Source organism: Rhododendron vialii, chromosome 3a (assembly GCF_030253575.1).
Source record: "Rhododendron vialii isolate Sample 1 chromosome 3a, ASM3025357v1".
NCBI lineage: Eukaryota > Viridiplantae > Streptophyta > Magnoliopsida > Ericales > Ericaceae > Rhododendron > Rhododendron vialii.
The window spans coordinates 6,715,656-6,785,686 of record NC_080559.1 but is presented as its reverse complement, the minus strand read 5'-3'; the positions used below and the strand labels follow the sequence as shown (position 1 = coordinate 6,785,686).

Genomic DNA, 70,031 nt, shown 5'->3' with positions numbered 1-70,031 from the left:
ACGTTATGGGATGACTCGATCCTCCTGTTATGGTCTTAAGTGAGAACATGCTAAGTACATAATTTAGATGCGCTCACCTAGAACCGCGGTGCAGGACAAGTAAGAGGAATGGTGGACCCATGAGACGGTTATAGTTAGTAGAGGTGAGAGGAAAGGATCTTGTGGAGAAGATCCTTAAATTTCAGGTAAGTTAATAGATAGTAAAGAAAATGATGATGTGCTATTATTCTGTGTACTTTTTGTGTATTACCAATTCTTATATTGTTGAACTGCTGCTGTACAATATGAGGTTGGTAGGTTTGGAATTATTCTACTAGGTGAATTATCACTCACGGATACGTTTGTATCCTGATAAATCGATTGCTTCAACGATCAATTTGCCAGAATATGCAGGATTCAATGGTAGAGCAGTTTGACACAGGAAGAATACCAGGGAGACTGAGTATGATTAGGATCTATATCAAGACTAGAGTTACTCTGAATATGTTTAAATAAAATGTTAGATTTTTTGTATTTTTTTAAATGTAAATTTTGTATAATGACAAATAGGGGCTTAATAGTTTATAAAATTCAGTGTATTTCAGGGTTAATATTTCCAAAATTCCTTGAAAAATCGGGACATTAAAGCACCGAATTATAACAATTAATGAGACCCAAATGTGTGATTCGGGATCGGAAAGCTTGATGAAGACGGCAACGAATGTGGCAGCGATGGTGGCGAGCCTCGGTGCTTATATCATGTATTCATATAGATCTTTGTACATTGAAGATTGAATCTCGTCTTATGCCCTTAACGTCTGTATATATATTTGATGTTAATTAAATTGAATAATTCAATCCAACTCAAACAAGATTACAAACAATCTCACAAAACTTCTCTCTCTCTCTCTCTCTCTCTCTCTCTCCAAGAAAACCAACCCCCAAAGGGCCCAAATACACTTCAAACCCACCCAGAAAAATCCAGCTTCTCATATGGCTAGACTGGACCGGACCGGACCCTATCTTTACTTATTATGCCCCCTTTTGTTCCTCAACACTAAAACACAAAAACCCCACCCAATTAAAGCTTATACAACTAACATCCCTTTATAGTAGGGGTGAGCAAAATAACTATGAAACCGTGAATCCAGTCCAAACCAATCTAAACCGAATAATTTGGTTTGGTTTTTTAATGATGTGGTTAGGTCTTGGTTAAAAAAAAATAAAAACCGTGTTAAATGGTTTGGTTTATGGATTTACGTTAATGGTTCTGGTTCCAAACCAATCCGAACCGTGTGATAGACACACACATATAGTATATAATTTGTTTAGATATACTTAATAAACTTAATTTCCTTATCTAATACTCTATTCCACCACCCTATTCTTTTCTTTCACTTTCAATATTAATTTCTTAAACTTCCTATTCCTACAATTTCATTCCGCTAAACATACATGGTTTGGGCTTAGTAAAGTGATTTTCTACTCTTTTATCTCGGTAACTTACTTTCTAATGTATTCTATTCTTATTTAGTTGATTGATGTTAGTGAGTTTTGATGATTTTAATATATTAATTTCAATATAACTTTTAGTTTAAGTTATCTATGCAATTTTAAGTACTTAAAATAGTTTATAGTAATGATATCTCAATTTTAAACGAACCGTGGTTTAAAACCGAAACCAAACCGCCTTTGAATGGTTTCGATTGGTTTGGTTTTATGAATTTTATGGATTGGTTTGGTTCTCTAAATTCATAATCCGTAAGTAGTGGTTTGGTTATTGAATTACTATAAAATCAGACCAATCCGATCCATGCTCACCCCTACTTTATAGGCTTGAATGTCTTCACAAACAAGAGCAGAGCTACCTAGGGCCGGACAAGACCCGACCCCCTGCGATTTTAAAATATTTTTTGAAAATTAGATCTAGCTAATTTTAGACTATTATGAATATTATTAGTGTAGTAGCTTCTCATAATATTAACAATTTTAGTTTGATTTAGTAAAAAATAGATTGTTTACATTCTCATTTCTTAATTTCTTTCATAAACGTACAACCAGGCATGTGAGTATTGTACGTTGTAGTCCAAATAAAGGTAACAAGTGATTCATAGACTTTTACTGTTTTAAGCTAGAATCATTTTAATTTACAAATGTATTATATTGAAAAATCAAAAACTCTAAAATAAGTACTCATTTTAGTTAATCGGTTCTCTTGAGCCAAAATCCTGACTCTGCCACGGTTCATAAGACACATCCTTTGCAGCAAGCGCATCAGCATAAAGCACCGCAAAAAAGTACACCTGGAGCGTGACTAATTGGATTCTGATATTGTGTTGACGAGGACGAATTCAAAATTTTCTTAGTATATGCAGGAAATTCAATCTAATTTAAATTAAAAGGTGCGGAATGAAACTCCACATTGAGAATCGAATCCACAACCTACTTGTTAGATTTTTTTCCATATCACTAATTTAAGCTACTCATGGTTAATTATTATATTCTAAAGGCTAACTTGTCTGTCACCAATTGGTTTTAGGTTGGAACCCTTCAAGAAATTTAATATGATATCAGAGTTAGGTCTTTGGTGACCTCACCTCATATGGTCTGAGTATTCTTCGCCTGAATCAAATCTCATAATCATATCCTCAATTCGTACCTTCACGTGCATTCGGTCTGCATGTGAGGGGGAAGTGTTAGATTCTATCTCACATCGCTTCTAAGTCACTCAAACTTTGTTAATATATTCTAGAGGCTATTCCACATGTATCTAATTAATTTTAGGTTGGAACCTCGTAGATATCTAGTACTATTAATGCAAATGAAAGCCTTACCACTTTCAAGTGGAATAGAGTGCAGTTGGTGCCTCCCTTATATTCTTATGTACATGGGAAGATTCAATTCCCGTGGCCGTAAGTACCCACCCACCTTCCCAAGTCTCCTGAGATAGAATAGATTAGGATTAACGAATGAAAAAATAATAATAAATTAAAATTAAAAAAAAACCCCTTACCACTTGATTTCCCCTTTATTCTCCAACTAGTCCATTTCAAGCCTTGTTATTATTACCGTTCTTCCATACGAATTACAGTTGTTACGAACGAGTCCCTTTTGGGGGTATGGCGGTAAGGGGTGTACAAAAGAGCATGCATCTCGGCTAATCCATTCTCTGATCCAGTAAAAAACAGACTATCAACGCCATAATTAAGAAATTCATAAGAAATAATTTTCTTATGGCTCAGTTCCAATACTAGAACCCTAGATAATTGTGTGGGAGCGCACCCACCTATCACTTAGAATCTTGGACTAACCCTCAAGGTTGAGTACCATCTTTCTTTGGCCAGCTACAAATGACCACTCCCATTGGAAGGAACTTCATAATGGGCCAAATAATAGCCCGACTTTGGCCCCGTTCTACTAATGTTCTTATTTTTCTAAGTAGTTTATTTCTCTCTGTACAAGACATATCATTCTCTCATAATACATCATATTTAATTCAAAAAATAAGGGGCCCTTGTATTTCATTCTTTAAAATTGGGAAAGGGAAGTGGTGTTTGGCAATGAGGATGGAAATTCTTGAATCCATTCTCCCAAGATCAAGAAAATGTAGAAATAACAAAAAGGAATATACCATTGTTCATGTAAAAGGATATCATCCCCAAACGTTAAAGAATGCCAAAGACAGAAATTAAGCTAAATCAGAAACTTTAAAGTGTCAAAAAGGCAGCGATTCCATTTCTAGAGGAACCCCAGAAGAAACCTCATGGCCAAACCCCCTCTCGTGACTTTGCTTAGCTTATAAAGTGCCATCAATATTCTCCAAAATCCTGAAAGACGAAGAACATGAAGCCTCCAACAAATACAGCTGCTAAGGGCGCAGCAACCGAGCCGGCCCCGGTGGATGCCAAAGCCGGAGACGCGATGCTGACATACGAAGATTTCGAACCTTTCTGCAGTTGGCGGAGAGAGGAAGGGAAAGAAACTCTTGTGGTCCATGTCGCTGGTATTGTGTAACTTATTATGTGTTAATGATATGTGAGTACGTACCGTTTTGTTCAGTGACATACAAGTTGGATAAAAGGCATATATCGCATGATCTATATTTACACAAAGGTAAATAAAAAAAGGTGGACAAGTTAGGTTGTAGCTCATTGATAAATAACTCGACTGGTCAGGTGCTTTACAAAAACTATATATTGGCCGGGTAGCGGTTTACTCTATCTAAGCCCTAACTCAGCTCATGAAAATTCAAACACACTAAAAAAATTACCGCGTTTTTCTTTTTCTTTAATTTCTGACTTTTCAATATTTACTTTTGTGCTGAAGTTATTTTTGTTTGTTATTATCTGTCTTTCCTAATAATTCTTCTATGTCTCTCCTTCCTTGTTCTAGTTTAGTTATATTTTCACAATATCGTCCTTGTGATAGAATTCAAGAGAGACCAAATGAAAGTCCATCTCAGCAACCGTGGCACCCTAAGGATCACCGGAGAGCGCCCGATTGACGGCACGAAACGAAGTCGTTTCACAAAGGAAATCAAAGTTCCAAAGGACTGCAACCCAAATGAAATCATTGCAAAGTTTACCGATGCTGGCCTTCTCCATATTGTTATGCCCAAAAAAACTTCAGTAGAGTTAGAGACCAAGCAAGATCAACCCATACAAGTAGTACCTGAACAACAGGGTCAGGCTCAGGATCAGAACGCGCCGCCGAAAACCAAAGGGACTCAAGGTCAAGTGGCTGAGGAATCAAGAAAGGTATTTTCGGTGGCGAAGCAGACCATAATCAGGGATCGGAAGGTGGTGATGGGTGTTGCACTAGTGGTGGTGGTAGCTGTCGTGGTGGCTCTTGGTGCTTTTGCAACGTACAAGTATACAAGGCCGGCGCCTAATGTTTAGGGTACTTGGTGACGTTGTAACATGGACCAAGGCACGCAATTTGTCACCTGCGTGATAGAGCTGAGAGGTCCTGTGGAAAAATAACTCGACATATATGTTAGATTATATATCAATTTATTAATAAGGTTCTCACTCAACAAAAAGTATACTTCTGTTCATTACTACTTTTTAACCTAGACAATCTTGCGGACCTGGAGATCCTGCCAAGCAGGGATATGCTTGGCAGGGGTGCCGAGCACATCTCGGCTGTCCAAATGTGTTTTGGATGGCCCAGATGTAAAGGTACAGAACGGATTTAAAAAAAAAAAAGGAAAAGGAAAAAGATGTTTCGATTCGGGCCGTTGATTCCGATATGAACGGCCAGATTGGCCGCTCAGCACCCGCTTGGCAGGGGTGCCTCCGTCCTAATTTACTTGTTCCAGTTCTATTTTAACTGGATAAAAAAAATTTGTTATATCTTTAAATTGGTAAAAAATTTTATATCTAATTTAAATCTTATTTGATAGATTTCGATTTGTTTTATAATACAATATTTTTAAAAACATATAAAACATTGATGTAATTAAAACATGAAAAGTGGCACAAATTTCCAAATGTGACAATTAAATTAGGACGGAGAGAGTACTTAGTTTTAAGTTTGTAAAGTGGTTAAAGTACCAAGACGTGATGTTAAGTTTTCCCATGATCTCGCTAGGGCAGCCATGCTTAGCTTGTTTAATGTTTTGTTTCTTGACTAAGCTCTATTTTAAGGTTGTGGTTTTTGTTTGGAATTGGATCTTCTTTAGTCGTTAATTTTGACTGGAATAGACGGGACAGTCTAAATATGAATCATCTATACATGTAATTAATTGTTCGGATTTACTCATTTTATTTTTACTGATTAGACTTTCTGAGCAAATTCGAATCATTAATTAAGACAACGGATGATCGAGATTTTTATTGTTCCTTCCGATTCAAATATTAAACCAAAGAGGAGCTGAACCTCTTTTGTTACTTTTTATAATTAACTTTAACCATCTATATATTTATATTTGTAATGGTATGTGTACATACATCTAGATATATGTATATGTAAATATATAGTAAATGTAGCAATAGTTTGTTTCCTGAAAATGAGGGATTATTCTCTCTCTCTCTCTCTCTCTCTCTCTCTCTCTCTCTCTCTCTCTCTCTCTCTCTCTCTCTCTCTCTCTCTCTCTCTCTCTCTCTCTCTCTCTCTCTCTCTCTCTCTCTCTCCATTCGGCATCCTCCCACAATTACATACACATGCATCCATATACATATTAAAGAGTTGTGCTACGTGCACAGCATACTGTGCACGTAGCTTTTCTGCATATTAAATTTGAAAACCCATAATACATGACTACTGTTCCCTTTCTTTTCGGCACTTCTCTCTTTCTCATCTCTCTCCCGAGTATATCTCTTCCTTACTTCCCTTCTACACTCTATCACCTCCACACTTATCCTCTCACACTCTCACCACCTCCAAACTTGCACTTCTTTTCTCTCTCACATCTCTATACAAACACACCTGCCCTAGGGTACGAAAATTTGTTACCCAAAATCATCCTTAGCTGCAAAATAGTGGAGAAAAAAATAGAAAGAAAGCTCTCATGGAGTTTTAGAAAGAGTGAAAATCGGGTTTGTCGCTCGCGCCACCCCACCATTCGATTTCGGTTCTCCAACCTTCCACGCAAACTTCAAGTATTCCAACCTCAACCACAGCTCAACTGAAGTCAGCCCGAGGTTCCCCGTCGTCGATGTCATTCCCGTTTTACCGAAACCGTCCGTAAACTATTTCCCGCTTTAATTTTTGATCGGATTTAAGGTAGAATAATCGCTTCCCTACTCTCTCATAAGTATATTATGTGCTTACGTATAGATTTTTAAAGATTCGGAATGAAAGAAATCGACCCCAAAGTCGCGTAGCCGGAACTGGTCTTTCTCCCCTGTTTTTTTTCCTTTTATTGTACATGGACGTTGGGTTTTTAATGAGAGATTTTTTCAGTGCCTAGCAAGTATATCCTGCTCAACTCCGAACCATCTGATACACTTTTGAACGGCTCAAATTGAAACTCTCTCTCTCCTCTCACCCCAATACTCTCTCTCATTTTCTTTCTCCAAATCTAAGCCGTTCAAAAATAAAATGGACGGCTCGGATACGCGAGCAGGCACCATGTGGTATCCGCCCGGCACTGAATTTTTTTTCGTTTTTAATAAAGATGATGCTAATATTACTGTTATCCCCCTGTGGTTCTTTAGTCTTTTAATTCGGCCTTACTAGAATATAAACCATTAAATTAAAACTTCAGATTTAACCCCAAAGGTAGTAAAGTATACAATTTTGGCCAAAAGATTAGTATATAAGTTATTTGTAAAAATAAATTATTAAAAAAAAGTAGAAAACTTAATTGAAACGATGTGAACAGATAAAAAAAGAATTAATAACTGTTCTAAGCTAATATACAAAACTAGTCAATAGTAAAGTGTGAAACTATTAGCCTACTTAAGTATTCACTAACTTACTGTAAGTTGACATCAAAACATCTAGGCTTCCAAAATTTATGGATAAAGTTAAAAGCTAAACCATTAAGTTAAACTCTAGATTTAGGAAAAGTCTACAATACACACTCCTTAAAAGAGTGTACCATATGCACCTATTTTGTAATTCATTCATAACATTTTAGAGTGTTTCGTAACTTTTGTTCTAGAATTCATAACTTTTCAGCAATACAATTCGTAACGTTTTCATTATGATTCATAACATTTTGGTGTATTTCGTAACCTTTATATGATTCGTAACTTTTTAGCAATACGATTCGTAACATTTTCTCTATAATTCATAACATTTTGAGGGGTGCATATGATACACACTCAAATAAAATGTGTGTATTATAGTCTTTCCCCTAGATTTACATAACTTATTAGACCACTTTGGAAATCGATTAAGTTATACTTGATTACTACAAAAAGTCAGTACAATTAAAATTAATTTCCTACAATCATTAGATTACACTTAGAAGCCTCAAAAGCTCATCTAACTACACGTGGCATATTATTATTATTAAAGATTACTAAACACTTTAGGGCCTACAAAACAATTAGTTGATTTTTTTAAGTTAATACTATAACTAACTACTTGTTCGATAAAGAATTTTTAACAATCCAAAAGGCATTGGCCCAATTCAAATTCCTTATGAGTTTAATTATTTGCACCTATCAAATGTTGTATTGCATGTTATCTCATTGAAATATATCATGTTATGAATTGAGAGGTTATTGATTGTATCATGATGTACTTGCAAGTCGGACAAAGTTTCAAGGGGTGGTTTACGAATAGTGATTCACGGGGTGTAACTATCCCTTTAATAAGGCAGATGTTGACGAAATTAAGTAAATGGCAAATTGATAAACTGTTGAGAGGTAAGATTGTGGATTGTGATTTGAGTCGTGGCTATAGTAAGGGTAACCAATGGGGCCCTGTGTTGAAAAGGGTTACCATGCGGCATCCAGTGATGAGATATGTTGTGACACTAACATATGATACGTTATGGGAAGTTCTTCTTCGAGGAAGGGAATGGGTCTCATGAGACTGTTATAGTTAGTGAGATGTTAATGTATGACATGTCATGGAAAGTTTCTCTTTGGGCAAAGGAATGGGTTCCATGAGACGATTATAGTCAGCGTGGATTAGTGGATGTCCGACCCTAATACGATACGTCATGGGATGACTCGATCCTCCTGTTATGGTCTTAAGTGAGAACATGCTAAGTACATAATTTAAGTGCGCTCACCTAGAACCCCGGTGCAGGACAAGCAAGAGGAATGGTGGACCCATGAGATGGTTATAGTTAGTAGAGGTGAGAGGAAAGGATCTTGTGGAGAAGATCCTTAGATTTCAGGTAAGTTAATAGATAGTAAAGAAAATGACGATGTGCTATTATTCTGTGTACTTTTTGTGTATTACCAATTCTTATATTGTTGAACTGCTAGCTGTACAATATGAGGTTGGTAGGTTTGGGATTATTCTACTAGATGAATTATCACTCACGGATACATTTGTATCCTGATAAATCGGTTGCTTCAGCGATCAATTTGCCAGAATATGCAGAATTCAATGGTAGAGCAATTTGACACAGGAGGAATACCAGGGGCGGAGACCGAGTATGCTTAGGATCTATATCAAGACTAGAGTCACTCTGAATATGTTTAAATAAAATGTTAGATTTTTTGTATTTTTTTAAATGTAAATTTTGTATAACGACAAATAGGGGCCTAGTAGTTTATAAAATTCAGTGTATTTTAGGGTTAATGCTTCCAAAATTCCTTGAAAAATCGGGACGTTAAAGCACCAAATTATAACAATGAGACCTAAATGTGTGATTCGGGATCGGAAAGCTTGTTGAAGACGGCAACGAATGTGGCAGCGATGGTGGCGTTGGTGGCGTGCCTCGGTGCTTATATCATGGATTCATATAGATCTTTGTACATTGAAGATTGAATCTCGTCTTATGCCCTTAACGTCTGTATATATATTTGATGTTAATTAAATTGAATAATTCAATCCAACTCAAACAAGATTACAACTAAAACACAAAAACCCCCCACCCAATTAAATTGAATAATTGAATCTCGTCTTCTGCCCTTAACGTCTGTATATATCTTTACTTCTTATGCCCCTTTTTGTTCCTCAACACTAAAACACAAAAACCCCCACCCAATTAAAGCTTATACAACTAACATCCCTTTATAGGCTTGAATGTCTTCACAAACAAGGGCAGAGCTACCTAAGGCCGGACGAGACCCGACCCCCTGCGATTTTAAAATATTTTTGAAAATTAGATCTAGCTAATTTTAGACTATTATGAATATTATTAGTGTAGTAGCTTCTCATAATATTAACAATTTTAGTTTGATTTAGTAAAAAATAGATTGTTTACATTCTCATTTCTTAATTTCTTTCATAAACGTACAACCAGGCATGTGAGTATTGTACGTTGTAGTCCAAATAAAGGTAACAACTGATTCATAGACTTTTACTGTTTTAAGCTAGAATCATTTTAATTTACAAATGTATTATATTGAAAAATCAAAAACTCTAAAATGAGTACTCATTTTAGTTAATCGGTTCCCTTGAGCCAAAATCCTAACTCTGCCACTGTTCATAAGACACATCCTTTGTAGCAAGAGCATCAGCATAAAGCACCGCAAAAAAGTACACCTAGAGCGTGACTAATTGGATTCTGATATTGTGTTGACGAGGACGAATTCAAATTTTTCTTAGTATATGCAGGAAATTCAATCTAATTTAAATTAAAAGGTGCGGAATGAAACTCCACATTAAGATTCGAATCCACAACCTACTTGTTAGATTTTTTTCCATATCACTAATTTAAGCTACTCATAGTTAATTATTATATTCTAAAGGCTAACTTGTCTGTTACTAATTGGTTTTAGGTTGGAACCCTTCAAAAAATTTAATATGCTATCAGAGTTGGGTCTTTGGTGGCCTCACCTCATATGGTCTGAGTATTCTTCGCCAAAATCAAATCTCATAATTATATCCTCAATTCGTACCTTCACGTGCATTCGGTCTGCACGTGAGGGGGAGTGTTAGATTCTATCTCACATCACTTCTAAGTCACTCAAACTTTGTTAATATATTCTAGAGGCTATTCCACATATATCTAATTAATTTTAGGTTGGAACCTCGTAGTATCTAGTACTATTAATGCAAATGAAAGCCTTACCACTTTCAAGTGGAATGGAGTGCAGTTGGTGCCTCCCTTATATTCTTATGTACATGGGAAGAGTTCAATTCCCATGGCCGTAAGTACCCACCCACCTTCCCAAGTCCCTTGAGATAGAATAGATTAGGATTAACGAATGAAAAAATAATAATAATAAATCAAAATTAAAATTAAAAAAAACCCCTTACCACTTGATTTCCCCTTTATTCTCCAACTAGTCCATTTCAAGCCTTGTTATTATTACCGTTCCTCCATACGAATTACAGTTGTTACGAACGAGTCCCTTTTGTGGGTATGGCAGTAAAGGGTGTACAAAAGAGCATGCATCTCGGCTAATCCATTCTCTGATCCAGTAAAAAACAAACTATCAACGCCATAATTAAGAAATTCATAAAAAATAATTTTCTTACGGCTCAGTTTCAATACTAGAACCCTAGATAATTGCGTGGGAGCACACCCACCTATCACTTAGAATCTTGGACTAACCCTCAAGGTTGAGTCCCATCTTTCTTTGGCCAGCTACAAATGGCCACTCCCATTGGAAGGAACTTCATACTGGGCCAAATAATAGCCTGACTTTGGCCCCGTTCTATTAGTGTTCTTATTTTTTTAAGTAGTTTATTTTTCGCTTTACAAGACATATCATTTTCTCACAATACATCATTATTTAATTCAAAAAATAAGGAGCCAGTATTTCATTCTTTAAAATTGGGAAAGGGAAGTGGTGTTTGGCAATGAGGATGGAAATTCTTGAATCCATTCTCCCAAAATCAAGAAAATGTAAAAATCATAACTCGCAGATTAAGATTGGATTCATAACAATCTGGTCCAATTCCAGCCGTAGACAGCCCTACCCACCAATCACTTGGAGTCTTGGACTAAGCCTCAAGGTTGAGTCCCATCTTTCGTTCGCGAGTTCTTACCGACCGGCCCTGTTTTGTCCCCGCGTGCCCGTCCAGCCCCATCCCGCGTCGCACTCTTTCCGCATAAGCCCTGTTTTTAAGTGATCTGTCCAAATTATCCCGTTTTCATCTTCACCCGCTCAAATCCTTCGTCGTACAGTATGGAACGAAGTAGAAAATCCCTGGAATCCTTTTGTCTCTTTCTTCGCTACAATTCAGACCTTCCGCTGCTGTACAGCGTTGTCGCCGGAGTTCGCCTCACTTCGCACTTGGTCGTCGACGTGCGGGTATACCTGTAAGGAACGAAGGAGAGTTGTTCTTCGTTGCGGGCGTTGGCGACTTGACGTCAAAGTAGAGTTGTTTTTCGTCGGTGTGGAGAAGTGATCGAAAATCAACTTCAACACCAGAAAACAACATTGTCTCATCAAGTCGATTCTTGAGAAGCCTTTCCGTCGCTGGAAAGATTCCGGTGTGGCCCTCACACGCCGCCTGAAGAGCTGCTTTCCAAAACTGTAGAAACGAAAATTTGATCCAAGACTCAAATTGATACATGAGTCTCATGCATCTCGACGATACGAATAGATTGATACCGGACCCGTAAAAAATAGAGCTGTGTAGCCACCACACGGGTAGTTCGACGCTAGTACGTGAATCTAGCGTGTCTTTGATGAAGAAGAAGAAGTAGCAGCAGAGTTGACGAAGAGAAGAAGTAGCAGCAGAGTTGCGTTGCGGAAAAGGAAAAAGAAAGAAGATGATGGCCCCTCTCTCTCTTTCTCTCTGTATGCTAAATCTTCTTTTTATGAGAAATAGTGATGAGAACTTATTTTAATCTATTATGGGTAGATGATGGCCTCCTCTCATTTTCTTTTTTTTTTTTGGGTGTGAATTCTTGGATTACGGGAGATTCACGCTAAGAATTCACTCAAAATTCACACCTCAATAATTTTTGGGGTGTGAATTCTGAAAAGAGATATGAATTCTAAAAGGAGTGTGAATTCTGTAAAGGGTGTGAAATCTAAGACTATAAATAGTTACAAGGGCAAAATAATAAAAGCATCTTTAAAAATGACCTAGATGGATAGTACTTTAAAAAAATGGTTTGGATGGGATAGCAAGCAAAAATTGGGACCGGCCAGGAATTTTCCGTTCTTTCGCTAGCTACAAATGACCACTCCCATTGGAAGGAATTTCATAATGGGCCAAATAATAGCCCGACTTTGGCCCCGTTCTACTAATGTTCTTATTTTTCTAAATAGTTTATTTCTCGCTTTATAAGACATATCATTTTCTCACAATATATCACATTTAATTCAAAAAATAAGGGGCCCTTGTATTTCATTCTTTAAAATTGGGAAAGGGAAGTGGTGTTTGGCAATGAGGATGGAAATTCTTGAATCCATTCTCCCAAGATCAAGAAAATGTAAAAATAACAAAAAGGAATATACCATTGTTCATGTAAAAGGAGATCATCCCCAAACGTTAAAGAATGCCAAAGACAGAAATTAAGCTAAATCAGAAACTTTAAAGTGTCAAAAAGGCAGCGATTCCATTTCTAGAGGAACCCCAGAAGAAACCTCATGGCCAAACCCCCTCTCGTGACTTTGCTTAGCATATAAATTGCCATCAATATTCTCCAACATCCTGAAAGACGAAGAACATGAAGCCTCCAACAAATACAGCTGCTAAGGGCGCCGCAACTGAGCCCGCCCCGGCGGATGCCAAAGCCGGAGATGCAATGCCGACATACGACGATTTCGAACCTTTCTGCGGTTGGCGGAGAGAGGAAGGGAAAGAAACCCTTGTGGTCCATGTCCCTGGTAATATTGTGTAACTTATTACTATGTTAATGATATGTACGCACCATTTTGTTTAGTGACATACAAGTTGGATAAAAGGCATATATTATCGCATGATCCATATTCACGCCAAGGTAAATAATAAAAGGGCGCAAGTTAGGTTACTGGTTGTAACTTATTGATAAATCGCTCGACAAGTAAGGAGCTTTAAAAAAATTATATATTGGGTAGTGCTTTACTCTGTCTAAGTTTCAACCCCAACTCCGCTCATGAAAATTCAAACATGCTTACAAAATTACCGTGTTCTTTTTTTTTCTTTAATTCCCGACTTTTCATGCACTTTTGTGTCGAAGTTATTTTTGTTTGTTATTATCCGTCTTTCCTAATAAATCTTATATGTCTCTCGTTATTCTAGTTTTAGTTATATTTTCACAATATCCTCTCTGTGATAGAATTCAAGAGAGGGCAAATGAAAGTCCATCTCAGCAACCGTGGCACCCTAAGGATCACCGGAGAGCGCCCGATTGACGGCACGAAATGGAGTCGTTTCGCAAAGGAAATCAAAGTTCCAAAGAACTGCAACCCAAATGAAATCACTGCAAAGTTCACCGATACTGGCCTTCTCCATATTATTATGCCCAAAAAAACTTCAGTAGAGTTAGAGACCAAGCAAGATCAACCCATACAAGTAGTACCTGAACAACAGGGTCAGGCTCAGGATCAGAACGCACCGCCGAAAACCAAAGGGACTCAAGGTCAAGTGGCTGAGGAATCAAGAAAGGTATTTTCGGTGGCGAAGCAGACCATAATCAGGGATCGGAAGGTGGAGATGGGTGTTGCACTAGTGGTGGTGGTAGCTGTCGTGGTGGCTCTTGGTGCTTTTGCAACGTACAAGTATACAAGGCCGGCGCCTAATGTTTAGGGTACTTGGTGACGTTGTAACATGGACCAAGGCACTCACTTTGTCACCTGCGTGATAGAGCTGAGAGGTCCTGCAGAAAAATAACTCAACATCTATGTCAAATTATATGTCAATTTATTAATAAGGTTCTCACTTAACAAAAAGTATACTTCTGTTCATTACTACTTTTTAACTGAGACAATCTTTTTAAGACAACAAAAAAATTCTTACTAAGACCAAAAATTCAAGACGGAGGGAATATATATATAGATATGTTTGTTTAAGTCAGCAATCTGGTTCAACCACTCCGTTTGGATTTTCGGAATTTATGTACTACTACCTCTGTCTTAATTTACTTGTATCAGTTCTATTTTAACTGGATTAAAAAAAATTTGTTATATCTTTAAATTGGTAATGAATTTTATATCCAATTTGAATATTATTTGATAGATTTCAATTTGTTCTATAATACAATATTTTTAAAATCATATAAAATATTGATGTAATTAAAACATGAAAAGTTGCACAAATTTCTAAAAGTGAAATTAAATTAGGACGAAGAGAGTACTTAGTTTTAAGTTTGTAAAAGTGGTCAAAGTACCAAGACCTGATGTTAAGTTTTCTAGGGCTGCCATGCTTTGCTTGTTTTCTGTTTTGTTAATTTCTTGACTAAGCTCTATTTTAAGGTTGTGGTTTTTGTTTGGAATTGGATCTCCTTCGGTCGTTAATTTGAACTGAATCGGACGGGACAGTCTAAATATGAATAGTCTATTGATGTAATTAATGGTTCGGATTTACTCATATTTTATTTTTACTGGTTAGACTTTCTGAGCAAATCCGAATCATTAATTAAGACAATGAATGATCCAAATTTAACAATGGACGATCCAAATTTATACTGTTCCTTCCGGTTCAAATATTAAACCGGAGTGGAGCTTAACCTCTTTTGTTAGTTTTTATAACTAACTTTAACCATCTATATATTTGTCATGATATGTGTACATATATCTAGATATCGATCTGCATATGTAAATATATAGTAAATGTAGCAATAGTTTGTTTCCTGAAAATGAGGGATTATGCTCTCTCTCTCTCTCTCTCTCTCTCTCTCTTTCCATTCGGCATCCTCCTACAATTACATACACATCCATCCATATACATATTAAATTTGGAAACCCATAAAACATGACTCATGTCCCCTTTCTTTTCGGCACTTCTCTCTTCCTCATCTCTCTCCCGAGTATATCTCTTCCTTACTTCCCTTCTACACTCCATCACCTCCACACTTATCCTCCCACACTCCTACCACCTCCAAACGTGCACTTGCTCTCTCTCTCTCTCACTTCAAACACACCTCCCTTAGGCTATGAAAATTTGTAACCCAAAATCCTCCTTGGCTGCAAAATAGTAGAGAAAAAAAAATAGAGAGAAAGCTCCCATGAGTTTTATAGAGAGAGTGAAAATCGGGTATGTCGCTTGCACCACCCCACCATTCGATTTCGGTTCTCCAACCTTCCACGCAAACTTCAAGTATTCCAACCTCAACCACAACTCAACTGAAGTCCAAAAAAAAAAAACCACAGCTCAACCGAAGTCAGCCCAAGGTTCCCGTCGCCAGTGTCATTCCCGTTTTACCGGAACCGTCCGTAAACTATTACCTGCTTTTTCGACCGGATTTAAAGTAGAATAATCACTTCCCTACTCTCTCCTGATTATATTATGTGCTTACGTATAGATTTTTAAAGTTTCGGAATGAAAGAAATCAACCCCGAAGTCGCGTAGCCGGAACTGGTCTTTCACTCTTGTTTTTTTCCCTTTTACTGTACGTGGACGTTGGGTTTTTAATGAGAGATTTTTTAGTGCTGAGCGGGTATATCACACGTGGTACCTGCTCGGCGCATCCGAGCCGTCTGATACATTTTTAGACGGCTCAAATTAAAACCATCTCTCTCCTCTCACCCCAACACTTTCTCTCTCCAAATTTAAGCCGTTCAAAAATGAAATGAACAGTTCGGAAGCTCAAGCGGGCACTACGTGGTACCCGCTCGGCACTGAAATTTTTTTCATTTTTAATAAAGATGATCTGTTATCCCCTGTGGTTCTTTTGTCTTTTAAAATTTCATATTTAACCTCTAAGGTATTAAAGTATACGATTTTGGCCAAAAGATTAGTATATAAGTAAGTTATTTGTAAAAATAAAGTATTAAAAAAAAGTAGAAAACTTAATTGAAACGATGCGAACAAATAAAAAAAGAATTAATAACCGTTCTAAGCTAATATACAAAACTAGTCAATAGTAAAATGTGTAAAACTATTAGCCAACTTAAGTATTCACTAAGTTACTGTAAGTTGACATCAAAACATCTAGGCTCCAAAATTTATGGATAAAGTTAAAAGTTAAACCATTCAGTTAAATTCTAGATTTACATAACTTATTAGACCACTTTGAAAATCGATTAAGTTATATTTGATTACTACAAAAAGTCAATACAATTGAAATTAATTCCCTACGGTCATTAGATTATACTTAGAAGCCTCAAAAGCTCATCTAACTACACGTGGCATATTATATTATTAGAGATTACTAAAACACTTTAGGGCCTGCAAAATAATTAGTTAATTTTCTCAAGTTAATACTATAACTAACTACTTGTTCGATAAAGAATTTTTAACAATCTAGAAGGCATTGTCCCAATTCAAATTCTTTATGTGTTTAATAATTTGCACCTATCAAATGTTGTATTGTTATCTCATTGAAATGTATCATGTTATGAATTGAGAGGTTATTGATTGTATCATGATATACTTGCTAGTCGGACATAGATTCATGGGGTGGTTTAAGAATAGTAATTCAAGTAGACGAAGTTAAGTAAATGACAAATTGATAAAGTGTTGAGATGTAAGATTATGGATTGTGATTTGAGCCATGGCTATGGTAAAGGTAACTAATAGAGCCCTATGTTGAAAAGGGTAACCAATGGGGCCCTATATTGAAAAGGGTTGTATGAGGGATCCGGTAATGAGATATGTTGTGACACTAATGTATGATACGTTATGAGAAGTTTTCTTTGAGGAAGGAAATGGGTCTCATGAGATGGTTATAGTTAGTAAGACGTTAATGTATGATACGTCATGAAAAGTTTTTCTATGAGGAAAGGAATGGGTTGAAACGGTTATAGTTAGTGTGGGGTAGTGGATGTCCGACTCTAATATACGATACGTCATGGGATGACTCGATCCTCCTGTTATGGTTTTAAGTGAGAATATGCTAAATACATAATTTAGGTGCGTTCACCTAGGACCCCGGTGCAGAACAAGCAAGAGGAATGGTGGACCCATAAGACAGTTGTAGTTAGTGGATATGGAAGGAAATGATCTTGTGGAGAAGATCCTTAGATTTCATGTAAGTTAATGGATAGTAAAGAAAATGACGATGTGATATTATTCTGTGTACTTTCTGTGTATTACCAATTCTTATATTGTTGAATTGCTAGCTGTAAAATATGGGGTTGGTAGGTTTGAGATTATTATACTAGGTGAATTATCACTTACGGATACGTATGTATCTTGATAAATCGATTGCTTCAGCGATCAATTTACCAGAGGATGTATGATTCAATGGTGGAGCAGTTTGACACAGGAGGAATACCAAGGGCGGAGACCGAGTATGCTTGAGATCTATATTAAGATTAGAGTCGCTCTGAAGATATTTAAATAAAATGTTAGATTTTTTGTATTTTTTTAAATGTAAATTTTGTATAACGACAAATAGGGGCTAGTAGTTTATAAAATTAAGTGTATTTCAGGGTTGATACTTTCGAAATTCCTTGGAAAATCGGAGCGTTACAGCACCGGATTATAACAATGAGACCCAAATGTGTGATTCGGGATCGAAAAGCTTCTTGAAGACGGCAACGAATGTGGCAGCGATGGTGGCGTTGGTGGCGTGCCTCGGTGCTTATATCATGGATTCATATAGATCTTTGTACATTGAAGATTGAATCTCGTCTTATGCCCTTAACGTCTGTATATATATTTGATGTTAATTAAATTGAATAATTCAATCCAACTCAAACAAGATTACAAACAATCTCTCAAAACTTCTCTCTCTCAATGACAATAACCTCTCACCAAGAAAACCAACCCCCAAAGGGCCCAAATACATTTCAAACCCACCCAGAAAAATCCAGCTTCTCATATTGCTGGACTGGAATGGACCGGACCCTATCTTTACTTCTTACGCCCCTTTTTGTTCCTCAACACCAAAACACAAAACCCCACCCAATTAAAGCTTATACAACTAGCATCCATTTATAGGCTTGAATGTCTTCACAAACAAAGGCGGAGCTACCTAGCGCCGGACGGGGCCCGACCCCCTGCGATTTTAAAATATTTTTGAAAATTAGATCTAGCTAATTTTAGGCTATTATGAATATTATTAGTGTAATAGCTTATCATAATCTTAACAATTTAAGTTTGATTTAGTAAAAAATAGATTGTTTGCATTCTCATTTCTTAATTTCTTTTATAAACGTACAACCAGGCATGTGAGTATTGTTGTAGTCTAAATAAAGGTAACAAATGATTCATACACTTTTACTGTTTTAAGCTAGAATCATTTTAATTTACAAATGTATTATATTGAAAAATCAAAAACTCTAAAATAAGTACTCATTTTAGATAATCGGCTCCCTCCAGCCAAAATACTGACTCCACCACGGTTCATAAGATACCTCCTTTGCAGCAACTAGCAATCGCATCAGCTTAAAGCACCACAAAAAAGTACATCTAGAGTGTGACTAGTTGGATTCTGATATTGTGTTGACGAGGACGAGTCCAAATTTTTCTTAGTATATGCAGGAAATTCAATCTAATTTAACTTAAAAGGTGTGGAATGAAACTCCACAATGAGAATCGAATCCACAACCTATTTGTTAGATTTTTTTCCATATCACTCATTTAAGCTACGCATGGTTAATTATTATATTCTAAAGGCTATCTTGTCTGTAACTAATTGGTTTTAGGTTGGAACCCTTCAAGAAATTTAATATGATATCAGAGTTAGGTCTTTAATGGCCTCACCTCACATGGTCAGAGTCTCCTTCACACGAATCAAATTTCATAATTATATCCTCAATTCGTATCTTCACGTCCATCCGGTTTGCACGTGAGGGGAATGGTAGATTCTATCTCACATCGCTTCTAAATCACCCAAACTTTGTTAATATATTTTAGAGGCTATTCCACATATATCTAATTAATTTTTAAGCTGGAACCTCGTAGAAATCTAGTACTATTAATGCAAATGAAAGCTTTACAACTTTCAATTAAAGTGGGGTGCAGTTTGTCCCTCTCTTATATTCTTATGCACATGGGTAGAGTTCAATTCTCGTAGCCGTAAGCACCCATCAACCTTCCCAAGTCCCCTAAGATAGAATAGATTATGATTAACGAATAAAAAAAAAAAAACCCTTACCACTTGATTTCCCCTTTGTTCTCCGACTAGTCCATTTCAAGCCTTGTTATTATTACCGTTCCTCCATACGAATTACAGTTGTTACAAACGACTCCCTTTTGCAGGTATGGCAGTAAGGGGTGTACAAACGAGCACGCATCTCGGCTAATCCATTCTCTGATCTAGTAAAAAACAGACTATCAACGCCATAATTAAGAAATTCATAAGAAATAATTTTCTTACGGCTCAGTTCCAATATTAGAACCCTAGATAATTGCGTGAGAGCTCACCCACTAATCACTTAGAGTCTTGGACTAACCCTCAAGGTTGAGTCCCATCTTTCTTTGGCTAGCTACAAATGACCACTCCCATTGGAAGGAACTTCATAATGGGCCAAATAATAGCCCGACTTTGGCCCCGTTCTACTAATGTTCTTATTTTTCTAAGTAGTTTATTTCTCACTTTACAAGACATATCATTTTCTCACAATACATCACATTTAATTCAAAAAATAAGGGGCTTTTGTATTTCATTCTTTAAAATTGGGAAAGGGAAGTGGTGTTTGGCAATGAGGATGGAAATTCTTGAATCCATTCTCCCAAGATCAAGAAAATGTAAAAATAACAAAAAGTAATATACCATTGTTCATGTAAAAGGAGATCATCCCCAAACGTTAAAGAATGCCAAAGACAGAAATTAAGCTAAATCAGAAACTTTAAAGTGTCAAAAAGGCAGCGATTCCATTTCTAGAGGAACCCCAGAAGAAACCTCATGGCCAAACCCCCTCTCGTGACTTTGCTTAGCATATAAATTGCCATCAATATTCTCCAACATCCTGAAAGACGAAGAACATGAAGCCTCCAACAAATACAGCTGCTAAGGGCGCCGCAACTGAGCCCGCCCCGGCGGATGCCAAAGCCGGAGATGCAATGCCGACGTACGACAATTTCGAACCTTTCTGCGGTTGGCAGAGAGAGGAAGGGAAAGAAACCCTTGTGGTCCATGTCCCTGGTAATATTGTGTAACTTATTACTATGTTAATGATATGTACGCACCATTTTGTTTAGTGACATACAAGTTGGATAAAAGGCATATATTATCGCATGATCTATATTCACGCAAAGGTAAATAATAAAAGGGGGCAAGTTAGGTTATTGGTTGTGGCTTATTGATAAATCGCTCGACAAGTAAGGAGCTTTACAAAAATTATATACTGGGTAGCGGTTTACTCTAAGTTTCAACTCTAACTCAGCTCATGAAAATTCAAATGTGCTGAAAAAATTACCTTGTTCTTCTTTTTATTTAATTTCCGACTTTTCATGCACTTTTGTGTCGAAGTTATTTTTGTTTCGTTATTATCCGTCTTTCCTAATAAATCTTATATGTCTCTCGTTATTCTAGTTTTAGTTATATTTCACAATATCCTCTATGTGATAGAATTCAAGAGAAACCAAATCAAAGTCCATCTCATCAACCGTGGCACCCTAAGGATCTCCGGAGAGCGCCCGATTGACGGCATGAAACGGAGTCGTTTCGCAAAGTATATCAAAGTTCCAAAGGACTGCAACCCAAATGAAATCACTGCAAAGTTTACCAATGCTGGCCTTCTCCATATTATTATGCCCAAAAAAACTTCAGTAGAGTTAGAGACCAAGCAAGATCATCCCATACAAGTAGTAGCTGAACAACAGGGTCAGGCTCAGGATCAGAACGTGCAGCCAAAAACCAAAAGGATTCAAGTTCAAGTGGCTGAGGAATCAAGAAAGGTATTTTCGGTGGCGAAGCAGACCATAATCAGGGATCAGAAGGTGGTGATGGGTGTTGCACTAGGGGTGGTGGTAGCGGTCGTGGTGGCTCTTGGTGCTTTTGCCGCGTACAAGTATACAAGGCCGGCGCCTAATGTTTAGGGTACTTGGTGACCTCATAACATGGACCAAGGCACTCACTTGGTCACCTGCGTGATAGAGCTGGGAGGTCCTGCAAAAACATAGCTCGACGTATATGTTAGATTATATATCAATCTGTTAATAAGGTTCTCACTCAACAAAATGTATACTCCTCTGTAAAAGATTATATTGAAAGGTTTGAAGTAAATAAATTTGCTATAATTAAGTGCAATGCTATAATTTCTTTCTTACTAGTGGGCCCGTATTAATGTTAACGGTAAATTAGCTCAATTTCCATCTGGTATGTCAAGATTGCCGTCCATATGGCCACTCGTGTTGGACCCAAGAAAAGAAATCCAAATTTCAAAAAGAACAAGTTTTCGAAATAAACACATACTATAATGGAAATCCAATAAAAAAAAAATTAATCGTGGAAGGAATATAGTATGTATTTTGATCGAGTACATCCGCTATGTAAAAAAAATTAAGTTGATTGAACACTTACGGGCACATTGGTCTAATCACTTTTTTTTGAATTCGGGTATACCCCATATAGAGAGAGAGCAAACCCTATAGCATTCCCCGTTTCGATCCATTCTTTAATGTAGGGGAACGAGTCTATCATCAAATCCTTAGTTTTTCCTGACCATGCCAGTCGATTTATCAAATTCATTGTCTTGTTTAAACTGTTTTATGCAAGACGATGAAGTAATTGCGGACGACGACTAAAATTCCAAGTCTTGTGCAGAACAAGATTCCTATGAAGTTCATGCTTTAAATTAAACGAATCATTCCAATTTTCATATAATTCTATTCCATATTGTTTCATGGAGATATAATCGCCAATTCACAAGGAAAGTACGCATGTAGTGCATGTCATTTGATAGCTCATCACCGGCATCTGAAGATTCAGGCGCCGGTGCATGGTTTGGCGAGTCATTGGAAGTTGGGGATGGAGAGGGTGCTGCATTTGGCGAGTCAATTGGAGCTGGAGATTGGGCCGCCTTGGACTTGTTGGTTGGGCCGAGCTTCTGTCCCAGTTTCAAGCAACGGAGCCCAACACCGGAGGCGAACTATTTTGGGAAAATGACGGCTAAGGACGTTTTTGATAATTAATACCTCCTTGGGGGTATTAATTATCAAAACACGTCATAGGCCGTCATTTTCCCAAATGAAAATGCAAGAATAAAGTGAATTTACCGAGTTTGTCTCCAACCCGAAATTCCTTCCCCTTAGCACACACTTCATAATCGTAATCCGTAGTCCACCCATCTCCGTCAGGACCGTCACCAACGAGAAGCTCCGCGGCAAATGTGACCATTGGAAGGGCAACCGCGACAATGGCGAAAGCCAACGGAAATTGCTTCACCATTGAATCCGGATTGTAAGACGATTGGATTTGGGAAATGAGGGGATTATTTATAGTGTTTGCGGTGGTAAGAGATAGGGTTTAACAACCAGAAGAAAATAGGATTTATGGGTTGTCTAGGGTTGGCCAGAGAGAGAAGCTCAAAACTTAGAAACGTGAGTTTGTCTCTCTGTATTTTGGCATGTTTTGGTCTGAGGGCATAAAATGGTCTTTGAATTGTCATTTTAGGTTGCCAAGCTACAATAGGGTTTTCGAATTAAATCCAAGCCGTCCGTGCCGAGATATACGGTCGGATCGGCCGCACTACATAGGGTAGTGCGGCGACGGATGCACTACAGCCCCTCTCATTCCGTTTTTGAGACCAAGTCCATGGGTTGATATGTAACCTAAAAGGCCGTTGTCATGCACGTGCATCTGATAATTAGGTTGAGTGATGTTTTTGGCCAAGAACATCAATCAAATTCCATTTGAAATCGCTAGGAAAATAACCCAACAAGAATTTGTGATCTAATGGCAAATATTTTTTGAGAAATGATATAGGTACCGACGCCGTGGGCAGGGAAATTGTACCGGCGGCCGTGCCGGGCCGCCTCCGGCCATCGGACGGCCGATCCGAGTCATCCAAAAATTCTAAATAAAAAAAAAATAGAGGAGACCCACAAGGGAATCAACAGCATCCGTTGTGTGTAAGGTGTTTAATCTAAACACCCTATTTTTCGTGTATATATGTATATCCCTCGGGATTTTTTTTTAAAATTTTTGGACGGCTCGGATCGGCTGTCCGGTGGCCGGAGATGGCCCGGCGCAGCCATCGGTACGATTTCCCTACCCACGGCGTCGGTACTCATAGGAGCACTCATATTTTTTTAACACTTTCCTTCACAATTATTTTCCTTTCTCTTCTCTTCCTTTCCTTCTAAACCAATCAAAGCATAATTTTCGTTAAAAAGGAAAGTGAAGAAAAACCTTCAGAGTACTTACAAAAGCTTCAATCATTCCCAAGCAGCCCAATGAAAAAATAAACTTTTTCGTAACTTTTTGTCTATTCAATTAGCAAGAAAGTTATGAGACCCGCCAACTTCACATTCCCACAGGAAACCACTTGCAAAATAGATTCTGTCAAAAGGAAGGATTTTAGTTATTTTGCAAGAATTCCTTGTCATGAGAACACACAGGAAAACAAATTCCATTTTTCTCTACTTTTACCCCTCTTCACTTTTCCTAGGAATCCACTGAATGGGCTAAAAGACTACAACAACCTTTCTGCAGTACTATTGATGTCTAACTTCCCAAAGACCAGTGGAGATTTCTTATCTGCTAACAGAACGCGCCTAATAACAGAGTTTCCACCAATCTGAACGACTAAAGCCGACACGTCTATGAAATTTTAAAGTAAAACTTAAAAAAATAGTTCACAACTAAGGAAAGATCCAGTATGCTTACATTAATCCATATAGGCATTTGTTCCTAGATGTTCGAAACACCATCTAAAAGTTCCCAAATCTGAGAGAAGGGAAAGGAACATTAACAGTGTACCTTCCTATAACTGATTTGGATTCATCTTCATAGCCACCCACTTGTCATCGCTAAAGGGCAACATAGTGGCACCCTCGGGATATTCCACGTTTGGCCCGCGAGGGTAAACGCAAATTTTCTCACGAGGTAAGGCATTCCTTCCATCTGCTGTTCCAAGTGGTGTCTTATTGTTGGAATCCAAAGTTGAATTCTTAGAGCTCTTTGAATGCACCAAAGGCAGAGAGAACCCATCCTCGGGCGACGAACAGGTAGAAGGAAATGGATCTCGCAAACTAGCATATATGATGTCAGCTGAACTGGAGCCTCTGTGTCTCTTTGCGTTTATATCTGAGTCAGGAGGCGAGGGAGGGGCATGGTGATAGTTGACTTCGGCATTTGCAGTGGTCAAGTTGGATGAGCGCTTTTCTTCATGTCCAGCTGAGACATGAAAAATATGGACATGATTCCAGTAAACTTGTAATGAAAGGTCTATGTGCCCAATAACAATGATGCTACTTTCAAGAGTACAAGCAAATTCAATACACCATACATATTTGAGCAGGAAACTACATGTTAGACATAAAATACAAACAGCTAAAAAAAAGGGGGATAAATAAGAAGAATTTGGGCACAATTTCACGTATTATCCTTTTACCATGATTTTCTATTACACTCCCTTGAAAGAAAACCCTTAACAACCTCTACTTTGGAAATATGACGAGATCAGGAAAGATGCTTCAAGGGACACCAAAGAAGCAGCAATTTACTTAGAGACACATACATTCCAAAACATTCACATGACTCGGATACAACACAATATGAACATATTGCAGATATGTTATTTTCTCTAAATAGTAGTACAAGGAGACATTGGGGATATGCTAAATTAAGTATATCAAAATTTAGGGTTATGCCTATAGATTCCAATAGCTTTACATCGTAAGTCATAAAATACACATGATACATTAAGTTAAGAAGAATCTTCACGGTCACGGGACTCCAAATATCCTTAAAATATAAGGCCATGATGCTGCGAGTGATTAATTTATCAAATTATGTCTTATCTCTTAAATGGGTTTAGATAACATGTAACTTTGCGGCATTTGATTTTTCCAACTTTTATAAGAGAAATGTCAAATTCCAAAATTTTGATAGTTACGTGTATGCGAGTTCTTTAAAATTTTGTTGATCACGTATTAGTTAACTAGTTTTTTAGTCACAGACACCAAACAATTGCCGGACACATCAAGATTTTTGCGTCAAACTATGTACACGAGAAAAAAGAGTATTGAACAAGTGTGTGAGAGTGTCCAATAAGTGTCCCATTCTTTGAAGTGTCCATTTAGATCAACCTATTTGAAAGATAACATTTCCCAACCTCTGAGCTGATATATGAATAGATCAGGATGATGCTTAAAACCCGACCATTTGAAGTACCACGGAATGACTGAGGAAAGGAGAAAGCAGTACAGAAAGGCCAAGCAACAGAGTGCAGCACAGTGCTTACACTTTAAAGGGAGCCATTTGGCTTGGATAAAGCAATACCCACCCCATTAGCCTATTCTAACCCTTGCTTTTCTCTAGTATAAACCATGATACTTGAGCCAAGGAAAGAATCGTAATTGGATTACTTTAGTTAAACCTTTATCAATGCTATTATTTTCATCAGCTCTCAATATAGCTCATTCAATACAAGGAACCAGAAATTCAAGGATTAATGAGCAGTTTCCCAATTCCGTTGAGACTTGAGAGCCAGCTGGTTCTGGAAGTTGTAAAGTTGGCTTAAGTATTCAAACCATTTGGTCAGATCAGTCCAGAATTCCCTTCAATTGGAATATGACTAGATAGTTTCAATTTTTCAAACAAACAATCATGTATATCTTGACTTCCTACATGAGTTTGGAGTGTCAAAAGCATTTGGTGTGCAATTCCAGAACAATTCTAAGAACATGAAAGCAGAAACTAAAAGTTATTTGTTGAAAGTTAGTGCCACCAAATAGTAAAGAATACATTGAGAATAGTCACCTATGTAGTCCTTGTCCTCCTCTTCCCGAATTACACGGTTTGCAGTTGGTCCAGCAGCAGTCTGTTGCAAATCACCAGAGAAAACAACACCCTTATCCTTTTCGCTCTGCTCTTCTTTTGGTCCAGGCTGTCCAGCACTCTGTTGCCAATCACCAGCAATGACCGACTGCAAAATGGAAGATGAGGCCTCCAAAGCTTTCTTTATTTTGCCTCCAGATTGAAGAATCATAGGGACCATACTTGCTCCACCTGAACAAAAATGGCACAGCATCAACAACGGGCATATGCTTCAATGAAATATGATCCCCAATATGCAAATCTATAACATGTCCTAATGCATCACTCCAAAGCTTTGATTTAACAACATGAACAATGTTAAAAATTGGCTATCTTCTTTCTTGTCTAACACTTGCACTAAACATTCAAGTTCCGGAAGCAATCATCGAAACAGCAAGCATGCATTTTCACCAAATTTCCATATCTGAAAAGTACTTCGCAAAGGAAAAGAGATTTTGTCTTCTATCAAAAGAAACAGACAGCACTAAGATGCAACAGAGAGTGTAAAACCGTAAACAAAAAATGATATTATACCACCATTATCCACGCATTATTCATGCAAAACATAATGCCACTCATTCTACACAAAGATGATAGACTATAACATGCTTTCACCGAAATTGAAAACATTAAGGAAAAGGGCACAAGTAGAGATAACATATTAGCCATCTACAGATAGTTTTCACTAACGGATTGATAAGCAGCAACAGCAATGATAAAAATTAGCACGACAATAAGAACAACGGGTGATATCAGGAACAAGAAATGAGATGGAAAAACAAGCATTGAATTTCAAACGAAGCATGTGTTCCTAGCACCAATAAATCCCAAGGAATGGTACTCCTATCTTATGAGGTTGCTATACATATGAGCTTTGACCATAAAACCCAACGGCAGCAAGAAAGTTCTTACTATTTATTAACAAGTAAGCATGAATTAATTGACGACTATATGATAAAACACACAGAGCTAAAAAGCTCAAGGCATCACATTGATAAGAAAATTACTCTACCAAAACCCATGTCATTGTCTTCCTCTGAGTTTTGATATTTGAGCTATAGAAAACTTGAAACATGTACCTGAGGTAACAAGCTTCTTACGCTCTTGAAGGTCAGTGTATGCAACCTTAGCTGCATTGGTCTCTGCTTGCTTTTTGCTCTTTGCTGCTTGACCTTCAAAAGATTGCCCTTTGATTTCAACAGTGGAGACAAAAGTTGGAATGTGAGGTGGACCAGAAACATTTGTCTCATATTTTGGAACATCTAAACCTTCTTTTTGAGCCAGTTCTTGCAAGAGATTCTTGAAGAGACCAGAATCATCCTGACATTTTGACAAACACACTAAAAATGAACAGCAGGAAAAAAATTATGTGAAGCAAGCATAAAGAACAAGGAAAATTCACGAGATTGTTCAAAGACTAACTTCCTGAACTTCATTGACTGACAACGATTCCAAGGCAACTTTTGCAGCTGCATGTTCAGCTTCTTTTAATGTCGGGGAAAATTCAGGACTCCCATAGGTTTTCCCATCAATTGTGACCTTAGACTTGAATCGACTCGCATGTGGAGGGCCTTCACGTTCAGTAGAATAATCAGGCAGTGGGAGATTTCTCTTTTGAGCATAATTTTGCAGCCGATTTTTGTACAGATGATGCATATCTGCAAGAAAAATAGCATCAAACATGATATCATGCCACGACAAGCAAAAATATGGTCATATTAAATATAAGACATTTGGCCACCTCAACCCTGGATTTGTAAAAATATTTGCCAAACCCTATCCGTTTTTATCCGAATTGTCAAAGTGGAACAATGTTTCCAAAAACTCTACTTCATAATTCATTTCATTTTCTACATTACCTTTCCATTCGAAAGGTGAACTAATCAAACTTTTAAGCATCCAACTAAATAGACAACATTAAACTTCTCAGAGTTTGAAATTCCAGCACATCAACACATCTTACACATCCTATAAGAGGGAAGGTAATGCCTCTCGCAGCAACTGCTATTGAGATGGCAATTCCATGAGAACCCAGTTCAAAATTTGCCAAAAACTACAAACTAAAGATGGTTTGGGATTATTCTGTTTGAAATACAGTCAAACCTAAAACAATATACCTTGGTCTATTTACTTGTTTTCGGAGTTGAAACCTGATCACCAAGATTTGGGAACAAAACAAAACAAAGCCAATCCAACCTGAGTTAGTCAGGTTAGTCCTTTTTTGCTTTGTCCATAAAAGTAAACATATTCATTAAAAAACTCACCAACTCACCATGTGTGCAATGATATGATAATCCACTAAGGGAATGTCATTCATACACAAAATAGCAGGCCAACAACAGAAGGGCAAATAGGTCAAGAACCAACGACCGACCAGCACTAAGAGCGGGCAACTTTTCCGCCACCCCAAAAGGGTTGCCAGGTGGTAAGGACCCCTTTAAACCACCCAGTTCCCTACATGAAGAAGATATCTAACAATCCTTGTTCTATATGGCCTAACAGTCTAACACTCATAAAGGTTGGGACGGCTAACGCTATTGGCCACACTAAGTGCCAACCTCATCCAAACCCTAAATCCAAGGGGCATAATCCTAAAAGAATTCAACCTTCCATGCCCTATATAAACAAACTCCCAATCCTAAACACCATAAATCTACAAATTGACTTAGAAATCGGAGGGATGTTGGTTGACAGTTTGACACCATACCGGTGTCCTTAGTTCTTGCTTGCAGGACAGACGGTCCTATGAATTTATTTTCGCTTCACGAGTTGGTGCCGTCTTTGGGGAAAACTCATCCCTAAACACCCATAAATGGTGAACAATTAATGGCTCAAGCTTGATCCAAGGCATCGTAAGCCCCAAACAATAGAGGACAGACTGCTGGCAATCAAGGAAGCAACCAGAACAGGCCCCCAATTCCACCCCAAGAAGGGAACCTTGGGGTTCAGCACGAAGCAACTCCAAGCGTTGCAGGATCTGGCCTGTGCATCAGCCCAGGGAATGCAACAAGTTGTGAAAAAAAAAAATTTTGGGGGACTTATAAAGGAAATTTTTCACCAACCACGCAATACCAATATGCTGTGTTTGTGTGTGCGCGTGCACGCGTGTTGGTTATATAGAGAGTAAAACTTCAGGGATTAATGTGCTAAGAATTCCATCTGTTGGCAGGGGTCTAAAAGGATTATTAAGCTTTGGTACAACTACACCACTCGTTGGTTTACCTATCTTGAATACTTCAAATACACGAGAAGATAGAGAGAAAGTAGGTTGCTTTGAGGAAATCCGAATTGGCACAAGTGCATTTAAGAAGAAAATAACAGGTTGATCTTCGTTCACATTATTGAATTGCCTAAATTGAAAATAATATAGAGGCAAGATTATCACAAAATTCATAGGACAGATCTATAAAAGGATAACCCTAATTCTGACAGACCATGATCCATTCAACTGAACCCACGTGAACCAACAACAGACAAACATTACAAAAGGAGGAAATAAAGCTAAACAAAGCGACTTGTACTCAACTACCCAAATGCGGCTGGAAGTAACGACTCATCTGAAAAGTATCAAGATGTGTGTCACCGCAAGCATTCTAACAGTTCCTGACCAACTAATGAGCGGAGACGCAGGGCCATGAGAAAAATTGTTACGCTAATTACATGATAAGCAACTGACCGATAAGTTTCTTATCATCTTTGGCTCCAACTAGAGTTTCACTCATCAGAGGAGTCTGTATTGTCCCTGTCATGGTAGGCTGTGATATCCCTGTGCTGAGCTGTCCAACATCCAAACCTGGAACATTCAGAGGAAGTAAGATGGACAAAAAGGTAAAGGTAATTAGTAATTATAGTTTACTATGATAGATCCATTAATGTCATTCCCTTGTCTGCATAATCGACTAGAATAGCATACAAGTCTAACACACCAAAGTACCGTAACAAAGCACACATTGTGTGATGTAAAACATAGCAAGTTGGTTAAATACAAAAGCAAATATCATGAGAGAGTACCATGTCATTCCATCTGTATTAGCACCAACAACACCATTAATCAAGAGAGAATCAACTATGTAAGATGTATTCAAGCCTGAAGACAAATGTAACAATGCAGACTAAGGTAAAGTTGCTTTGAAGATGCATTAGTAGCCACAAGAGAATGAGAGATTATCAATTACACTCCTTCCAGGCTTCCACAATTAGACAATTAGACTTGAAGATATCATAAGCAACACGCAAGCTTCTGAAATTATTATGCCAATGCCAATCCATGTACAGAAGAATAAGAAAAAAGCACATGATAAAATGCAAATATAAGGCTTTAAATATGCTAAAAACCAACAAAGACCCATCAATAACATCATACGAAATGACAAACTATTAATGTTAAGATATATTGCAGGGATACCACTATATATAACCAAAAGAATGTACATTAGTTCTAATATCAAATTCCAGATACATGACAGTCTGGATTAATAGGATAAAAAAAGAATTTAAAATTTTGAAAACAAGACAAACACGTCATTTTCTGTACGCTTTCTTCTATTTTATTCTTGCCCTTTCCAGGGACGGAAACATAACACATTCACACTGGCAACACAGAGCTTAGAAAGCAAAAATTGTCGGCAATATGCATATGCAACATAACTACTAGTGTTTTTCATTTTACTCTGCTCTTCTCTTCCCCAAATCGATCAAAACGCAAAACCTGTTTGATTAACAAGATATGACATGCCATTGCCTCACAATATCCATGGGAAGCCATTTCCAGCATTTGGACTTAGTCATTAGGGAATGGATAAACATATGTTTAGAACTAGAAATCAAAGGATATAGGGTACTTTGGGAAGGGTATCACTGACCCCCTCACTATCAGTCAGCCCCATCCTATACAAAAATACATATCCCCTCACAACTTGTCCGGACAATCATACCTTTAAACATGAAACCATCTCCAGCCCTCCACACTAAGTCTTACTTATTTGCATGAAAGTTTGACTACAAATATCATTTGATATGAGCATTCCAAAGGGCCTAAGAGTAAAACAAAGATATAAGTAAAAGCTTACCAATAGCACAGTCATAAATCCAGAGTTCAAAAAAAGGGACTCGAAAATGCGAACAATAACAAAAGGCCACGTTCTTTTGAGTAAAAAATTTGTGTAGAAATCATTTTGATCTAAGTTTCGGCCAAGGCGTGTACAAATGTTCCAGGTACTTCAAGTAAAATTTAAAATTAGGGCAACATTTGAGTAGAGAGTGGAGATGGTCTAACAGATTATAATGCATACTAACAAGGACAGACCGACGGGCCGATAAGCCTGGGCAGCCGCCCAACCCAAGTTCCAAGCCTTTTTTCGAATTATAGTAGTACCTTTTTCATCAAAAACATAAAAATCATGTACGTTCGCCCACCCAACGTTTTAAAACAATTTAACACCCGCCCATCCAAGTTAATGGATAACAATATCGTCGTTAACTGTACAAACTGATTGAAAATATGTACAAGAATTTAGTTAGACGCCGTACATAGAAATAGGTAGACGGCAAACAAAAGAGCCACAAAATCTATAGAAAATTATCAGGTTTATTACCAGAAGTAGTAGGAAGATGAGAGGGTTGTGGAAAGCTAGGGCACGGGTTAACAGGGGGAGAGAAGTGGTCGAGAGCGACCTTGGCGGCTTTGTTATGAGCTTCTTTGGAAGTCCTGCTGTCATCGGCGGTGGTGAAAGGGACGCCGTTGACAGTGACGGTGGCGGTGAAGCTAGGGTTGTGGTCGAGGCCGCATTTGGTGGTGGAGAACTCCGGTAAGCCCCACGAGTTGCGCTGGCACAGGATTTGCAGCTTCGCTTTGTGCATGACTCGTTCGATCGGTGGCGTTGGGGAAGGAGAGGGGTGTGAGTGAGGGAGTATGTTGGTGTTAGGAGAGAGAGAGAAGGAGAGAGAGAGAGAGACTTCTTGCTGGGGTTCAAGAAAGGAATGAGTACTTACGGAGTATTAGTGAAGGACCGAAGATAGGTGAGCGTTACGTAAGAAGAAATCTTTAAACCAAATTCTAACGACAGCCTAATCCGACTCCGTTCAATTAAATTTCTTATTTATAAAGTAATTATTTTTCGTTTTACGAGATATATTATGAGTTCTTCATAAAAATAAAAATAAGGCTAACTCGATTTTTAGATTTTTTCTTATTTTGTTATTATTTAAATTTTTTTTGAGTTTGTTAGTTTTACGCTTAATTTTTATTGATTATTGATTCATCTCGTCTAAACGAATCAAAAAAGTAAAACTTATGATTTTTATCCAAATATTCTTTAAAATATTTAAGATAAAACTTTTAAAAAAAACCTTAGCGAAACTTAGTCTAAGTATGACATATAACGCCGAGGTGGTCTTAGCTTAGAACTGAGGTAATTTCTCCCTCCCAAAAGCATCTCCAAGACTCCAACCCATCTCCAAAATTTCAAAATGAAGAATATATGTAACATGCTAAAAAAAGATTTTATAATTTTTTTTTGAAAGAATTTAGGAGGGATCCATCGTCTTTTTTAAAATATTTGGTTTCCAAAATTAAAGTGTGGTCGGATTTTGTAATTTATCTCATATTTGCTACTTTTTTGTGTTTTTTGAAACAATTTTGGAGAGAACCATCATCCTCTTTAAATATTTGGTCTCCAAAATGAAAGTTTGGTCGTTATATTAAATTATAAAATCTCTCATCAATAGGTCATATCCATTATCCATTTTGGAGTTGAGATGGGTTGAAGTTGCTCTAAGTTTAAATTCGATTTTTCTTATTAGTAATTCTTGGGATCACCTTAGCCGTATGAGAGGGTGTTCCAGTTTTGAGAAAAAGTAACTTTTAGAAAAAAAAAAAAAAAGAAGGTAATTTTAAGCTCAAAAATCATGTCCTTATGCAAATAATTTTTCTACCAATATGGATCTTGTTTGATAGATCTCATTTAGATCTTTTAAACGGTACCAAAAAAATCAAAAAATTATTTTCTATTTTCATTATATTTGAGCTTAAAAAACCTTTTTTTTTTAAAGTTCTTTTTACTGTTCATTGGAACACCCACATTGAAAATCAACAATCTTTTCGGAAGACGCGGGAGTTAAAAACACCACCACAGAATCTGTTTTGTGTCCATATCTGATCACTTCAGTCCTGGCCACTCCAACCCCTTTCACGAGTATGATTGACAAGTCCAACTCCGACGTCTTGACTCCCGCGGCTTTTGGTTTGTTTGTTTTTTTGTTGTATTTTGTTTTATGTTTTCTCTGTAATATAGGACCGATTGTATTCCTTTGTTGTAACGTTTCCTTATATATTCTTTGCATTTTCTGGTTAGTCAAAAACACCACCACGGGTACCACCCAGTGCGCATGTGAGCATGAAGTGCATCTCCTCAAACAGACAAACACCGCAGACTCTGAGAGCCTATTCTGACGGTGCTGTCCCTTTCAAGTTTCAAAGCTGTGAAAAGCAAAAGAAACGAAAAATGGAAAAATAATAATAATAATAATTGCAGCTGGACATCCTTTTTTTTTTCCCCCTATTTATTGTCCAGTCCTTCCCTTGTTTTTTGGTGGGAAAATATGTTACATCTCTGTTAGGGTGATTCTGTACTTGGCTGTGTTTGGTTTGCTTTAACTTTCCGTGCAAGATGACGAGAGAATGATGTAAACCCAATTTATTTTTTGAATATGATGTAAACCCAATTTCAACAACATATTTCTACTCGAGAAAATCTTCTCTACGGAGCGTCTCGTAAAGAAGATTTTGCTCCGTAGAGAAGATTTACGGCGCTAAATCGAGAGCGTTCAAAAGTATTTTTGACCGATCAAAATTAAAAACACATCCCCATCATTAATTGCGCGAATGGGACGGATGAGATTGGTTGTGTTTGGTTGGGAGTTTAGTTTTTGATAATAGGTGAAGAGAGAAATAGAGTAATGATTGAAGATAGGGGTAGTGATTGGAAAGAGATAGAGAGAGATGAGAAAATAATAATTGGAGAAATAGAATAATTATTGGAGAAAAAAATAAGGTAATGATTGAAAAGTAAACTAAAACTAAAACTAAGTTGTTAACCGAACAAAGCCGCAGAGTTATAAATTTCTCATTTCTACTCAACAGAGCTGAGATGTGTGAGCAAGAAATAAGTTGGAATAGGGAAAGAAACCCATATATTTTTCCTGTCACATTAATGATTCCATCACTGGTTTGCTAAAATAGCAACTTTGGTTTGCTTTACTCTGTGTCCTGCAAAAGGGGTTTGACAGAAAACAAAAAAAAAAAGTTGAAGAGGTGGTACCTCATATATGGTGGGTAGTTGAAGCTGCCAGGATTCATCTGGGTTTCTCTCAGTTTTTCATTTTTCTTCTGTTTTTCCAACCAGTGAAGCTACAGTCCCGACAGGAGTAATCCCGATAGGAATCCCGACGCTCCGCTGGGCACACTCCAGCCACCGGACGGCCGATCCGTGCCGTTCAAAAATTCAAAAAAAAAAAAACCAAGTGGACTTATGCAAGAATAAACGGCATCCGACATGTGTAGGTAGCCGATCCAAGCACTCCATTTTTGGCCGATCCAAGCACTCCATTTTTGGCCAATCCAAACACAAAAATGGATTGTTTGGATCGGCCATCTACACACGTCGGATGCCGTTTATCCCCGCGTAGGCCCACTCGGTTTTTTTTTTAGAATTTTTGGACGGCTCGGATCGACCTTCCGGTAGCCGGAATGTGTCCGAAGAGGCGTCGGGATTCCGATCGGGAATTTGGGTCCGTAATGGTAGACTTTCTGTTTTCCAACTGGGTTAGGTTAGCTGAAGGTCTGTGTTTGGCTAGTCTCTAAGCTTTCTGGGTTTTGCTTTTCTTGATTTTATTGAAGGCCTGTGTTTGGCTATAGCCTAAAATTGTTGACTTTTTCTGCTTTGTCTGGGGAATACTCTCACATCAAGTCTACATTCACCTCACGCCTACGTGGGGCGTGCCACAACATAAAGTATTGGGTTGAAGATGCTCTTAATGGATAGTTCTTGATATCAAAATCCGTCAGTACTAATCACGCAAACACAGGACAAATCCGAATATGCAATGCATCAAACTTGGGAGTAAGCCCCCTTTTCCAAATATCTATTGCAATGCCATATGAGGAGTTTCGTCTCAACAAGAGAAATCCAAAAAGTTAAAGTCGTGAGATGAAAAATGTTCGAACAGGGTGTGAACTGCAAATGACAGCATCACGAACTTTGGAATACCATGTCTTCAAAGAAAATAAAAATAAATGCAATCTTAATATCAGATCTAAAGGAGCTAAAGCGTAATCTGTGAACTGTCAATACTGGCGAGAGAGGGGTTTTAACCAGAAAGTAGGATTTCCATAATTTCCTTTCCATCCATACTCAGTGACTCAGTTTCCCATTAGCGAACAGGAAATGAATACCAAAAAACAGCTAATCAGAAAATTTGGAAAGGTGAAACATCCACATTGAGTCAACAGGAGCGTTGGATAACTTGCTCTCGTAGATAGATCCAAATACACCCTTCGATTCCAGATGAAGAAAGATCAGAAAAATATAGCACACCCTCCATGAACCAGACCCGAAATTCAATAATGAAATTTCTTGAATTGGATTCATTTAGAAACAAACACTACTCAATTTAATGCCTTTCGAATATGCTGAAGGTGAAACCCAAAATTACACAACATTCAAAAACAAAAAAGGGCAGGAAAACAAGAAAAGAAAATGCCCATTGGGCGAACTACAATACTGAATATTTCATCACCAGAAGCACAATTATTATCAATCAATTATGAGGATATTTTAAGATTGAATTATGAGGGAGCACCACTCACTTAGCGCTAGCAAGCTGGGTGCGGATAAGCTTGGCCGCAGCCACCATGTTTTTGAGAGCCGGGTTCACTTCAGTGTACTTGCGAGTCTTTAGCCCACAGTCGGGATTCACCCACAAGATGTTGGTCTCGAGAACTTGAAGCATCTTGTTGATCCTGTCAGCAATTTCATCGGTTGATGGTATTCTAGGAGAGTGGATGTCGTACACGCCAGGGCCGATTCCAGCACCATACTTCACTCCCTCACGGAACACAGATAGGAGTTTCTCATCAGAGCGGGAGTTCTCAATGGTGATGACATCGGCATCCATGTCAATGATGGAGTGGATAATATCGTTGAAATTGGAATAGCACATGTGGGTGTGGATCTGCAGTTAATGGGGCAAAAACAATGTAAGGACATTTCCAATAGCAGTATAAAGATGATGTCTTGAAATCCATGGAAGTTGATTACATATTTACATGAAGAGAGAAAATTTTCAACGAAAAGGTCGGTAAACATCAAATCAAAGGTGGGTGGCAGAACCTGGCAAGTGTCTTGGACGCCACAGTTAGTGATCCTGAAGGAGTGGACGGCCCATTCCAAGTAAAAGGCTTCCTCAGACTTCCTAAGTGGCAAACCCTCCCTTAGAGCAGCTTCATCAATCTGGATAACATTGATTCCAGCCTTCTCAAGATCCTCTACTTCCTCCTTGATAGCCAACGCAATCTGATAGCAAGTCTCAAATCTGGGAAGAAGCAACATAACACATTAGAAGTTTACATTGCAAGCAACTCTAATGTAATGCCAACACCCTTGGTGGTCCCTTGCCAAAGCCATGTTCTGGCAACCACACTGGAAAACTACCCTCCAATACCTTTGCCAAATTCCAACCGACAAAATGGCATTGCCATTGTCAAGCTAAATTTGGCTCCAGAAATGCTAAAAACTCCTTTATATACACGTGTCGTACAAATCTCGAGGACAAAGATCAGAAATCCAATGATATCTATGATGGTTGGGCTTAAAAATTGGAATTGACACAACTGGAGCAAATTAGTACAATTTTAACAAAATGTAACTTTGGCATTAAAAGAAGGCCAAAACCATTGGAGATACTCTAAACCATGCAATTAAAAGATTTATTCTGTTCTCACGTAATCTTGTTGTCTCAGCCTTCTTTCTCTCCATTTCATTGTTTTATTAATAATACCTGGGCTGGTCATTTCTGACAAACGACCAATTGAGGATGGTCACGGGGCCTGTAAGCATTCCCTTCATTGGGCGAGCAGTCATGGACTGAGCCATAGAGGACCAGAAAACCGTCATGGGCTTGGGGCGGCTCACATCACCGTAAATGATTGGTGGCTTCACACAACGAGATCCGTAGGATTGCACCCACCCATTGGCAGAGAAGGCAAATCCAGACAACTGCTCTCCAAAGTACTCAACCATATCGTTCCTCTGAAAAGAGCACAAACCCGTGACCACTCAGAAAGCAGAATATTTCTTTCACATGTGCACAACGACATGAACCTCAATACTAATGCTTCTCACATCTCAAGAAGCATTAAAACTTACCTCGGGCTCTCCATGAACCAAGACATCAATATCAAGCTCTTCCTGGAGCTTGACAACTTTGTTGATTTCCTCCTTAATAGCCTTAACGTATTCCTCCTCGGAGACCCTAGAGAAAGAAATCATCATCAGAACATAGGCACGAAGTAACCCCATAGGGGAAGCTAGGAAAGCATAAGAAAAGTAACAATCCTCTACTTTTTCGCCTTGTATTCACGGCGAACTCTTCTGAGTTCCATTGTTTGGGGGAAAGAGCCAATGGTGGTGGTTGGCAGAATTGGAAGGTTAAGCTTCTTCTGTTGAACATCTAGTCTGGCACTGACATTTGTTGCACGACGGTGGTCAGAACCTTTCAAAGCAGCAGCCTGGTAAACAAAATGGAATGAGTCTTTGGCAATTACTAAATGGATTCTACAGTGTATTTAGTAAAAGGCATATTGAATGTACTATAGAGTCAAATCACTTACAGCTTTTTGAACACACTAAAAAAATTACCGCGTTTTTCTTTTTCTTTAATTTCCGACTTTTCAATATGTACTTTTGTGCTGGAGTTATTTTTCTTTGTTATTATCTGTCTTTCCTAATAATTCTTCTATGTCTCTCCTTCCTTGTTCTAGTTTAGTTATATTTTCACAATATCGTCCTTGTGATAGAATTCAAGAGAGACCAAATGAAAGTCCATCTCAGCAACCGTGGCACCCTAAGGATCACCGGAGAGCGCCCGATTGACGGCACGAAACGAAGTCGTTTCACAAAGGAAATCAAAGTTTCAAAGGACTGCAACCCAAATGAAATCATTGCAAAGTTTACCAATGCTGGCCTTCTCCATATTATTATGCCCAAAAAAACTTCAGTTGAGTTAGAGACCAAGCAAGATCAACCCATACAAGTAGTACCTGAACAACAGGGTCAGGCTCAGGATCAGAACGCGCCGCCGAAAACCAAAGGGACTCAAGGTCAAGTGGCTGAGGAATCAAGAAAGGTATTTTCGGTGGCGAAGCAGACCATAATCAGGGATCGGAAGGTGGTGATGGGTGTTGCACTAGTGGTGGTGGTAACTGTCGTGGTGGCTCTTGGTGCTTTTGCAACGTACAAGTATACAAGGCCGGCGCCTAATGTTTAGGGTACTTGGTGACGTTGTAACATGGCCCAAGGCACGCACTTTGTCACCTGCGTGATAGAGCTGAGAGGTCCTGTGGAAAAATAACTCGACATAAATGTTAGATTATATATCAATTTATTAATAAGGTTCTCACTCAACAAAAAGTATACTTCTGTTCATATTACTACTTTTTAACCGAGACAATCTTTTTAAGGCAATAAAAAATTCTTACTAAGACCAAAAATTCAAGACGGAGGGAATATATATATAGATATGTTTGTTTAAGTTAGCAATCTGATTCAACCACTCTGTTTAGATTTTCGGAATTTATGTACTACTCCATCCGTCCTAATTTATTTGTTCCAGTTCTATTTTAACTGGATAAAAAAAACTTGTTATATCTTTAAATTGGTAAAGAATTTTATATCTAATTTGAATCTTATTTGATAGATTTCGATTTGTTCTATAATACAATATTTTTAAAATCATATAAAACATTGATGTAATTAAAACATGAAAAGTAGCACAAATTCCCAAAGGTGACAATTAAATTAGGACGGAGAGAATACTTAGTTTTAAGTTTGTAAAGTGGTTAAAGTACCAAGACGTGATGTTAAGTTTTCCCATAATCTCGCCAGGGCAGCCATGCTTAGCTTGTTTCCTGTTTTGTTTCTTGACTAAGCTCTATTTTAAGGTTGTGGTTTTTGTTTGGAATTGGATCTTCTTCGGTCGTTAATTTTGACTGGAATAGACGGGACAGTCTAAATATGAATCATCTATACATGTAATTAATTGTTTGGATTTACTCATTTTATTTTTACTGATTAGACTTTCTGAGCAAATTTGAATCATTAATTAAGACAACAGATGATCCAGATTTATATTGTTCCTTCCGATTCAAATATTAAACCGAAGAGGAGCTTGTGTGGCCTGTGATCCTCGATCTTTTCCTTTGTTGGTGGCTTGATGGTCGAGTCTTCTCCTAGCCTGCACAGTGAGCGCACGACTAAAGACCAGGCCGGGGGTTGTCCCGGCAAGGCCCTCCGGCGTGAGGATAAGTAATGTGCAGAGAGAGTAGGCAGAAGATTATGAGAGTAAGTATGTAGTAGCATGTACCTTTCTAGGGTTACCACCGCTAGGTATTTATAGAGCTCCCTCACTTGCTTTCAAAACATAAGCATGTGCCTTGCGCGAGCCAGGCAGTGTCATCGTGACGTCACCAAATGGATCTGGTAACCGCTTCTGGGAGCGAGCTGGCATTCCCATGTGCGCTCATGTTTATCTTCTTGTTATAACCGTTTCTACACACTGGACGGGGCACATTCAGCAGCTAATCGCTGTCGGCAGCAACTAAATTCCGCGGGTGGCCGAACACGAACGTTGGCCGACCCTGGCACGCAACCGACGGAAAAAGATACGTTGCTCGGTAACCGACGAGGCATGCGGCCGAACACAGACTTGCCTTCTGCCGAGCCTATGCCACTACAAGAAAAATGAAAATTGGTGACGAAAAAGTGGCGACGAAATTTAATTTCGTCACTAAATGAGTATATTTGGCGACGAAAAAATAAATTCGTCACTGTTTTGACAACTTCCGTGACAAAATAATTTCATCATCAATTATACATGTTTAACGACGAAAAAAATATTTTTGTCACCAAAGGTTCTCATTTGGCGACGAAATACATTTTTCGTCACCGAAAGCTTAATAAAGGTGACAAAATTATTTTTCGTCGCCAAAGATAATCATTTGGTGACAAAATATATATTTCGTCACCAAATGAGACCAATTTAGTAACGAAATATTTTTTTCGTCACCAAATGCTTAACTTTAGTGACGAAAAATAATTTTGTCACCATTATAACACTTTCAGCGACAAAAATATATTTCGTCGGCAAATGGGTACATTTCATGACGAAATTTATGAATTGCGCTTTGTCACTAATTGTATTTCGGACATAACTCTTTACTAAAAATTCTGATTGAAATAATTCAAATTGGGTTTGAACAATAACTCAATTGCCTACAACTTTCATGTTTATCAAAATTGCTAATTTTAATGTTTAAAGGTTCAACATTACATTCGAAATATATTTTCATGTTAAACATATATGTTATATATTAGATATTTCAAATATTTACTGAAAAGTGTGTGTGGTGCAGTTGATCAGAGCTTGCGCGAAAAACTTAAGTGACTTGGGTTCGAAACCCAGTAGGAGCAAGAAAGAAGGATTTTTTTTCCATATGAAAAACGTCTTTTGCAACGAAAAATTTCGTCACCGATTTCTTATATTAGTGACGCAATTTTTTGTCACTATTGAGACCCATTGTTCGTCGCCAAAAAATTTAATTGATGACAAAAAATTTCGTCATCAAAAAGCACAATAAGTGATGAAAAAAATTTCGTCACAAATTATTCACTTTTTGGTGACGAAATATTTCGTCATCAAAAGGCAATATAGGTGACAAAAAGTAGATTTCGTCACCAGGTAGGAATCCTCGACAACCTTTAGTCGACAAATTAGTTTTCGTCACCTATATTATTTGTGACGAAAAACATGCAATTTGTGACGATTTTCAGTCGTCACCCAATGCAAATTTTCTTGTAGTGTGCCAATGTGGAATGATGATGAATCATAGGGACTGGAGCTGTGCTCGAAGCTGTGCTCGAACTCATGCTCGGCATGCATTGAACTCGGCCGATAGCGAAACTCTATGTTCGGTCTGCTACAGAGCTGAACCTCTTTTGTTAATTTTTATAATTAACTTTAACCATCTATATATTTATATTTGTAATGGTATGTGTACATATATCTAGATATGTATATGTAAACATATAGTAAATGTAGCAATAGTTTGTTTCCTGAAAATGAGGGATTATGCTCCTCTCTCTCTCTCTCTCTCTCTCTCTCTCTCTCTCTCTCTCTCTCTCTCTCTCTCTCTCTCTCTCTCTCTCTCTCTCTCCATTCGGCATCCTCCCACAATTACATACACATGCATCCATATACATATTAAATTTGAAAACCCATAAAACATGACTACTGCTCCCTTTCTTTTCGGCACTTCTCTCTTTCTCATCTCTTTCCCGAGTATATCTCTTCCTTACTTCCCTTCTACACTCTATCACCTCCACACTTATCCTCTCACACTTCCACCACCTCCAAACTTGCACTTATTTTCTCTCTCACATCTCTATACAAACACACCTGCCCTAGGGTACGAAAATTTGTTACCCAAAATCATCCTTAGCTGCAAAATAGTGGAGAAAAAAATAGAAAGAAAGCTCTCATGGAGTTTTAGAGAGAGAGTGAAAATCGGGTTTGTCGCTCGCGCCACCCCACCATTCGATTTCGGTTCTCCAACCTTCCACGCAAACTTCAAGTATTCCAACCTCAACCACAGCTCAACCGAAGTCAGCCCGAGGTTCCCCGTCGTCGGTGTCATTCCAGTTTTACCGAAACCGTCCGTAAACTATTTTCCGCTTTAATTTTGGACCGGATTTAAGATAGAATAATCACTTCCTTACTCTCTCCTAAGTACATTATGTGCTTAGAGCATCCATATTGTAATAAGCAAATTAGTATGGATAAACAAACTTAACAACAATGCTAAAAAAATAACTCACATTGTAATAAGCAAAATTACAAGTCTTTTAGCAAATAACCAAATTCCACCCATTCCATAACCAAACTTAACAACTTTTATCAATAACCAAACCCAATAACAAATTCACCTAAAAAATTAAAAAACACCTCACATTAGAATCGTCTCATTGAGACGAATAATTTGGTGTGGTCGGATGCGTGATTGAAACTCGTTTGCAATTGGACATAGGTGCATTGCGTATTGTGGGGGGGGAGGTTTATAGGGATACAAAAATAACCAACGTGGAGGTCAAGTTTGTTAAGTTTGATTATAAACTAAATGGATAATCAAATGCTGACGTGACACATTTTGGTTATCGATTTTGATTATTCCCATTGCAGATGCTCTTACGTATAGATTTTTAAAGATTCGGAATGAAAGAAATCGACCCCGAAGTTGCGTAGCCGGAACTGGTCTTTCTCCCATGTTTTTTTTTCCTTTTATTGTACATGGACGATGGGTTTTTAATGAGAGATTTTTCAGTGCCTAGCAGGTATATCCCACATGGTACCTGCTCAACTCCGAACCATCTGATACACTTTTGAATGGCTCGGATTGAAACTTTCTCTCTCTCATCTCGCCCCAATACTCTCTCTCATTTTCTCTCTCCAAATCTAAGCCGTTCAAAAATGAAATGGACGGCTCGGATGCGCGAGCGGGCACCATGTGGTACTCGCTCGACACTGAAATTTTTTTCGTTTTTAATAAAGATGATGCTAATATTACTGTTATCCCCCTGCGGTTCTTTAGTCTTTTAATTCGGCCTTACTAGAATATAAACCATTAAATTAAAACTTCAGATTTAACCCCAAAGGTAGTAAAGTATACAATTTTGGCCAAAAGATTAGTATATAAGTTATTTTTAAAAATAAATTATTAAAAAAAAGTAGAAAACTTAATTGAAACGATGTGAACAGATAAAAAAAGAATTAATAACTGTTCTAAGCTAATATACAAAACTAGTCAATAGTAAAGTGTGAAACTATTAGCCTACTTAAGTATTCACTAACTTACTGTAAGTTGACATCAAAACATCTAGGCTTCCAAAATTTATGGATAAAGTTAAAAGCTAAACCATTAAGTTAAACTCTAGATTTACATAACTTATTAGACCACTTTGGAAATCGATTAAGTTATACTTGATTACTATGAAAAGTCAATACAATTGAAATTATTTCCCTACAATCATTAGATTACGCTTAGAAGCCTCAAAAGCTCATCTAACTACACGTGGCATATTATTATTATTAGAGATTACTAAACACTTCAGGGCCTACAAAACAATTAGTTGAATTTTTCAAGTTAATACTATAACTAACTACTTGTTCGATAAAGAATTTTTAACAATCCAAAAGGCATTGGCCCAATTCAAATTCCTTATGAGTTTAATTATTTGCACCTATCAAATGTTGTATTGCATGTTATCTCATTGAAATGTATCATGTTATGAATTGAGAGGTTATTGATTGTATCATGATGTACTTGCAAGTCGGACATAGTTTCACGGGGTGGTTTACGAATAGTGATTCACGGGGTGTAACTATCCCTTTAATAAGGCAGATGTTGACGAAATTAAGTAAATGGCAAATTGATAAAGTGTTGAGAGGTAAGATTGTGGATTGTGATTTGAGCCATGGCTATAGTAAGGGTAACCAATGGGGCCCTGTGTTGAAAAGGGTTACTATGCGGAATCTAGTGATGAGATATGTTGTGACACTAACATATGATACGTCATGGGAAGTTCCTCTTCGAGAAAGGGAATGGGTCTCATGAGACGGTTATAGTTAGTGAGATGTTAATGTATGACACGTCATGGAAAGTTTCTCTTTAGGCAAATGAATGGGTTCCATGAGACGATTATAGTCAGCGTGGGGTAGTGGATGTCCGACCCTAATACGATACGTTATGGGATGACTCGATCCTCCTGTTATGGTCTTAAGTGAGAACATGCTAAGTACATAATTTAGATGCGCTCACCTAGAACCGCGGTGCAGGACAAGTAAGAGGAATGGTGGACCCATGAGACGGTTATAGTTAGTAGAGGTGAGAGGAAAGGATCTTGTGGAGAAGATCCTTAAATTTCAGGTAAGTTAATAGATAGTAAAGAAAATGATGATGTGCTATTATTCTGTGTACTTTTTGTGTATTACCAATTCTTATATTGTTGAACTGCTGCTGTACAATATGAGGTTGGTAGGTTTGGAATTATTCTACTAGGTGAATTATCACTCACGGATACGTTTGTATCCTGATAAATCGATTGCTTCAACGATCAATTTGCCAGAATATGCAGGATTCAATGGTAGAGCAGTTTGACACAGGAAGAATACCAGGGAGACTGAGTATGATTAGGATCTATATCAAGACTAGAGTTACTCTGAATATGTTTAAATAAAATGTTAGATTTTTTGTATTTTTTTAAATGTAAATTTTGTATAATGACAAATAGGGGCTTAATAGTTTATAAAATTCAGTGTATTTCAGGGTTAATATTTCCAAAATTCCTTGAAAAATCGGGACATTAAAGCACCGAATTATAACAATTAATGAGACCCAAATGTGTGATTCGGGATCGGAAAGCTTGATGAAGACGGCAACGAATGTGGCAGCGATGGTGGCGAGCCTCGGTGCTTATATCATGTATTCATATAGATCTTTGTACATTGAAGATTGAATCTCGTCTTATGCCCTTAACGTCTGTATATATATTTGATGTTAATTAAATTGAATAATTCAATCCAACTCAAACAAGATTACAAACAATCTCACAAAACTTCTCTCTCTCTCTCTCTCTCTCTCTCTCTCCAAGAAAACCAACCCCCAAAGGGCCCAAATACACTTCAAACCCACCCAGAAAAATCCAGCTTCTCATATGGCTAGACTGGACCGGACCGGACCCTATCTTTACTTATTATGCCCCCTTTTGTTCCTCAACACTAAAACACAAAAACCCCACCCAATTAAAGCTTATACAACTAACATCCCTTTATAGTAGGGGTGAGCAAAATAACTATGAAACCGTGAATCCAGTCCAAACCAATCTAAACCGAATAATTTGGTTTGGTTTTTTAATGATGTGGTTAGGTCTTGGTTAAAAAAAAATAAAAACCGTGTTAAATGGTTTGGTTTATGGATTTACGTTAATGGTTCTGGTTCCAAACCAATCCGAACCGTGTGATAGACACACACATATAGTATATAATTTGTTTAGATATACTTAATAAACTTAATTTCCTTATCTAATACTCTATTCCACCACCCTATTCTTTTCTTTCACTTTCAATATTAATTTCTTAAACTTCCTATTCCTACAATTTCATTCCGCTAAACATACATGGTTTGGGCTTAGTAAAGTGATTTTCTACTCTTTTATCTCGGTAACTTACTTTCTAATGTATTCTATTCTTATTTAGTTGATTGATGTTAGTGAGTTTTGATGATTTTAATATATTAATTTCAATATAACTTTTAGTTTAAGTTATCTATGCAATTTTAAGTACTTAAAATAGTTTATAGTAATGATATCTCAATTTTAAACGAACCGTGGTTTAAAACCGAAACCAAACCGCCTTTGAATGGTTTCGATTGGTTTGGTTTTATGAATTTTATGGATTGGTTTGGTTCTCTAAATTCATAATCCGTAAGTAGTGGTTTGGTTATTGAATTACTATAAAATCAGACCAATCCGATCCATGCTCACCCCTACTTTATAGGCTTGAATGTCTTCACAAACAAGAGCAGAGCTACCTAGGGCCGGACAAGACCCGACCCCCTGCGATTTTAAAATATTTTTTGAAAATTAGATCTAGCTAATTTTAGACTATTATGAATATTATTAGTGTAGTAGCTTCTCATAATATTAACAATTTTAGTTTGATTTAGTAAAAAATAGATTGTTTACATTCTCATTTCTTAATTTCTTTCATAAACGTACAACCAGGCATGTGAGTATTGTACGTTGTAGTCCAAATAAAGGTAACAAGTGATTCATAGACTTTTACTGTTTTAAGCTAGAATCATTTTAATTTACAAATGTATTATATTGAAAAATCAAAAACTCTAAAATAAGTACTCATTTTAGTTAATCGGTTCTCTTGAGCCAAAATCCTGACTCTGCCACGGTTCATAAGACACATCCTTTGCAGCAAGCGCATCAGCATAAAGCACCGCAAAAAAGTACACCTGGAGCGTGACTAATTGGATTCTGATATTGTGTTGACGAGGACGAATTCAAAATTTTCTTAGTATATGCAGGAAATTCAATCTAATTTAAATTAAAAGGTGCGGAATGAAACTCCACATTGAGAATCGAATCCACAACCTACTTGTTAGATTTTTTTCCATATCACTAATTTAAGCTACTCATGGTTAATTATTATATTCTAAAGGCTAACTTGTCTGTCACCAATTGGTTTTAGGTTGGAACCCTTCAAGAAATTTAATATGATATCAGAGTTAGGTCTTTGGTGACCTCACCTCATATGGTCTGAGTATTCTTCGCCTGAATCAAATCTCATAATCATATCCTCAATTCGTACCTTCACGTGCATTCGGTCTGCATGTGAGGGGGAAGTGTTAGATTCTATCTCACATCGCTTCTAAGTCACTCAAACTTTGTTAATATATTCTAGAGGCTATTCCACATGTATCTAATTAATTTTAGGTTGGAACCTCGTAGATATCTAGTACTATTAATGCAAATGAAAGCCTTACCACTTTCAAGTGGAATAGAGTGCAGTTGGTGCCTCCCTTATATTCTTATGTACATGGGAAGATTCAATTCCCGTGGCCGTAAGTACCCACCCACCTTCCCAAGTCTCCTGAGATAGAATAGATTAGGATTAACGAATGAAAAAATAATAATAAATTAAAATTAAAAAAAAACCCCTTACCACTTGATTTCCCCTTTATTCTCCAACTAGTCCATTTCAAGCCTTGTTATTATTACCGTTCTTCCATACGAATTACAGTTGTTACGAACGAGTCCCTTTTGGGGGTATGGCGGTAAGGGGTGTACAAAAGAGCATGCATCTCGGCTAATCCATTCTCTGATCCAGTAAAAAACAGACTATCAACGCCATAATTAAGAAATTCATAAGAAATAATTTTCTTATGGCTCAGTTCCAATACTAGAACCCTAGATAATTGTGTGGGAGCGCACCCACCTATCACTTAGAATCTTGGACTAACCCTCAAGGTTGAGTACCATCTTTCTTTGGCCAGCTACAAATGACCACTCCCATTGGAAGGAACTTCATAATGGGCCAAATAATAGCCCGACTTTGGCCCCGTTCTACTAATGTTCTTATTTTTCTAAGTAGTTTATTTCTCTCTGTACAAGACATATCATTCTCTCATAATACATCATATTTAATTCAAAAAATAAGGGGCCCTTGTATTTCATTCTTTAAAATTGGGAAAGGGAAGTGGTGTTTGGCAATGAGGATGGAAATTCTTGAATCCATTCTCCCAAGATCAAGAAAATGTAGAAATAACAAAAAGGAATATACCATTGTTCATGTAAAAGGATATCATCCCCAAACGTTAAAGAATGCCAAAGACAGAAATTAAGCTAAATCAGAAACTTTAAAGTGTCAAAAAGGCAGCGATTCCATTTCTAGAGGAACCCCAGAAGAAACCTCATGGCCAAACCCCCTCTCGTGACTTTGCTTAGCTTATAAAGTGCCATCAATATTCTCCAAAATCCTGAAAGACGAAGAACATGAAGCCTCCAACAAATACAGCTGCTAAGGGCGCAGCAACCGAGCCGGCCCCGGTGGATGCCAAAGCCGGAGACGCGATGCTGACATACGAAGATTTCGAACCTTTCTGCAGTTGGCGGAGAGAGGAAGGGAAAGAAACTCTTGTGGTCCATGTCGCTGGTATTGTGTAACTTATTATGTGTTAATGATATGTGAGTACGTACCGTTTTGTTCAGTGACATACAAGTTGGATAAAAGGCATATATCGCATGATCTATATTTACACAAAGGTAAATAAAAAAAGGTGGACAAGTTAGGTTGTAGCTCATTGATAAATAACTCGACTGGTCAGGTGCTTTACAAAAACTATATATTGGCCGGGTAGCGGTTTACTCTATCTAAGCCCTAACTCAGCTCATGAAAATTCAAACACACTAAAAAAATTACCGCGTTTTTCTTTTTCTTTAATTTCTGACTTTTCAATATTTACTTTTGTGCTGAAGTTATTTTTGTTTGTTATTATCTGTCTTTCCTAATAATTCTTCTATGTCTCTCCTTCCTTGTTCTAGTTTAGTTATATTTTCACAATATCGTCCTTGTGATAGAATTCAAGAGAGACCAAATGAAAGTCCATCTCAGCAACCGTGGCACCCTAAGGATCACCGGAGAGCGCCCGATTGACGGCACGAAACGAAGTCGTTTCACAAAGGAAATCAAAGTTCCAAAGGACTGCAACCCAAATGAAATCATTGCAAAGTTTACCGATGCTGGCCTTCTCCATATTGTTATGCCCAAAAAAACTTCAGTAGAGTTAGAGACCAAGCAAGATCAACCCATACAAGTAGTACCTGAACAACAGGGTCAGGCTCAGGATCAGAACGCGCCGCCGAAAACCAAAGGGACTCAAGGTCAAGTGGCTGAGGAATCAAGAAAGGTATTTTCGGTGGCGAAGCAGACCATAATCAGGGATCGGAAGGTGGTGATGGGTGTTGCACTAGTGGTGGTGGTAGCTGTCGTGGTGGCTCTTGGTGCTTTTGCAACGTACAAGTATACAAGGCCGGCGCCTAATGTTTAGGGTACTTGGTGACGTTGTAACATGGACCAAGGCACGCAATTTGTCACCTGCGTGATAGAGCTGAGAGGTCCTGTGGAAAAATAACTCGACATATATGTTAGATTATATATCAATTTATTAATAAGGTTCTCACTCAACAAAAAGTATACTTCTGTTCATTACTACTTTTTAACCTAGACAATCTTGCGGACCTGGAGATCCTGCCAAGCAGGGATATGCTTGGCAGGGGTGCCGAGCACATCTCGGCTGTCCAAATGTGTTTTGGATGGCCCAGATGTAAAGGTACAGAACGGATTTAAAAAAAAAAAAGGAAAAGGAAAAAGATGTTTCGATTCGGGCCGTTGATTCCGATATGAACGGCCAGATTGGCCGCTCAGCACCCGCTTGGCAGGGGTGCCTCCGTCCTAATTTACTTGTTCCAGTTCTATTTTAACTGGATAAAAAAAATTTGTTATATCTTTAAATTGGTAAAAAATTTTATATCTAATTTAAATCTTATTTGATAGATTTCGATTTGTTTTATAATACAATATTTTTAAAAACATATAAAACATTGATGTAATTAAAACATGAAAAGTGGCACAAATTTCCAAATGTGACAATTAAATTAGGACGGAGAGAGTACTTAGTTTTAAGTTTGTAAAGTGGTTAAAGTACCAAGACGTGATGTTAAGTTTTCCCATGATCTCGCTAGGGCAGCCATGCTTAGCTTGTTTAATGTTTTGTTTCTTGACTAAGCTCTATTTTAAGGTTGTGGTTTTTGTTTGGAATTGGATCTTCTTTAGTCGTTAATTTTGACTGGAATAGACGGGACAGTCTAAATATGAATCATCTATACATGTAATTAATTGTTCGGATTTACTCATTTTATTTTTACTGATTAGACTTTCTGAGCAAATTCGAATCATTAATTAAGACAACGGATGATCGAGATTTTTATTGTTCCTTCCGATTCAAATATTAAACCAAAGAGGAGCTGAACCTCTTTTGTTACTTTTTATAATTAACTTTAACCATCTATATATTTATATTTGTAATGGTATGTGTACATACATCTAGATATATGTATATGTAAATATATAGTAAATGTAGCAATAGTTTGTTTCCTGAAAATGAGGGATTATTCTCTCTCTCTCTCTCTCTCTCTCTCTCTCTCTCTCTCTCTCTCTCTCTCTCTCTCTCTCTCTCTCTCTCTCTCTCTCTCTCTCTCTCTCTCTCTCTCTCTCTCTCTCTCTCCATTCGGCATCCTCCCACAATTACATACACATGCATCCATATACATATTAAAGAGTTGTGCTACGTGCACAGCATACTGTGCACGTAGCTTTTCTGCATATTAAATTTGAAAACCCATAATACATGACTACTGTTCCCTTTCTTTTCGGCACTTCTCTCTTTCTCATCTCTCTCCCGAGTATATCTCTTCCTTACTTCCCTTCTACACTCTATCACCTCCACACTTATCCTCTCACACTCTCACCACCTCCAAACTTGCACTTCTTTTCTCTCTCACATCTCTATACAAACACACCTGCCCTAGGGTACGAAAATTTGTTACCCAAAATCATCCTTAGCTGCAAAATAGTGGAGAAAAAAATAGAAAGAAAGCTCTCATGGAGTTTTAGAAAGAGTGAAAATCGGGTTTGTCGCTCGCGCCACCCCACCATTCGATTTCGGTTCTCCAACCTTCCACGCAAACTTCAAGTATTCCAACCTCAACCACAGCTCAACTGAAGTCAGCCCGAGGTTCCCCGTCGTCGATGTCATTCCCGTTTTACCGAAACCGTCCGTAAACTATTTCCCGCTTTAATTTTTGATCGGATTTAAGGTAGAATAATCGCTTCCCTACTCTCTCATAAGTATATTATGTGCTTACGTATAGATTTTTAAAGATTCGGAATGAAAGAAATCGACCCCAAAGTCGCGTAGCCGGAACTGGTCTTTCTCCCCTGTTTTTTTTCCTTTTATTGTACATGGACGTTGGGTTTTTAATGAGAGATTTTTTCAGTGCCTAGCAAGTATATCCTGCTCAACTCCGAACCATCTGATACACTTTTGAACGGCTCAAATTGAAACTCTCTCTCTCCTCTCACCCCAATACTCTCTCTCATTTTCTTTCTCCAAATCTAAGCCGTTCAAAAATAAAATGGACGGCTCGGATACGCGAGCAGGCACCATGTGGTATCCGCCCGGCACTGAATTTTTTTTCGTTTTTAATAAAGATGATGCTAATATTACTGTTATCCCCCTGTGGTTCTTTAGTCTTTTAATTCGGCCTTACTAGAATATAAACCATTAAATTAAAACTTCAGATTTAACCCCAAAGGTAGTAAAGTATACAATTTTGGCCAAAAGATTAGTATATAAGTTATTTGTAAAAATAAATTATTAAAAAAAAGTAGAAAACTTAATTGAAACGATGTGAACAGATAAAAAAAGAATTAATAACTGTTCTAAGCTAATATACAAAACTAGTCAATAGTAAAGTGTGAAACTATTAGCCTACTTAAGTATTCACTAACTTACTGTAAGTTGACATCAAAACATCTAGGCTTCCAAAATTTATGGATAAAGTTAAAAGCTAAACCATTAAGTTAAACTCTAGATTTAGGAAAAGTCTACAATACACACTCCTTAAAAGAGTGTACCATATGCACCTATTTTGTAATTCATTCATAACATTTTAGAGTGTTTCGTAACTTTTGTTCTAGAATTCATAACTTTTCAGCAATACAATTCGTAACGTTTTCATTATGATTCATAACATTTTGGTGTATTTCGTAACCTTTATATGATTCGTAACTTTTTAGCAATACGATTCGTAACATTTTCTCTATAATTCATAACATTTTGAGGGGTGCATATGATACACACTCAAATAAAATGTGTGTATTATAGTCTTTCCCCTAGATTTACATAACTTATTAGACCACTTTGGAAATCGATTAAGTTATACTTGATTACTACAAAAAGTCAGTACAATTAAAATTAATTTCCTACAATCATTAGATTACACTTAGAAGCCTCAAAAGCTCATCTAACTACACGTGGCATATTATTATTATTAAAGATTACTAAACACTTTAGGGCCTACAAAACAATTAGTTGATTTTTTTAAGTTAATACTATAACTAACTACTTGTTCGATAAAGAATTTTTAACAATCCAAAAGGCATTGGCCCAATTCAAATTCCTTATGAGTTTAATTATTTGCACCTATCAAATGTTGTATTGCATGTTATCTCATTGAAATATATCATGTTATGAATTGAGAGGTTATTGATTGTATCATGATGTACTTGCAAGTCGGACAAAGTTTCAAGGGGTGGTTTACGAATAGTGATTCACGGGGTGTAACTATCCCTTTAATAAGGCAGATGTTGACGAAATTAAGTAAATGGCAAATTGATAAACTGTTGAGAGGTAAGATTGTGGATTGTGATTTGAGTCGTGGCTATAGTAAGGGTAACCAATGGGGCCCTGTGTTGAAAAGGGTTACCATGCGGCATCCAGTGATGAGATATGTTGTGACACTAACATATGATACGTTATGGGAAGTTCTTCTTCGAGGAAGGGAATGGGTCTCATGAGACTGTTATAGTTAGTGAGATGTTAATGTATGACATGTCATGGAAAGTTTCTCTTTGGGCAAAGGAATGGGTTCCATGAGACGATTATAGTCAGCGTGGATTAGTGGATGTCCGACCCTAATACGATACGTCATGGGATGACTCGATCCTCCTGTTATGGTCTTAAGTGAGAACATGCTAAGTACATAATTTAAGTGCGCTCACCTAGAACCCCGGTGCAGGACAAGCAAGAGGAATGGTGGACCCATGAGATGGTTATAGTTAGTAGAGGTGAGAGGAAAGGATCTTGTGGAGAAGATCCTTAGATTTCAGGTAAGTTAATAGATAGTAAAGAAAATGACGATGTGCTATTATTCTGTGTACTTTTTGTGTATTACCAATTCTTATATTGTTGAACTGCTAGCTGTACAATATGAGGTTGGTAGGTTTGGGATTATTCTACTAGATGAATTATCACTCACGGATACATTTGTATCCTGATAAATCGGTTGCTTCAGCGATCAATTTGCCAGAATATGCAGAATTCAATGGTAGAGCAATTTGACACAGGAGGAATACCAGGGGCGGAGACCGAGTATGCTTAGGATCTATATCAAGACTAGAGTCACTCTGAATATGTTTAAATAAAATGTTAGATTTTTTGTATTTTTTTAAATGTAAATTTTGTATAACGACAAATAGGGGCCTAGTAGTTTATAAAATTCAGTGTATTTTAGGGTTAATGCTTCCAAAATTCCTTGAAAAATCGGGACGTTAAAGCACCAAATTATAACAATGAGACCTAAATGTGTGATTCGGGATCGGAAAGCTTGTTGAAGACGGCAACGAATGTGGCAGCGATGGTGGCGTTGGTGGCGTGCCTCGGTGCTTATATCATGGATTCATATAGATCTTTGTACATTGAAGATTGAATCTCGTCTTATGCCCTTAACGTCTGTATATATATTTGATGTTAATTAAATTGAATAATTCAATCCAACTCAAACAAGATTACAACTAAAACACAAAAACCCCCCACCCAATTAAATTGAATAATTGAATCTCGTCTTCTGCCCTTAACGTCTGTATATATCTTTACTTCTTATGCCCCTTTTTGTTCCTCAACACTAAAACACAAAAACCCCCACCCAATTAAAGCTTATACAACTAACATCCCTTTATAGGCTTGAATGTCTTCACAAACAAGGGCAGAGCTACCTAAGGCCGGACGAGACCCGACCCCCTGCGATTTTAAAATATTTTTGAAAATTAGATCTAGCTAATTTTAGACTATTATGAATATTATTAGTGTAGTAGCTTCTCATAATATTAACAATTTTAGTTTGATTTAGTAAAAAATAGATTGTTTACATTCTCATTTCTTAATTTCTTTCATAAACGTACAACCAGGCATGTGAGTATTGTACGTTGTAGTCCAAATAAAGGTAACAACTGATTCATAGACTTTTACTGTTTTAAGCTAGAATCATTTTAATTTACAAATGTATTATATTGAAAAATCAAAAACTCTAAAATGAGTACTCATTTTAGTTAATCGGTTCCCTTGAGCCAAAATCCTAACTCTGCCACTGTTCATAAGACACATCCTTTGTAGCAAGAGCATCAGCATAAAGCACCGCAAAAAAGTACACCTAGAGCGTGACTAATTGGATTCTGATATTGTGTTGACGAGGACGAATTCAAATTTTTCTTAGTATATGCAGGAAATTCAATCTAATTTAAATTAAAAGGTGCGGAATGAAACTCCACATTAAGATTCGAATCCACAACCTACTTGTTAGATTTTTTTCCATATCACTAATTTAAGCTACTCATAGTTAATTATTATATTCTAAAGGCTAACTTGTCTGTTACTAATTGGTTTTAGGTTGGAACCCTTCAAAAAATTTAATATGCTATCAGAGTTGGGTCTTTGGTGGCCTCACCTCATATGGTCTGAGTATTCTTCGCCAAAATCAAATCTCATAATTATATCCTCAATTCGTACCTTCACGTGCATTCGGTCTGCACGTGAGGGGGAGTGTTAGATTCTATCTCACATCACTTCTAAGTCACTCAAACTTTGTTAATATATTCTAGAGGCTATTCCACATATATCTAATTAATTTTAGGTTGGAACCTCGTAGTATCTAGTACTATTAATGCAAATGAAAGCCTTACCACTTTCAAGTGGAATGGAGTGCAGTTGGTGCCTCCCTTATATTCTTATGTACATGGGAAGAGTTCAATTCCCATGGCCGTAAGTACCCACCCACCTTCCCAAGTCCCTTGAGATAGAATAGATTAGGATTAACGAATGAAAAAATAATAATAATAAATCAAAATTAAAATTAAAAAAAACCCCTTACCACTTGATTTCCCCTTTATTCTCCAACTAGTCCATTTCAAGCCTTGTTATTATTACCGTTCCTCCATACGAATTACAGTTGTTACGAACGAGTCCCTTTTGTGGGTATGGCAGTAAAGGGTGTACAAAAGAGCATGCATCTCGGCTAATCCATTCTCTGATCCAGTAAAAAACAAACTATCAACGCCATAATTAAGAAATTCATAAAAAATAATTTTCTTACGGCTCAGTTTCAATACTAGAACCCTAGATAATTGCGTGGGAGCACACCCACCTATCACTTAGAATCTTGGACTAACCCTCAAGGTTGAGTCCCATCTTTCTTTGGCCAGCTACAAATGGCCACTCCCATTGGAAGGAACTTCATACTGGGCCAAATAATAGCCTGACTTTGGCCCCGTTCTATTAGTGTTCTTATTTTTTTAAGTAGTTTATTTTTCGCTTTACAAGACATATCATTTTCTCACAATACATCATTATTTAATTCAAAAAATAAGGAGCCAGTATTTCATTCTTTAAAATTGGGAAAGGGAAGTGGTGTTTGGCAATGAGGATGGAAATTCTTGAATCCATTCTCCCAAAATCAAGAAAATGTAAAAATCATAACTCGCAGATTAAGATTGGATTCATAACAATCTGGTCCAATTCCAGCCGTAGACAGCCCTACCCACCAATCACTTGGAGTCTTGGACTAAGCCTCAAGGTTGAGTCCCATCTTTCGTTCGCGAGTTCTTACCGACCGGCCCTGTTTTGTCCCCGCGTGCCCGTCCAGCCCCATCCCGCGTCGCACTCTTTCCGCATAAGCCCTGTTTTTAAGTGATCTGTCCAAATTATCCCGTTTTCATCTTCACCCGCTCAAATCCTTCGTCGTACAGTATGGAACGAAGTAGAAAATCCCTGGAATCCTTTTGTCTCTTTCTTCGCTACAATTCAGACCTTCCGCTGCTGTACAGCGTTGTCGCCGGAGTTCGCCTCACTTCGCACTTGGTCGTCGACGTGCGGGTATACCTGTAAGGAACGAAGGAGAGTTGTTCTTCGTTGCGGGCGTTGGCGACTTGACGTCAAAGTAGAGTTGTTTTTCGTCGGTGTGGAGAAGTGATCGAAAATCAACTTCAACACCAGAAAACAACATTGTCTCATCAAGTCGATTCTTGAGAAGCCTTTCCGTCGCTGGAAAGATTCCGGTGTGGCCCTCACACGCCGCCTGAAGAGCTGCTTTCCAAAACTGTAGAAACGAAAATTTGATCCAAGACTCAAATTGATACATGAGTCTCATGCATCTCGACGATACGAATAGATTGATACCGGACCCGTAAAAAATAGAGCTGTGTAGCCACCACACGGGTAGTTCGACGCTAGTACGTGAATCTAGCGTGTCTTTGATGAAGAAGAAGAAGTAGCAGCAGAGTTGACGAAGAGAAGAAGTAGCAGCAGAGTTGCGTTGCGGAAAAGGAAAAAGAAAGAAGATGATGGCCCCTCTCTCTCTTTCTCTCTGTATGCTAAATCTTCTTTTTATGAGAAATAGTGATGAGAACTTATTTTAATCTATTATGGGTAGATGATGGCCTCCTCTCATTTTCTTTTTTTTTTTTGGGTGTGAATTCTTGGATTACGGGAGATTCACGCTAAGAATTCACTCAAAATTCACACCTCAATAATTTTTGGGGTGTGAATTCTGAAAAGAGATATGAATTCTAAAAGGAGTGTGAATTCTGTAAAGGGTGTGAAATCTAAGACTATAAATAGTTACAAGGGCAAAATAATAAAAGCATCTTTAAAAATGACCTAGATGGATAGTACTTTAAAAAAATGGTTTGGATGGGATAGCAAGCAAAAATTGGGACCGGCCAGGAATTTTCCGTTCTTTCGCTAGCTACAAATGACCACTCCCATTGGAAGGAATTTCATAATGGGCCAAATAATAGCCCGACTTTGGCCCCGTTCTACTAATGTTCTTATTTTTCTAAATAGTTTATTTCTCGCTTTATAAGACATATCATTTTCTCACAATATATCACATTTAATTCAAAAAATAAGGGGCCCTTGTATTTCATTCTTTAAAATTGGGAAAGGGAAGTGGTGTTTGGCAATGAGGATGGAAATTCTTGAATCCATTCTCCCAAGATCAAGAAAATGTAAAAATAACAAAAAGGAATATACCATTGTTCATGTAAAAGGAGATCATCCCCAAACGTTAAAGAATGCCAAAGACAGAAATTAAGCTAAATCAGAAACTTTAAAGTGTCAAAAAGGCAGCGATTCCATTTCTAGAGGAACCCCAGAAGAAACCTCATGGCCAAACCCCCTCTCGTGACTTTGCTTAGCATATAAATTGCCATCAATATTCTCCAACATCCTGAAAGACGAAGAACATGAAGCCTCCAACAAATACAGCTGCTAAGGGCGCCGCAACTGAGCCCGCCCCGGCGGATGCCAAAGCCGGAGATGCAATGCCGACATACGACGATTTCGAACCTTTCTGCGGTTGGCGGAGAGAGGAAGGGAAAGAAACCCTTGTGGTCCATGTCCCTGGTAATATTGTGTAACTTATTACTATGTTAATGATATGTACGCACCATTTTGTTTAGTGACATACAAGTTGGATAAAAGGCATATATTATCGCATGATCCATATTCACGCCAAGGTAAATAATAAAAGGGCGCAAGTTAGGTTACTGGTTGTAACTTATTGATAAATCGCTCGACAAGTAAGGAGCTTTAAAAAAATTATATATTGGGTAGTGCTTTACTCTGTCTAAGTTTCAACCCCAACTCCGCTCATGAAAATTCAAACATGCTTACAAAATTACCGTGTTCTTTTTTTTTCTTTAATTCCCGACTTTTCATGCACTTTTGTGTCGAAGTTATTTTTGTTTGTTATTATCCGTCTTTCCTAATAAATCTTATATGTCTCTCGTTATTCTAGTTTTAGTTATATTTTCACAATATCCTCTCTGTGATAGAATTCAAGAGAGGGCAAATGAAAGTCCATCTCAGCAACCGTGGCACCCTAAGGATCACCGGAGAGCGCCCGATTGACGGCACGAAATGGAGTCGTTTCGCAAAGGAAATCAAAGTTCCAAAGAACTGCAACCCAAATGAAATCACTGCAAAGTTCACCGATACTGGCCTTCTCCATATTATTATGCCCAAAAAAACTTCAGTAGAGTTAGAGACCAAGCAAGATCAACCCATACAAGTAGTACCTGAACAACAGGGTCAGGCTCAGGATCAGAACGCACCGCCGAAAACCAAAGGGACTCAAGGTCAAGTGGCTGAGGAATCAAGAAAGGTATTTTCGGTGGCGAAGCAGACCATAATCAGGGATCGGAAGGTGGAGATGGGTGTTGCACTAGTGGTGGTGGTAGCTGTCGTGGTGGCTCTTGGTGCTTTTGCAACGTACAAGTATACAAGGCCGGCGCCTAATGTTTAGGGTACTTGGTGACGTTGTAACATGGACCAAGGCACTCACTTTGTCACCTGCGTGATAGAGCTGAGAGGTCCTGCAGAAAAATAACTCAACATCTATGTCAAATTATATGTCAATTTATTAATAAGGTTCTCACTTAACAAAAAGTATACTTCTGTTCATTACTACTTTTTAACTGAGACAATCTTTTTAAGACAACAAAAAAATTCTTACTAAGACCAAAAATTCAAGACGGAGGGAATATATATATAGATATGTTTGTTTAAGTCAGCAATCTGGTTCAACCACTCCGTTTGGATTTTCGGAATTTATGTACTACTACCTCTGTCTTAATTTACTTGTATCAGTTCTATTTTAACTGGATTAAAAAAAATTTGTTATATCTTTAAATTGGTAATGAATTTTATATCCAATTTGAATATTATTTGATAGATTTCAATTTGTTCTATAATACAATATTTTTAAAATCATATAAAATATTGATGTAATTAAAACATGAAAAGTTGCACAAATTTCTAAAAGTGAAATTAAATTAGGACGAAGAGAGTACTTAGTTTTAAGTTTGTAAAAGTGGTCAAAGTACCAAGACCTGATGTTAAGTTTTCTAGGGCTGCCATGCTTTGCTTGTTTTCTGTTTTGTTAATTTCTTGACTAAGCTCTATTTTAAGGTTGTGGTTTTTGTTTGGAATTGGATCTCCTTCGGTCGTTAATTTGAACTGAATCGGACGGGACAGTCTAAATATGAATAGTCTATTGATGTAATTAATGGTTCGGATTTACTCATATTTTATTTTTACTGGTTAGACTTTCTGAGCAAATCCGAATCATTAATTAAGACAATGAATGATCCAAATTTAACAATGGACGATCCAAATTTATACTGTTCCTTCCGGTTCAAATATTAAACCGGAGTGGAGCTTAACCTCTTTTGTTAGTTTTTATAACTAACTTTAACCATCTATATATTTGTCATGATATGTGTACATATATCTAGATATCGATCTGCATATGTAAATATATAGTAAATGTAGCAATAGTTTGTTTCCTGAAAATGAGGGATTATGCTCTCTCTCTCTCTCTCTCTCTCTCTCTCTTTCCATTCGGCATCCTCCTACAATTACATACACATCCATCCATATACATATTAAATTTGGAAACCCATAAAACATGACTCATGTCCCCTTTCTTTTCGGCACTTCTCTCTTCCTCATCTCTCTCCCGAGTATATCTCTTCCTTACTTCCCTTCTACACTCCATCACCTCCACACTTATCCTCCCACACTCCTACCACCTCCAAACGTGCACTTGCTCTCTCTCTCTCTCACTTCAAACACACCTCCCTTAGGCTATGAAAATTTGTAACCCAAAATCCTCCTTGGCTGCAAAATAGTAGAGAAAAAAAAATAGAGAGAAAGCTCCCATGAGTTTTATAGAGAGAGTGAAAATCGGGTATGTCGCTTGCACCACCCCACCATTCGATTTCGGTTCTCCAACCTTCCACGCAAACTTCAAGTATTCCAACCTCAACCACAACTCAACTGAAGTCCAAAAAAAAAAAACCACAGCTCAACCGAAGTCAGCCCAAGGTTCCCGTCGCCAGTGTCATTCCCGTTTTACCGGAACCGTCCGTAAACTATTACCTGCTTTTTCGACCGGATTTAAAGTAGAATAATCACTTCCCTACTCTCTCCTGATTATATTATGTGCTTACGTATAGATTTTTAAAGTTTCGGAATGAAAGAAATCAACCCCGAAGTCGCGTAGCCGGAACTGGTCTTTCACTCTTGTTTTTTTCCCTTTTACTGTACGTGGACGTTGGGTTTTTAATGAGAGATTTTTTAGTGCTGAGCGGGTATATCACACGTGGTACCTGCTCGGCGCATCCGAGCCGTCTGATACATTTTTAGACGGCTCAAATTAAAACCATCTCTCTCCTCTCACCCCAACACTTTCTCTCTCCAAATTTAAGCCGTTCAAAAATGAAATGAACAGTTCGGAAGCTCAAGCGGGCACTACGTGGTACCCGCTCGGCACTGAAATTTTTTTCATTTTTAATAAAGATGATCTGTTATCCCCTGTGGTTCTTTTGTCTTTTAAAATTTCATATTTAACCTCTAAGGTATTAAAGTATACGATTTTGGCCAAAAGATTAGTATATAAGTAAGTTATTTGTAAAAATAAAGTATTAAAAAAAAGTAGAAAACTTAATTGAAACGATGCGAACAAATAAAAAAAGAATTAATAACCGTTCTAAGCTAATATACAAAACTAGTCAATAGTAAAATGTGTAAAACTATTAGCCAACTTAAGTATTCACTAAGTTACTGTAAGTTGACATCAAAACATCTAGGCTCCAAAATTTATGGATAAAGTTAAAAGTTAAACCATTCAGTTAAATTCTAGATTTACATAACTTATTAGACCACTTTGAAAATCGATTAAGTTATATTTGATTACTACAAAAAGTCAATACAATTGAAATTAATTCCCTACGGTCATTAGATTATACTTAGAAGCCTCAAAAGCTCATCTAACTACACGTGGCATATTATATTATTAGAGATTACTAAAACACTTTAGGGCCTGCAAAATAATTAGTTAATTTTCTCAAGTTAATACTATAACTAACTACTTGTTCGATAAAGAATTTTTAACAATCTAGAAGGCATTGTCCCAATTCAAATTCTTTATGTGTTTAATAATTTGCACCTATCAAATGTTGTATTGTTATCTCATTGAAATGTATCATGTTATGAATTGAGAGGTTATTGATTGTATCATGATATACTTGCTAGTCGGACATAGATTCATGGGGTGGTTTAAGAATAGTAATTCAAGTAGACGAAGTTAAGTAAATGACAAATTGATAAAGTGTTGAGATGTAAGATTATGGATTGTGATTTGAGCCATGGCTATGGTAAAGGTAACTAATAGAGCCCTATGTTGAAAAGGGTAACCAATGGGGCCCTATATTGAAAAGGGTTGTATGAGGGATCCGGTAATGAGATATGTTGTGACACTAATGTATGATACGTTATGAGAAGTTTTCTTTGAGGAAGGAAATGGGTCTCATGAGATGGTTATAGTTAGTAAGACGTTAATGTATGATACGTCATGAAAAGTTTTTCTATGAGGAAAGGAATGGGTTGAAACGGTTATAGTTAGTGTGGGGTAGTGGATGTCCGACTCTAATATACGATACGTCATGGGATGACTCGATCCTCCTGTTATGGTTTTAAGTGAGAATATGCTAAATACATAATTTAGGTGCGTTCACCTAGGACCCCGGTGCAGAACAAGCAAGAGGAATGGTGGACCCATAAGACAGTTGTAGTTAGTGGATATGGAAGGAAATGATCTTGTGGAGAAGATCCTTAGATTTCATGTAAGTTAATGGATAGTAAAGAAAATGACGATGTGATATTATTCTGTGTACTTTCTGTGTATTACCAATTCTTATATTGTTGAATTGCTAGCTGTAAAATATGGGGTTGGTAGGTTTGAGATTATTATACTAGGTGAATTATCACTTACGGATACGTATGTATCTTGATAAATCGATTGCTTCAGCGATCAATTTACCAGAGGATGTATGATTCAATGGTGGAGCAGTTTGACACAGGAGGAATACCAAGGGCGGAGACCGAGTATGCTTGAGATCTATATTAAGATTAGAGTCGCTCTGAAGATATTTAAATAAAATGTTAGATTTTTTGTATTTTTTTAAATGTAAATTTTGTATAACGACAAATAGGGGCTAGTAGTTTATAAAATTAAGTGTATTTCAGGGTTGATACTTTCGAAATTCCTTGGAAAATCGGAGCGTTACAGCACCGGATTATAACAATGAGACCCAAATGTGTGATTCGGGATCGAAAAGCTTCTTGAAGACGGCAACGAATGTGGCAGCGATGGTGGCGTTGGTGGCGTGCCTCGGTGCTTATATCATGGATTCATATAGATCTTTGTACATTGAAGATTGAATCTCGTCTTATGCCCTTAACGTCTGTATATATATTTGATGTTAATTAAATTGAATAATTCAATCCAACTCAAACAAGATTACAAACAATCTCTCAAAACTTCTCTCTCTCAATGACAATAACCTCTCACCAAGAAAACCAACCCCCAAAGGGCCCAAATACATTTCAAACCCACCCAGAAAAATCCAGCTTCTCATATTGCTGGACTGGAATGGACCGGACCCTATCTTTACTTCTTACGCCCCTTTTTGTTCCTCAACACCAAAACACAAAACCCCACCCAATTAAAGCTTATACAACTAGCATCCATTTATAGGCTTGAATGTCTTCACAAACAAAGGCGGAGCTACCTAGCGCCGGACGGGGCCCGACCCCCTGCGATTTTAAAATATTTTTGAAAATTAGATCTAGCTAATTTTAGGCTATTATGAATATTATTAGTGTAATAGCTTATCATAATCTTAACAATTTAAGTTTGATTTAGTAAAAAATAGATTGTTTGCATTCTCATTTCTTAATTTCTTTTATAAACGTACAACCAGGCATGTGAGTATTGTTGTAGTCTAAATAAAGGTAACAAATGATTCATACACTTTTACTGTTTTAAGCTAGAATCATTTTAATTTACAAATGTATTATATTGAAAAATCAAAAACTCTAAAATAAGTACTCATTTTAGATAATCGGCTCCCTCCAGCCAAAATACTGACTCCACCACGGTTCATAAGATACCTCCTTTGCAGCAACTAGCAATCGCATCAGCTTAAAGCACCACAAAAAAGTACATCTAGAGTGTGACTAGTTGGATTCTGATATTGTGTTGACGAGGACGAGTCCAAATTTTTCTTAGTATATGCAGGAAATTCAATCTAATTTAACTTAAAAGGTGTGGAATGAAACTCCACAATGAGAATCGAATCCACAACCTATTTGTTAGATTTTTTTCCATATCACTCATTTAAGCTACGCATGGTTAATTATTATATTCTAAAGGCTATATTGTCTGTAACTAATTGGTTTTAGGTTGGAACCCTTCAAGAAATTTAATATGATATCAGAGTTAGGTCTTTAATGGCCTCACCTCACATGGTCAGAGTCTCCTTCACACGAATCAAATTTCATAATTATATCCTCAATTCGTATCTTCACGTCCATCCGGTTTGCACGTGAGGGGAATGGTAGATTCTATCTCACATCGCTTCTAAATCACCCAAACTTTGTTAATATATTTTAGAGGCTATTCCACATATATCTAATTAATTTTTAAGCTGGAACCTCGTAGAAATCTAGTACTATTAATGCAAATGAAAGCTTTACAACTTTCAATTAAAGTGGGGTGCAGTTTGTCCCTCTCTTATATTCTTATGCACATGGGTAGAGTTCAATTCTCGTAGCCGTAAGCACCCATCAACCTTCCCAAGTCCCCTAAGATAGAATAGATTATGATTAACGAATAAAAAAAAAAAACCCTTACCACTTGATTTCCCCTTTGTTCTCCGACTAGTCCATTTCAAGCCTTGTTATTATTACCGTTCCTCCATACGAATTACAGTTGTTACAAACGACTCCCTTTTGCAGGTATGGCAGTAAGGGGTGTACAAACGAGCACGCATCTCGGCTAATCCATTCTCTGATCTAGTAAAAAACAGACTATCAACGCCATAATTAAGAAATTCATAAGAAATAATTTTCTTACGGCTCAGTTCCAATATTAGAACCCTAGATAATTGCGTGAGAGCTCACCCACTAATCACTTAGAGTCTTGGACTAACCCTCAAGGTTGAGTCCCATCTTTCTTTGGCTAGCTACAAATGACCACTCCCATTGGAAGGAACTTCATAATGGGCCAAATAATAGCCCGACTTTGGCCCCGTTCTACTAATGTTCTTATTTTTCTAAGTAGTTTATTTCTCACTTTACAAGACATATCATTTTCTCACAATACATCACATTTAATTCAAAAAATAAGGGGCTTTTGTATTTCATTCTTTAAAATTGGGAAAGGGAAGTGGTGTTTGGCAATGAGGATGGAAATTCTTGAATCCATTCTCCCAAGATCAAGAAAATGTAAAAATAACAAAAAGTAATATACCATTGTTCATGTAAAAGGAGATCATCCCCAAACGTTAAAGAATGCCAAAGACAGAAATTAAGCTAAATCAGAAACTTTAAAGTGTCAAAAAGGCAGCGATTCCATTTCTAGAGGAACCCCAGAAGAAACCTCATGGCCAAACCCCCTCTCGTGACTTTGCTTAGCATATAAATTGCCATCAATATTCTCCAACATCCTGAAAGACGAAGAACATGAAGCCTCCAACAAATACAGCTGCTAAGGGCGCCGCAACTGAGCCCGCCCCGGCGGATGCCAAAGCCGGAGATGCAATGCCGACGTACGACAATTTCGAACCTTTCTGCGGTTGGCAGAGAGAGGAAGGGAAAGAAACCCTTGTGGTCCATGTCCCTGGTAATATTGTGTAACTTATTACTATGTTAATGATATGTACGCACCATTTTGTTTAGTGACATACAAGTTGGATAAAAGGCATATATTATCGCATGATCTATATTCACGCAAAGGTAAATAATAAAAGGGGGCAAGTTAGGTTATTGGTTGTGGCTTATTGATAAATCGCTCGACAAGTAAGGAGCTTTACAAAAATTATATACTGGGTAGCGGTTTACTCTAAGTTTCAACTCTAACTCAGCTCATGAAAATTCAAATGTGCTGAAAAAATTACCTTGTTCTTCTTTTTATTTAATTTCCGACTTTTCATGCACTTTTGTGTCGAAGTTATTTTTGTTTCGTTATTATCCGTCTTTCCTAATAAATCTTATATGTCTCTCGTTATTCTAGTTTTAGTTATATTTCACAATATCCTCTATGTGATAGAATTCAAGAGAAACCAAATCAAAGTCCATCTCATCAACCGTGGCACCCTAAGGATCTCCGGAGAGCGCCCGATTGACGGCATGAAACGGAGTCGTTTCGCAAAGTATATCAAAGTTCCAAAGGACTGCAACCCAAATGAAATCACTGCAAAGTTTACCAATGCTGGCCTTCTCCATATTATTATGCCCAAAAAAACTTCAGTAGAGTTAGAGACCAAGCAAGATCATCCCATACAAGTAGTAGCTGAACAACAGGGTCAGGCTCAGGATCAGAACGTGCAGCCAAAAACCAAAAGGATTCAAGTTCAAGTGGCTGAGGAATCAAGAAAGGTATTTTCGGTGGCGAAGCAGACCATAATCAGGGATCAGAAGGTGGTGATGGGTGTTGCACTAGGGGTGGTGGTAGCGGTCGTGGTGGCTCTTGGTGCTTTTGCCGCGTACAAGTATACAAGGCCGGCGCCTAATGTTTAGGGTACTTGGTGACCTCATAACATGGACCAAGGCACTCACTTGGTCACCTGCGTGATAGAGCTGGGAGGTCCTGCAAAAACATAGCTCGACGTATATGTTAGATTATATATCAATCTGTTAATAAGGTTCTCACTCAACAAAATGTATACTCCTCTGTAAAAGATTATATTGAAAGGTTTGAAGTAAATAAATTTGCTATAATTAAGTGCAATGCTATAATTTCTTTCTTACTAGTGGGCCCGTATTAATGTTAACGGTAAATTAGCTCAATTTCCATCTGGTATGTCAAGATTGCCGTCCATATGGCCACTCGTGTTGGACCCAAGAAAAGAAATCCAAATTTCAAAAAGAACAAGTTTTCGAAATAAACACATACTATAATGGAAATCCAATAAAAAAAAAATTAATCGTGGAAGGAATATAGTATGTATTTTGATCGAGTACATCCGCTATGTAAAAAAAATTAAGTTGATTGAACACTTACGGGCACATTGGTCTAATCACTTTTTTTTGAATTCGGGTATACCCCATATAGAGAGAGAGCAAACCCTATAGCATTCCCCGTTTCGATCCATTCTTTAATGTAGGGGAACGAGTCTATCATCAAATCCTTAGTTTTTCCTGACCATGCCAGTCGATTTATCAAATTCATTGTCTTGTTTAAACTGTTTTATGCAAGACGATGAAGTAATTGCGGACGACGACTAAAATTCCAAGTCTTGTGCAGAACAAGATTCCTATGAAGTTCATGCTTTAAATTAAACGAATCATTCCAATTTTCATATAATTCTATTCCATATTGTTTCATGGAGATATAATCGCCAATTCACAAGGAAAGTACGCATGTAGTGCATGTCATTTGATAGCTCATCACCGGCATCTGAAGATTCAGGCGCCGGTGCATGGTTTGGCGAGTCATTGGAAGTTGGGGATGGAGAGGGTGCTGCATTTGGCGAGTCAATTGGAGCTGGAGATTGGGCCGCCTTGGACTTGTTGGTTGGGCCGAGCTTCTGTCCCAGTTTCAAGCAACGGAGCCCAACACCGGAGGCGAACTATTTTGGGAAAATGACGGCTAAGGACGTTTTTGATAATTAATACCTCCTTGGGGGTATTAATTATCAAAACACGTCATAGGCCGTCATTTTCCCAAATGAAAATGCAAGAATAAAGTGAATTTACCGAGTTTGTCTCCAACCCGAAATTCCTTCCCCTTAGCACACACTTCATAATCGTAATCCGTAGTCCACCCATCTCCGTCAGGACCGTCACCAACGAGAAGCTCCGCGGCAAATGTGACCATTGGAAGGGCAACCGCGACAATGGCGAAAGCCAACGGAAATTGCTTCACCATTGAATCCGGATTGTAAGACGATTGGATTTGGGAAATGAGGGGATTATTTATAGTGTTTGCGGTGGTAAGAGATAGGGTTTAACAACCAGAAGAAAATAGGATTTATGGGTTGTCTAGGGTTGGCCAGAGAGAGAAGCTCAAAACTTAGAAACGTGAGTTTGTCTCTCTGTATTTTGGCATGTTTTGGTCTGAGGGCATAAAATGGTCTTTGAATTGTCATTTTAGGTTGCCAAGCTACAATAGGGTTTTCGAATTAAATCCAAGCCGTCCGTGCCGAGATATACGGTCGGATCGGCCGCACTACATAGGGTAGTGCGGCGACGGATGCACTACAGCCCCTCTCATTCCGTTTTTGAGACCAAGTCCATGGGTTGATATGTAACCTAAAAGGCCGTTGTCATGCACGTGCATCTGATAATTAGGTTGAGTGATGTTTTTGGCCAAGAACATCAATCAAATTCCATTTGAAATCGCTAGGAAAATAACCCAACAAGAATTTGTGATCTAATGGCAAATATTTTTTGAGAAATGATATAGGTACCGACGCCGTGGGCAGGGAAATTGTACCGGCGGCCGTGCCGGGCCGCCTCCGGCCATCGGACGGCCGATCCGAGTCATCCAAAAATTCTAAATAAAAAAAAAATAGAGGAGACCCACAAGGGAATCAACAGCATCCGTTGTGTGTAAGGTGTTTAATCTAAACACCCTATTTTTCGTGTATATATGTATATCCCTCGGGATTTTTTTTTAAAATTTTTGGACGGCTCGGATCGGCTGTCCGGTGGCCGGAGATGGCCCGGCGCAGCCATCGGTACGATTTCCCTACCCACGGCGTCGGTACTCATAGGAGCACTCATATTTTTTTAACACTTTCCTTCACAATTATTTTCCTTTCTCTTCTCTTCCTTTCCTTCTAAACCAATCAAAGCATAATTTTCGTTAAAAAGGAAAGTGAAGAAAAACCTTCAGAGTACTTACAAAAGCTTCAATCATTCCCAAGCAGCCCAATGAAAAAATAAACTTTTTCGTAACTTTTTGTCTATTCAATTAGCAAGAAAGTTATGAGACCCGCCAACTTCACATTCCCACAGGAAACCACTTGCAAAATAGATTCTGTCAAAAGGAAGGATTTTAGTTATTTTGCAAGAATTCCTTGTCATGAGAACACACAGGAAAACAAATTCCATTTTTCTCTACTTTTACCCCTCTTCACTTTTCCTAGGAATCCACTGAATGGGCTAAAAGACTACAACAACCTTTCTGCAGTACTATTGATGTCTAACTTCCCAAAGACCAGTGGAGATTTCTTATCTGCTAACAGAACGCGCCTAATAACAGAGTTTCCACCAATCTGAACGACTAAAGCCGACACGTCTATGAAATTTTAAAGTAAAACTTAAAAAAATAGTTCACAACTAAGGAAAGATCCAGTATGCTTACATTAATCCATATAGGCATTTGTTCCTAGATGTTCGAAACACCATCTAAAAGTTCCCAAATCTGAGAGAAGGGAAAGGAACATTAACAGTGTACCTTCCTATAACTGATTTGGATTCATCTTCATAGCCACCCACTTGTCATCGCTAAAGGGCAACATAGTGGCACCCTCGGGATATTCCACGTTTGGCCCGCGAGGGTAAACGCAAATTTTCTCACGAGGTAAGGCATTCCTTCCATCTGCTGTTCCAAGTGGTGTCTTATTGTTGGAATCCAAAGTTGAATTCTTAGAGCTCTTTGAATGCACCAAAGGCAGAGAGAACCCATCCTCGGGCGACGAACAGGTAGAAGGAAATGGATCTCGCAAACTAGCATATATGATGTCAGCTGAACTGGAGCCTCTGTGTCTCTTTGCGTTTATATCTGAGTCAGGAGGCGAGGGAGGGGCATGGTGATAGTTGACTTCGGCATTTGCAGTGGTCAAGTTGGATGAGCGCTTTTCTTCATGTCCAGCTGAGACATGAAAAATATGGACATGATTCCAGTAAACTTGTAATGAAAGGTCTATGTGCCCAATAACAATGATGCTACTTTCAAGAGTACAAGCAAATTCAATACACCATACATATTTGAGCAGGAAACTACATGTTAGACATAAAATACAAACAGCTAAAAAAAAGGGGGATAAATAAGAAGAATTTGGGCACAATTTCACGTATTATCCTTTTACCATGATTTTCTATTACACTCCCTTGAAAGAAAACCCTTAACAACCTCTACTTTGGAAATATGACGAGATCAGGAAAGATGCTTCAAGGGACACCAAAGAAGCAGCAATTTACTTAGAGACACATACATTCCAAAACATTCACATGACTCGGATACAACACAATATGAACATATTGCAGATATGTTATTTTCTCTAAATAGTAGTACAAGGAGACATTGGGGATATGCTAAATTAAGTATATCAAAATTTAGGGTTATGCCTATAGATTCCAATAGCTTTACATCGTAAGTCATAAAATACACATGATACATTAAGTTAAGAAGAA

The 70,031-nt window shown here is 37.7% G+C and overlaps 9 protein-coding genes across 11 annotated transcripts in view; 6 read left to right on the top strand and 3 right to left on the bottom strand.

Annotated features, from left to right (window-relative positions):
• The first annotated feature begins 3,812 nt into the window (after positions 1-3,812).
• On the top strand, positions 3,813-5,020 carry LOC131318493 (inactive protein RESTRICTED TEV MOVEMENT 2-like). Its single transcript, XM_058348312.1, has 2 exons — positions 3,813-3,982; positions 4,408-5,020. Exons 1-2 carry the CDS (start codon positions 3,823-3,825, stop codon positions 4,875-4,877), a joined length of 630 nt encoding a protein of 209 aa, XP_058204295.1. The 5' UTR covers positions 3,813-3,822; the 3' UTR covers positions 4,878-5,020.
• An 8,153-nt stretch (positions 5,021-13,173) lies between these two features.
• On the top strand, positions 13,174-21,799 carry LOC131318491 (inactive protein RESTRICTED TEV MOVEMENT 2-like). Of its 2 annotated transcripts, XR_009197707.1 has the most exons (3): positions 13,174-13,346; positions 13,778-14,314; positions 21,673-21,799. XR_009197707.1 is itself a non-coding variant. In XM_058348310.1 (2 exons), exons 1-2 carry the CDS (start codon positions 13,187-13,189, stop codon positions 14,245-14,247), a joined length of 630 nt encoding a protein of 209 aa, XP_058204293.1. In that variant the 5' UTR covers positions 13,174-13,186; the 3' UTR covers positions 14,248-14,390. The 2 variants fall into 2 exon arrangements, 1 of the variants encoding a protein (XP_058204293.1); XM_058348310.1 differs by lacking the exon at positions 21,673-21,799 and having other exon boundaries at positions 13,778-14,390.
• Positions 20,498-21,799, top strand: LOC131318492 (inactive protein RESTRICTED TEV MOVEMENT 2-like). Its single transcript, XM_058348311.1, has 2 exons — positions 20,498-20,692; positions 21,119-21,799. Exons 1-2 carry the CDS (start codon positions 20,533-20,535, stop codon positions 21,586-21,588), a joined length of 630 nt encoding a protein of 209 aa, XP_058204294.1. The 5' UTR covers positions 20,498-20,532; the 3' UTR covers positions 21,589-21,799.
• Positions 21,800-24,291: 2,492 nt separating this feature from the next.
• On the bottom strand, positions 24,292-32,549 carry LOC131318490 (double-stranded RNA-binding protein 1-like). The gene is made up of 6 exons (XM_058348309.1): positions 32,128-32,549; positions 30,210-30,326; positions 27,956-28,191; positions 27,613-27,853; positions 26,477-26,725; positions 24,292-24,889 (listed from the first exon to the last, which is right to left on the bottom strand). Exons 1-6 carry the CDS (start codon positions 32,390-32,392, stop codon positions 24,477-24,479), a joined length of 1,521 nt encoding a protein of 506 aa, XP_058204292.1. The 5' UTR covers positions 32,393-32,549; the 3' UTR covers positions 24,292-24,476.
• Positions 32,550-36,148: 3,599 nt separating this feature from the next.
• Positions 36,149-38,751, bottom strand: LOC131321079 (5-methyltetrahydropteroyltriglutamate--homocysteine methyltransferase 1-like). The gene is made up of 7 exons (XM_058352094.1): positions 38,665-38,751; positions 38,421-38,435; positions 38,152-38,318; positions 37,957-38,062; positions 37,589-37,839; positions 36,922-37,123; positions 36,149-36,763 (listed from the first exon to the last, which is right to left on the bottom strand). The coding sequence occupies exons 1-7, from the start codon at positions 38,749-38,751 to the stop codon at positions 36,395-36,397; spliced, it is 1,197 nt and encodes a 398-aa protein (XP_058208077.1). The 3' UTR covers positions 36,149-36,394.
• Positions 38,752-48,413: 9,662 nt separating this feature from the next.
• LOC131318489 (inactive protein RESTRICTED TEV MOVEMENT 2-like) lies at positions 48,414-49,621 on the top strand. Its single transcript, XM_058348308.1, has 2 exons — positions 48,414-48,583; positions 49,009-49,621. Exons 1-2 carry the CDS (start codon positions 48,424-48,426, stop codon positions 49,476-49,478), a joined length of 630 nt encoding a protein of 209 aa, XP_058204291.1. The 5' UTR covers positions 48,414-48,423; the 3' UTR covers positions 49,479-49,621.
• Positions 49,622-57,774: 8,153 nt separating this feature from the next.
• Positions 57,775-66,399, top strand: LOC131318487 (inactive protein RESTRICTED TEV MOVEMENT 2-like). 2 transcript variants are annotated; one of them, XR_009197706.1, is made up of 3 exons: positions 57,775-57,947; positions 58,379-58,915; positions 66,273-66,399. XR_009197706.1 is itself a non-coding variant. In XM_058348305.1 (2 exons), the coding sequence occupies exons 1-2, from the start codon at positions 57,788-57,790 to the stop codon at positions 58,846-58,848; spliced, it is 630 nt and encodes a 209-aa protein (XP_058204288.1). In that variant the 5' UTR covers positions 57,775-57,787; the 3' UTR covers positions 58,849-58,991. The 2 variants fall into 2 exon arrangements, 1 of the variants encoding a protein (XP_058204288.1); XM_058348305.1 differs by lacking the exon at positions 66,273-66,399 and having other exon boundaries at positions 58,379-58,991.
• Positions 65,117-66,399, top strand: LOC131318488 (inactive protein RESTRICTED TEV MOVEMENT 2-like). The gene is made up of 2 exons (XM_058348307.1): positions 65,117-65,292; positions 65,719-66,399. The coding sequence occupies exons 1-2, from the start codon at positions 65,133-65,135 to the stop codon at positions 66,186-66,188; spliced, it is 630 nt and encodes a 209-aa protein (XP_058204290.1). The 5' UTR covers positions 65,117-65,132; the 3' UTR covers positions 66,189-66,399.
• A 2,492-nt stretch (positions 66,400-68,891) lies between these two features.
• The window catches only part of LOC131318486 (double-stranded RNA-binding protein 1-like), an 8,258-nt gene continuing 7,118 nt past the window's right edge, over positions 68,892-70,031 (bottom strand). The window contains exon 6 of the mRNA XM_058348304.1: positions 68,892-69,489. Coding sequence (XP_058204287.1) covers positions 69,077-69,489 — 413 coding nt within the window. The 3' untranslated portion in view covers positions 68,892-69,076. The remainder of the gene's footprint in view (positions 69,490-70,031) is intronic.

Excerpts from the sequence above, each read along its gene's own strand:
- LOC131318493 (XM_058348312.1), top strand. The coding sequence starts at position 3,823 with ATGAAGCCTCCAACAAATACAGCTGCTAAGGGCGCAGCAACCGAGCCG. Across the intron at positions 3,983-4,407 it reads TCTTGTGGTCCATGTCGCTG|AATTCAAGAGAGACCAAATG; the intron begins GTATTGTGTAAC and ends TCCTTGTGATAG.
- LOC131318491 (XM_058348310.1), top strand. The coding sequence starts at position 13,187 with ATGAAGCCTCCAACAAATACAGCTGCTAAGGGCGCCGCAACTGAGCCC. Across the intron at positions 13,347-13,777 it reads CCTTGTGGTCCATGTCCCTG|AATTCAAGAGAGGGCAAATG; the intron begins GTAATATTGTGT and ends TCTCTGTGATAG.
- LOC131318492 (XM_058348311.1), top strand. The coding sequence starts at position 20,533 with ATGAAGCCTCCAACAAATACAGCTGCTAAGGGCGCCGCAACTGAGCCC. Across the intron at positions 20,693-21,118 it reads CCTTGTGGTCCATGTCCCTG|AATTCAAGAGAAACCAAATC; the intron begins GTAATATTGTGT and ends TCTATGTGATAG.
- LOC131318490 (XM_058348309.1), bottom strand. The coding sequence starts at position 32,392 with ATGCACAAAGCGAAGCTGCAAATCCTGTGCCAGCGCAACTCGTGGGGC. Across the intron at positions 30,327-32,127 it reads TCATCTTCCTACTACTTCTG|GTTTGGATGTTGGACAGCTC; the intron begins GTAATAAACCTG and ends TGAATGTTCCAG. Across the intron at positions 28,192-30,209 it reads AGATGATAAGAAACTTATCG|ATATGCATCATCTGTACAAA; the intron begins GTCAGTTGCTTA and ends TTTTTCTTGCAG.
- LOC131321079 (XM_058352094.1), bottom strand. The coding sequence starts at position 38,751 with ATGATTTCATTTGGGTTGCAGTCCTTTGAAACTTTGATTTCCTTTGTG. Across the intron at positions 37,840-37,956 it reads TGGTTCATGGAGAGCCCGAG|AGGAACGATATGGTTGAGTA; the intron begins GTAAGTTTTAAT and ends TGCTCTTTTCAG. Across the intron at positions 37,124-37,588 it reads GTCAGAAATGACCAGCCCAG|ATTTGAGACTTGCTATCAGA; the intron begins GTATTATTAATA and ends GCTTCTTCCCAG.
- LOC131318489 (XM_058348308.1), top strand. The coding sequence starts at position 48,424 with ATGAAGCCTCCAACAAATACAGCTGCTAAGGGCGCAGCAACCGAGCCG. Across the intron at positions 48,584-49,008 it reads TCTTGTGGTCCATGTCGCTG|AATTCAAGAGAGACCAAATG; the intron begins GTATTGTGTAAC and ends TCCTTGTGATAG.
- LOC131318487 (XM_058348305.1), top strand. The coding sequence starts at position 57,788 with ATGAAGCCTCCAACAAATACAGCTGCTAAGGGCGCCGCAACTGAGCCC. Across the intron at positions 57,948-58,378 it reads CCTTGTGGTCCATGTCCCTG|AATTCAAGAGAGGGCAAATG; the intron begins GTAATATTGTGT and ends TCTCTGTGATAG.
- LOC131318488 (XM_058348307.1), top strand. The coding sequence starts at position 65,133 with ATGAAGCCTCCAACAAATACAGCTGCTAAGGGCGCCGCAACTGAGCCC. Across the intron at positions 65,293-65,718 it reads CCTTGTGGTCCATGTCCCTG|AATTCAAGAGAAACCAAATC; the intron begins GTAATATTGTGT and ends TCTATGTGATAG.